This window comes from Lytechinus variegatus, chromosome 16, assembly GCF_018143015.1.
Source record: "Lytechinus variegatus isolate NC3 chromosome 16, Lvar_3.0, whole genome shotgun sequence".
NCBI classification, from domain to species: Eukaryota; Metazoa; Echinodermata; class Echinoidea; order Temnopleuroida; family Toxopneustidae; genus Lytechinus; species Lytechinus variegatus.
In genome coordinates, this window is record NC_054755.1 from 24,895,881 (window position 1) to 24,967,969 (window position 72,089).

At 37.3% G+C, this 72,089-nt stretch overlaps 1 protein-coding gene and 1 long non-coding RNA gene across 2 annotated transcripts in view; one reads left to right on the plus strand and one right to left on the minus strand.

Annotated features, from left to right (window-relative positions):
• Window positions 1-8,220: 8,220 nt before the first annotated feature.
• Window positions 8,221-59,560, minus strand: LOC121429520 (serine-rich adhesin for platelets-like). The gene is made up of 19 exons (XM_041626579.1): window positions 59,132-59,560; window positions 57,843-58,079; window positions 57,267-57,362; window positions 55,860-55,898; window positions 54,852-54,962; window positions 45,209-45,322; window positions 43,610-43,723; window positions 42,682-42,795; window positions 42,206-42,319; window positions 41,808-41,921; window positions 40,869-40,982; window positions 39,832-39,945; window positions 38,849-38,962; window positions 38,355-38,468; window positions 36,552-36,665; window positions 35,893-36,003; window positions 35,030-35,341; window positions 31,371-31,521; window positions 8,221-10,957 (listed from the first exon to the last, which is right to left on the minus strand). Exons 1-19 carry the CDS (start codon window positions 59,196-59,198, stop codon window positions 8,221-8,223), a joined length of 5,001 nt encoding a protein of 1,666 aa, XP_041482513.1. The 5' UTR covers window positions 59,199-59,560.
• A 12,222-nt stretch (window positions 59,561-71,782) lies between these two features.
• LOC121429764 overlaps window positions 71,783-72,089 on the plus strand; it is a 2,553-nt gene continuing 2,246 nt past the window's right edge. Inside the window, exon 1 of the long non-coding RNA XR_005971969.1 lies at window positions 71,783-72,089. This exon is cut by the window's right edge and continues 21 nt beyond it. This is a non-coding gene — a long non-coding RNA (uncharacterized LOC121429764).

Genomic DNA, 72,089 nt, shown 5'->3' on the forward strand with positions numbered 1-72,089 from the left:
TGTTTCTTTTAATTTGCAGAGCAGTGGCACTGGAAACTATTTAGCGCTTAAATGGGTGGAAACCGCCAACTCTTCACTAGATTTTATTTTGTGATTTCTTTGTTTGGCTCCAATTGAGCCCAAATTGCTACATCTGGAAAAGGTAATACACATAATTTAATTTAAATTTGGATGGTTGAAAAAAATGTTGCTCAGGATTGGTTAAAAGTTGTGCATTTTTTAGCTTCAGTATTTTAAGAGTGTATTCAAAACTAACGCAAGAATTGGGACAACTATTGGTTACTATTTCTACCCTTTAGTTCTACGTTGTGTTCAGCTTATTAATGTACCGTCCTAACTAATTCGATTGTTATAAGGAACCGCCATCCGTATTTCTGTATTCAATTCTGAAAAAAAAATCAAAGAATATTTCTAGATAGATGGCGCTATTTCGATACCTATTATTGTTATCATTATCATTTTACAGTGATGAAATATTCACCTATTAGCCGGGTATGTTCATCCGATTAAGAACTAGTTTTCGCAATTAAGACGGGAATGGATTCCACAACATAGTCAATCTATTGAAAATACCCGTCAAAAACTCGGAGCTGACGAAAAATGGCAAATATGTCATTTGCCAAGGACGACACTGTTGCTTTGATTCACTGATTTTCGACAAAGACTTCGTTTGTCTTAAAGAGCTTTTGACAATAGATTCACTTCTTCTAGAAAACATCTGCGTAGTGGTTGCAAAAACTTCATATTACAATCTTAAAATGAAGGGCTGAATTTACTTTTTAGGAGCGTGTATAGTGACTGCACTTCGCAGTGATTATTTGTCGAGTTCAAATTTGGATGAGAAAAATCGGCACTCCGGAGTGCAGTCAATTCACGCTCAGTAAAAGGATATTCCAGGCTGGAGATATTTATATCTCAATACATAGAGTAAAATTCACAAAGCTAAATGCTGCGAATTTGATCAAAATCGGATATTTTAATAAAGAAGTTATTGAATTTTGAAGATTTGTATTATTCCGGCATCAGTCCGGCTCAAAAAAAAAATAACGAAAAGAGGAGGGGAATGGAGGTGGGAGTGTGTTATACATTCATCTTGCAGCCTCCTGGATCGACATCAGTCCATTTTCGACGTGTGGACCTATATCGGCATCTTGGTAATTTCAAAATAATGCTTAAAGACCCAGACCAAAAAGTGAAATAGACAGATCGTATATCAATCGAAAACTTAAAAATAATTAACACAGAAATGCAAGCTTTATGCGTTTCTTCGCTTTCCAACAATGTATTTTGTTTAAGAATAACTTCAATAATCGGGTTTCGACAATAGGCTTTCTTATACGTGCTTTCCCAGGCCTCGAGACCGTGACGTCATGTTATGTTAGAAGTGTTGTGATTCTATTGGTTTGTACACAAAAAAATGTTATTTTTTCTCCTTTTCATATTCTGAATCCGATGTTTCTTTTAATTTGCAGAGCAGTGGCACTGGAAACTATTTAGCGCTTAAATGGATGGAAACCTCCAACTCTTCACTAGATTTTATTTTGTGATTTCTTTGTTTGGCTCCAATTGAGCCCAAATTGCTACATCTGGAAAAGGTAATACACATAATTTAAACGCAGATACAATTGAAAAGCTGCGCCAAATAAGCATAAAAAATGGTATGAAATATGGTAAAAAGTATTCAAAAGCGTTAGATTTCATAATTACAAGCTTGTAGGACCTGCAGGAAAAGATATTTATGACATCTCTTTGTGATTCCGGGAAGAAATCGAAATATATTATCTGAAAAGCGGAAAAAATCACCAGTAGACCGTTTTACGCCATGGCTACGGCTAGTCTAATAAATTTATATAATTCTACGGCCACCCCTACGGCCTATAAAAAAGAACCGGTGTTACGTCGACCCTACGGCCGCCGCAGAAATCTCTCGAATTATGGTATTTAAAGCCCCCGTAGAGCAATGTGGCTGAGGTATAAGCTTTCTTCTTTAGCTCATTTCTGATTCCTCAATGTTTCTATTGTTTCGGTACGATAACCCCCCCCCTTCCTCAGCTGCTGGAAAATTTGACAAGCAAATAACAAAAATTATCATCCCGAGTGTTAGTTCATTTCGACAAAATAAATTTGACAAGCAAAAAAATAATAAAGAATAAGAAAACAAAAAGGTTATCACCCCAAATGTAAGGTAATTTCATCCAAAATAATGTTTTTTTTCGATTTGGAATGATGTATTTTCCATCATTGAAGAAAAAAAATATTAGGGGGGACATTTGAAATTGTGTCCCCCCCTACCCTACTATTTTGGGTATGGGGGCGCGCCCCCGGGATTTCCGCCCATGCCCCTTCTATCTTTCTCATCCCTATTAAAGTCCTGTCTCTACCTTCTGGCTCGTCAACAGTAATGTTATCTCTGATTCTTCGATGTTTCTATGGTTACGGCACGAGATTTCCCTCCTAACGTGTTAGCTCTTTCTTATTCATCTTATCTCGACGATGCTATGGTTACGACACGAGAATACCCTCCCTTTAAAACAACAAATACCTTTATCACTTTAATGATTTTAATGCTTATAATGCTCCCTTGCTTTCTTCCTCTCTATCAAATTTTGCTTTCGCGACATATCCTCTTCCATATACCGTTTACTGACAAGAACACCGCAAGGTAGTTGATTCTGTTGATTTCCTTCGATATGAATTATTGCATTATTGTTGACTAATGTGTGATTACATGAGCTTTGAGATGTTTCAATGTTGGTAAGACAACGATGTGTGTTGTTATAGTGTATAGTACAGATAAGATTGTCAAGAGATGAGAGTATTGTTTATATCAGATCTAATTAATAAAAGCAGTCAAAGAATCACTGGAGAGGGCTTTGGGGAGAGAGGCGAAAAAGTGTAGATTTGTTTTACCTTTTCCGTTTTGGTTGTGAATCAATTTGTACTTACATGATCAGGATAGTTCTGAAGAGCACAGACCATCATGGTGTTATTGGTGGGTCAAATAAAATTGATCACGTCGTTTATTGTACAACAATGGTACACACACTGGCGGATCCAGGGGGGCACACCCCTTCTTTGGAGCAAAATAAAGATTTGTAATGTTAAAATTGCATTCAAACAAAAGTGTGCCCCTTTTGAAAGTAAAGACATTTTTTTTGCTTATCATTTTTTTTTTGGGGGGGGACGAAACATTAATTTTTGGTTTAAAACTTTTTTGGCTTGTCAAAACATCATGGTGTTATTGGTGGGTCAAATAAAATTGATCACGTCGTTTATTGTACAACAATGGTACACACACTGGCGGATCCAGGGGGGCACACCCCTTCTTAGGAGCAAAATAAAATTTGTAATGTTAAAATTGCATTCAAACAAAAGTGTGCCCCTTTTGAAAGTAAAGACATTTTTTTTGCTTATCATTGTTTTTTTTTTTTTGGGGGGGACGAAACATCATTAATTTTTGGTTTAAAACTTTTTTTGGCTTGTCAAATTTTTCTCGGAAAAATGTGCCCCCCCCCTTTGGGAAATCCCGAATCCCCCCTATGGGTACACAATATATAAACTTGGAGTATGGTGATTGGATAGCAAGGAATGTAGTAATAACAATGCCTCGTCTACTCGGTCCTAATCTGGCAGAATGGTCCAAGTGCCAAGTTCCGTATTTTCTTTCATATTTAGGGTTTTTTATTTTAAAATTTTCAGCTAACCAACTCTCTGTGGTACTAGGAATTTCATTGTCAAGATACCAGAGTCTGTCGGAATCAAATTTCATAATTTCACTGGTATTTAATCTGGCAAATACATCCTACAAATATTTTAAAATTGAGATACTACTATTATGAAATAAAAAGATGATTTTATGAAGAATTTTTAATATGAAAAATACAATTGCATTTTGTTTTCTTTCAGGAATTGATGATGTGTGAATACTCATTAATCATCTTTAATCAAAATCATTCAAATGTGAGAGTAATTTGCTTCTCTCTTTTTATCCCTGACAATATCAAGATACTGTCATTTCAGTAGACTGTAAAAAATGGAATGAATTATATACAAAATTAACCTCTGCTGCGTGAGGCTCTATCATAATCTTTTTGTTCAAGGGTAACATAGTCATCATGATCATAGAATGCTTCACTGACTCCCTCAGGATCGGATACATTTAAGATTTTGTTGCTTGTCTTTAATTACATTGTTGGATCAGCTCCACAGTACCCGGGCTCAGTAAGGGCGATTCCACACTAGAACTTCAAAAATATCATAAATTTTAACATGCTTTCAATAAGTCATAAGTAGTGTAATATTTTACTATGATACCTACATTTTATGAAAATTATGAGTTTAACCAAAAGTGAAGACAGATATAGTTTTTTTGGGGGAGAACAATGGAATTTTAAATTTTCAATAATTTTGCTCATTGAATAGTCAAGTACAAATTCCACCTGAAACAATTATTTGCAAAGCAAGAGAAGATTGAAAATATTGCAGGTCAATAGAATAATATATCATTGATGGTTCCAAATAATATCTACAACATTTTCATGATCCATAATAGGGGCAGCCCTGATTTTTCCGAACCTATTTTTGGCAATGTCCCGTACGACACATGACAATGCAAAAGTTTTTCCTACAATTTTATTTTTGATGATGCAATTTCATAAAATGAGTTTCTCTTTGTTTGACCTATGGGTGATCGATTTATCCCATAAGGATCTAATTACTGCCCTTCATTTTTCAATTATTGTCCTATTAAAAAATGTCCCGTACGACACACGCTGTGTCGTATGGGACATGTCCCGTACGACACACAATATAATAATGCATCTAATTGCAGGATTTGGATTCGGAAACCATAAATAGTAGGCATAATTAAATTCATTTAATTGATTTAACATAAAGTGAACTGAAAAAGTACTTTGTTTATCTCCATAGAACATGAAATAGGTGATTCTAAACATTTTAATTGATTTCATGTAGGCTTATTCTTTTGTGAATCCCTTCAGCTAATTAAACTGGTGATTTTCACTGATCAGAGCAGGTTAATTTCTTTTCATTGAGCATGAAAAGAAAACCTTTATAATTATTTCAACCTAGCCTGGAAGATAACTTCCTCTTGCATTCTAATGTGGAATTATTATAAGATGTAAAAAAAATCATATCAATCATCATGATCATCTATTTGGACTTCCCTTGATGATCACTATTTTTATATACAATATTGAAACTCCTTACTTTTTTCAAGTTGTAAAAAAAATCTTGAAAAGAAGACAAACCATATGGTTTCATGAAATGCAGATGGGTTTGAAAAAGTAGAACCGCATTTCTTTAGACAAAAAAATTGTAACCCAAAAAAGGGAAAAAAGTGACAGTTGTGACATATATCATGTAGATATACATTTTATATAAAAAATCATAACATCATGATCATTTTAGCCCCATAATTTACACAAAGTTTCATTCATTTATTGTTTAAATAGTGTTTGGAAATCATCAATTAGTTCCCTAAAATATAACTTCACACAAAACCTGAAGTTTTTCAGCTCGTAAAAATGCTGTGAACACTTGTACATTTCCCATCATGAAAAAAATTATAACATATTGCTCCCAATTGTATACATTGAGGTTACTTAATTGTATTGTCCTGAATGACTGCTTATTAAAAGATTATTCATAAATAAGCAAGAATTTAGGGGCAATGCTCCTTCTGATTGATAAAAAGTTCATGTTTATTTATTCAGGCTGCCCAGTACAACACGCAGTGCCTGTACAACACACAAGTGTGCTGTACGACACACAAGTGTCCCGTACGACACACAAGTGTCCTGTACGACACACAATTGTCCCGTACGACACATTATTTTGTTTATGATATATTGACAGAAATATTCACCTAATAGCGGTTTCTAACCTAATGAATGTCTTAGTTTGATGGGATTATCATTATCATCAGCCAAATAATGTGATTGAAGAAGTCAAAGTGGCATAAAGTAAGAAAGTTTGGCTTCAATTTAGAGATGTCCCGTACGACACATTTTGAATGTCCCGTACGCCACAATGTTCTTGAAAATTATAATTTGCTTTATTTATTCATGAATGTTTATTTTGCTTTCTTTTGTAAATGTGTTTGTTCTTGGGTAATTGAGTGTCAATTTGAGTTCAGTTTCTATGAAATTTATCTGCCCAACTCACAGACTTTTGAGTACAAACTTGAGGTTTCTAAAAAAGCCACTTTTTCTGCGTCCGTACGACACATTACTATTTTTAATCTGTATTATACAGGATGTGAATTCAAGTCATGTTAAGTCTTGGTTTTTCTTACACTCTGGTAGTAGTTGATGACCACCTATAGTTACTGGAATATTTTTTGTTTTTTCTTGTCAAAAACTGTCAAATGTTTTCTAAATGTCCCGTACGACACGTATGGAATCACCCACAATCTTTCTTTTATCAATAATTACATATCCCATTGCGTCGACGAGTGGATACCATGCGCGACCAAACACATGAAAAAAGATGTCCTTTTTTCAAGACAGGGCACGTTACGTACGTAACGTAATATCGGTGTCAAATACACTAAAATAATGGAAAAAAGTTATCTAATTCGCTCGGAAAGCTACGTGTTTAGGGTCAAATTTGCGATGGTATAAAAAGACTAACATGTTTTTATAAAGGATGTACTTTTTGCCCCAACAGTAAACACTATGTGTGTCGAGTCCTATTTGCGCGAGGTGTAGGAGGTGGGGCCGTACTAAAACCCAATGATGATGGCATAGGTAAAGGAAAAACCTTGGACAAAGCTTCAATAGAAGGTGTGGCCAAAATTAAATATGACTATTAAATTATCGCTGTACTTGTAGGGGTTCAATTCAGAGAAATACTTGCCAAAGGTATCGTTTTGCTTCCAATAATGGTCATGAGTAGGGTTGCATACGCCAATATACAAATAGCGAATAGGCATGAGTGCGATGGTGCGAGATTTCGCATGAGGTGAAAGAAAGATGCTCTATTCAACGAGGCGTTAGCCGAGTTGAATAGAGCGTTTCATTCTTTCACCGAATGCGAAATCTCGCACCATTGCACGAATAAGAATATTCGCTATTTGTGTTGTACAACGCCTCGGAATCTAGCGAAAATATGAAAAAACAAGAGTTTTCCCTCCAGTAATCTATGAAAAGGGAGCAAAAATATTGAAAGCGAAAAGCAAAATCCCACAAGCCGGGCCCACAAGCGCACATGATCTTGGACAGCATTGCGCATTTAGCCAGCGAGCTGTACGCGCATTGTCACCTTATTCAATGAAATCGCATTGTGACGTCACCTCCTAAAGCCGTGCAGTGGTACATTTTGGATGGTACGTCTCGAGTGCAACGGTACGATTGTATGACATTCAGCCTCCCATTTGATCGCGTACAACTCGCTAAGTAGGCGTTGTACAATACTTGTTAAGTGATGCATTCACTTTTAGAATAAACTGTAACCCATATAGATTAATAAACATACGCATAAATTTTACGTTATGTTTGAAGTCGCTCTCAGGATAGGCCTAACCTAATGTGACTATAGTCATCTACCCAACAACACGAACCATTACACAGCGATTTTGTAGAAACCATGAAGAGTTTTATTCCGGTGGCAGAATTTGTTTTCAGCTTTTCACTCCAATTATTTTCAGGTAAGTTTGAGATTTTAGAATCAAGAAAATTGTGGCTTGACATTCAGTGATAAATCACACCCCTTGATAATCCAATACGTATGAGAATGTTTGATTTCAGATTTGATTAATAAAAAAAAATGATATATCCAATCCTCTAATTTGAATTTGATTATATACCGACCCCTTCAATTACATTATATACTACCATAAATAATCAAAATTTCGAATATTGATTAATATCGGTTTCAAACTTAAAGTTATCATATACTATAAAAGCACGATCTATCCAGTCTTTTTTAGAACTCTTTAGTTTATGCTTTAGTACACTCTAAAAAATGAAGTGCTAATTCAGCTCTTAAAGAGCGTGTATAGTCATGATAGTGACTGCACTTCGGAGTGCTGATTTTCCTCGTTCAAATTTGAACTAGACAAAACAGCACTCCGAAGTGCAGTCACTATACACGCTCTTTAAGAGCTGAATTAGCACTTCATTTTTTAGAGTGTATATGTAATTTGAATGGGTCCAGAGGAATCCCTTTCGCAGACTTACAATATTAGCCATATATGCCTCATAATTTTGTGTAGTTCAGAGCATATACCAACTTGATGTTTGTAGGTTTGCCGGTATGGGCAATCGAGGAAGTGGTTTGAGTTGCCATGAGCTGCCTTGAGTTGGAGAGGTGAGAGAGGCTTGGATAGTTGAGTGAAGGCTGGCTTGAGTGGGAGAGATGAGAGAAGCTTGAATAGTTGAGAGAAGGCTGGCTTGAGTGGGAGAGATGAGAGAAGCTTGAATAGTTGAGAGAAGGCTGGCTTGAGTTGGAGAGATGAGAGAGGCTTGGATAGTTGAGTGAAGGCTGGCTTGAGTTGGAGAGATGAGAGAGGCTTGAATAGTTGAGAGAAGGCTGGCTTGAGTGGGAGAGATGAGAGAAGCTTGAATAGTTGAGAGAAGGCTGGCTTGAGTTGGAGAGATGAGAGAGGCTTGAATAGTTGAGAGAAGGCTGGCTTGAGTTGGAGAGATGAGAGAAGCTTGAATAGTTGAGAGAAGGCTGGCTCGAGTGGGAGAGATGAGAGAAGCTTGAATAGTTGAGAGAAGGCTGGCTTGAGTGGGAGAGATGAGAGAAGCTTGGATAGTTGAGTGAAGGCTGGCTTGAGTGGGAGAGATGAGAGAAGCTTGAATAGTTGAGAGAAGGCTGGCTTGAGTGGGAGAGATGAGAGAAGCTTGAATAGTTGAGAGAAGGCTGGCTTGAGTGGGAGAGATGAGAGAAGCTTGAATAGTTGAGAGAAGGCTGGCTTGAGTGGGAGAGATGAGAGAGGCTTGGATAGTTGAGTGAAGGCTGGCTTGAGTGGGAGAGATGAGAGAAGCTTGAATAGTTGAGAGAAGGCTGGCTTGAGTGGGAGAGATGAGAGAAGCTTGAATAGTTGAGAGAAGGCTGGCTTGAGTGGGAGAGATGAGAGAAGCTTGAATAGTTGAGAGAAGGCTGGCTTGAGTGGGAGAGATGAGAGAGGCTTGAATAGTTGAGAGAAGGCTGGCTTGAGTGGGAGAGATTAGAGAGGCTTGAATAGTTGAGAGAAGGCTGGCTTGAGTGGGAGAGATGAGAGAAGCTTGAATAGTTGAGAGAAGGCTGGCTTGAGTGGGAGAGATGAGAGAAGCTTGAATAGTTGAGAGAAGGCTGGCTCGAGTGGGAGAGATGAGAGAAGCTTGAATAGTTGAGAGAAGGCTGGCTTGAGTGGGAGAGATGAGAGAGGCTTGGATAGTTGAGAGAAGGCTGGCTTGAGTTGGAGAGATGAGAGAGGCTTGAATAGTTGAGAGAAGGCTGGCTTGAGTGGGAGAGATGAGAGAAGCTTGAATAGTTGAGAGAAGGCTGGCTTGAGTGGGAGAGATGAGAGAAGCTTGAATAGTTGAGAGAAGGCTGGCTTGAGTGGGAGAGATGAGAGAAGCTTGAATAGTTGAGAGAAGGCTGGCTTGAGTGGGAGAGATGAGAGAAGCTTGAATAGTTGAGAGAAGGCTGGCTTGAGTGGGAGAGATGAGAGAAGCTTGAATAGTTGAGAGAAGGCTGGCTTGAGTGGGAGAGATGAGAGAAGCTTGAATAGTTGAGAGAAGGCTGGCTTGAGTGGGAGAGATGAGAGAAGCTTGAATAGTTGAGAGAAGGCTGGCTTGAGTTGGAGAGATGAGAGAGGCTTGGATAGTTGAGAGAAGGCTGGCTTGAGTTGGAGAGATGAGAGAAGCTTGAATAGTTGAGAGAAGGCTGGCTTGAGTTGGAGAGATGAGAGAAGCTTGAATAGTTGAGAGAAGGCTGGCTTGAGTGGGAGAGATGAGAGAAGCTTGAATAGTTGAGAGAAGGCTGGCTCGAGTGGGAGAGATGAGAGAAGCTTGAATAGTTGAGAGAAGGCTGGCTTGAGTGGGAGAGATGAGAGAAGCTTGAATAGTTGAGTGAAGGCTGGCTTGAGTGGGAGAGATGAGAGAAGCTTGGATAGTTGAGAGAAGGCTGGCTTAAGTTGGACAGCTTAGAGAGGCTTGAATAGTTGAGTGAAGGCTGGCTTGAGTGGGAGAGATGAGAGAAGCTTGAATAGTTGAGAGAAGGCTGGCTTGAGTTGGAGAGATGAGAGAAGCTTGAATAGTTGAGAGAAGGCTGGCTTGAGTTGGAGAGATGAGAGAGGCTTGAGTAGTTAAGTGAAGGCTGGCTTGAGTGGGAGAGATAAGAGAGGCTTGGATAGTTGAGAGTAGGCTGGCTTGAGTTGGAGAGATAAGAGAGGCTTGAAGAGTTGAGTGAAGGCTTGCTTGTGTTGGAGAGATGAGAGAAGCTTGAATAGTTGAGAGAAGGCTGGCTCGACTTGGAGAGATGAGAGAGGCTTGGATAGTTGAGAGAAGGCTGGCTTAAGTTGGACAGCTTAGAGAGGCTTGAATAGTTGAGAGAAGGCTGGCTTGAGTTGGAGAGATGAGAGAGGCTTGAATAGTTGAAAGAAGGCTGGCTTGAGTTGGAGAGATGAGAGAAGCTTGAATAGTTGAAAGAAGGCTGGCTTGAGTTGGAGAGATGAGAGAGGCTTGGATAGTTGAGAGAAGGCTGGCTTGAGTTGGAGAGATGAGAGAGGCTTGAGTAGTTAAGTGAAGGCTGGCTTGAGTGGGAGAGATAAGAGAGGCTTGGATAGTTGAGAGAAGGCTGGCTTGAGTTGGAGAGATAAGAGAGGCTTGAATAGTTGAGAGAAGGCTGGTTTGAGTTGGAGAGATGAGAGAGGCTTGGATAGTTGAGAGAAGGCTGGCTTGAGTTGGAGAGATGAGAGTGGCTTGAGTAGTTGAGAGAAGGCTGGCTTGAGTTGGAGAGATGAGAGAGGCTTAAACAGTTGAGAGAAGGCTAGCTTCAGTTGGAGAGATGAGAGAGGCTTGAACAGTTGAGAGAAGGCTAGCTTCAGTTGGAGAGATGAGAGAGGCTTGAAAAGTTGAGAGAAGACTGGCTTGAGTTGGAGAGATTAGAGGGGCTTGAATAGTTGAGAGAAGGCTGGCTTGAGTTGGACAGATGAGAGAGGCTTGAATAGTTGAGAGAAGGCTGGCTTGATTTGGAGAGATTAGAGAGGCTTGAATAGTTGAGAGAAGGCTGACTTAAGTTGGACCATGGACCAACCACACTGTAGGTCCATGGTTGGACAGATGAGAGAGGCGTGAATAGTTGAGAGAAGGCTGGCTTGAGTTAGAGAGATGGGAGATGCTTGAATAGTTGAAAGATGGCTGGTTTAAGTTTGAGATTTGGGAGAGGCTTGAGTAGTCTTGAGAGCAGTGTTGGCTTAGTCGGTAACGCGTCTGCCCGTCGAACCAAAGATCGTGGGTTCGAGTCCACCCCGGGCGGATGACTGAAGCCAGTGCGTTGTGTGTAAACGTCTCTCCCATGTTTCATAGATGCAGGCTATGTTACAATGGAAAACACTCCATCCCTCGGATAGGACGTTCAATGGAGGCCCCGTGTAGAGGAGAGTCACCCCCTTTGCACGTTAAGAACCCACTGCACTATTCGTATAAGAGTAGGGGGAAACCCCGGTGTAGTGGTCCACCTGCATTCCCCCAATCAGTTATATCGGGAGGAGAGACCTGCGGGTCATAGTGATTCAGTTCGCTTTTCGCCTCCCGGGCACAGGTGACGTCAAAACAAATAATAATAGTCTGCGAAGGCTGGCTTGGGTTTGGGAGGTGAGAGAGGCTTGAATAGTTGAAAGAAGGCTGGTTTGAGTTGGAGAGATGAGAGAGGCTTGAATAGTTGAAAGAAGGCTGTCTTGAGTTGGAGAGATGGGAGATGTTTGAATAGTTGAAAGAAGGCTGGTTTAAGTTGGAAAGATAAGAGAGGCTTTGATAGTTGAGAGAAGGCTGGCTTGAGTTGGAAAGATGGGAGAGGCTTGGATAGTTGAACGAAGGCTGGCTTGAGTTGGAGAGATGGGAGAGGCGTGGACAGTTGAGAGAAGACTGGCTTGAGTTGGAGCAATTAGAGAGGCTTGAATAGTTGAGAGAAGGCTGGCTTGAGTTGAAGAGATGAGAAAGGCTGGAGTAGTTGAGAGAAGACTGACTTGAGTTGGAGAGATAAGAGAGGCTTGAGTAGTTGAGTGAAGGCTGGCTAGAGTTGAAGAGATGGGAGAGGCTTAAGTAGTTGAGAGAAGGCTGGCTTGAGTTGAATAGACGAGAGAGTCTTGAATAGTTGAGAGAAGGCTGGTTTGAGTTGGAGAGATGAGAGAGGCTTGAATAGTTGAGAGAAGGCTTGCTTGAGTTGGAGAGATAAAAGAGTCTTAGATAGTTGAGAGAAGGCTGGCTTGAGTTGGAAAGATAAGAGAGGCTTTGATAGTTGAGCGAAGGCTGGCTCGAGTTGGAGAGATGGGAGTGGCTTCGTAGTTGAGTGAAGGCTGGCTTGAGTTGGAGAGATGGGAGAGCCTTGGATAGTTGAGAGAAGACTGGCTTGAGTTGGAGAGATAAGAGAGGCTTGATTAGTTGAGTGAAGGCTGGATTGAGTTGGAAAGATGACAAGGCTTGAATAGTTGAGAGAAGGCTGGCTTGAGTTTGGGAGGCTAGCTTGAGTGGAGTAGTAGAGTAGGAGAATAAAAGGAGACTGCTGTCCTTCTTCAGTGTTCAGTAATTTTGTGTTTATTGAAGTGAGTACAAACGCAATGGGTTGAGATAATAAACAAAGTATGTCCAGATCATGTTTAGAATAAAGGAATTTCCTATCACTTTACACCCTTATAAAAATCGCCAATGGTATTTGAATGGTGCCGAATGGTAGTTGAATGGTGATCTGAATGGTAAATGGTACACGAATGGTATTTAAGTGGTGTTTCAATGGTAAGTTCTTAATGGTAATTGGTAGTTTATTTAATGGTAAATGGTATACCAAATACCCAATGGTGTCTCAGCGGTATGTGACTAATGATATGATTGGTATGATGAATGGTATACCATTTACCCAATGGTGTCTCAGTGGTATTCAATGGTATCTCAGTGGTATGTGCTTGTAATGGTATGAAGAATAGTATACCATACATCCAATGGTGTCTCAGTGGTATACAATGGTGTCTCAGTGGTATACAATGGTGTCTCAGTGGTATACAATGGTGTCTCAGTGGTATTCAATGGTGTCTCAGTAGTATGTGCCTGTAATGGTATGATTGGTATGATCAATGGTATACCATACACCAATGGTGTCTCAGTGGTATACAATGGTGTCTCGGTGGTATTCAATTGTGTCTCAGTAGTATATGCCTCTAATGGTATGACTGGTATCATGAATGGTATACCATACACCAATGGTGTCTCAGTGGTATACAATGGTGTCTCAGTGGTATTCAATGGTGTCTCAGTAGTATGTGTCTCTATAATAGTATGACTGGTATCCAATGGTGTCTCAGTGGTATACAATGGTGTCTCAGTGGTATTCAATGGTGTATCAGTAGTATGTGCCTCTATAACATGTATAATGGTATGATTAGTATGGTGAATGGTATACCATATACCCAGTGGTGTCAAATGGTGTCTGAGTAGTATGTGCCTCTAATGGTATGACTGCATGGTATACCATATACCCAATGGTGTCTCAGTGATATACAATGGTGTCTCAGTGGTATTCAATGGTGTCTCAGTAGTATGTGCCTCTATACTGGTATGATTGGTATCAATGGTATACCATATACCCAACATGGTGTCTTAGTAGTATGTGCCTAGTGGTATATATAATCATGTTGGAAAATTGTAAAGCCATAGTGGCTTAGTGGTGTTTGCCTAATGAACGCCATTTGTGTTAATGGTGAATGGTATGCCCAATTGCATTACCCATTAACATAATTCCGAAGATTTAAAAAGAAAATATATCAAAGATTAAAAGGTATTTAGAGTTAATTAAATATTTGAGCTGTGACTTTTATGCGAGCAGCTTCCCCAAATCAAGTGTAATCGCTCATGATTGTAAACATGGTCTCTTGCATTCTTTTAAATTGTCTTTTTCCTTATTAAGTAAAAGGTCTATATGTGTTTAAATATTATTGATCCAGTGGTTATAATACAATATTATAAATTTGTTATATTTTACAATTGTACATATTACCTTCTAAATTTAAATCTGATGCAATGGGTGCAAAAATAAAATCAATCGGTCAATGAAATCTTTTTTTGATAATAAGGGTTTTGATTTTTAATCAATAAGTTTTATTTTATTTTTATAATCATTTTGCTTGTTTATGGCCGCTTTTTATAAAAAGAACTATATATTGTTCCAAGAAGATATTTGCAATCAATCCCAAAATTCGATCAGATGCAAATTTACAGGTGATGATAAACATTAAGTTTGTCTAGAACATAACAATTTGGATTTTTTTTATGGATCAGTTGCAAGTTTGCAATGAAAAGTATGACTCTCATGATTTTGGAGTCTGAAATTGATTTGCATTCGATTGCTTCGATTGCAAGTTTCTTGCAATGCCCCATATTTTGTTCAAAATGAATTCACTATTGGTTGTCTTGGTCCCCCAACCTCTGTCAAATTCCCATCCACAAACCCTGATTTGGTCTGTCTGCAACGTCAAAAGCCCCCTCTGAACCCATTTGTACGCTATTATAGCTGCTTCCTGAATCATGAATTATTTCTCTCTTTTTTACAAATGATATTTTCAAAATTCTAATTCTATTTTTTAGGCCCTAATTATTCTTTCCCACTTGTGGACAGCGTTTATAAAGAGGAGAGATATTCTATAGGCCGGTAATTACTTGATTGAAATGATTTTTCTACATGGTCTTGCTCCCTCACCCCTATCAAAATTCCCTGCCGCCATATACATGTAGTACAATGTAACAGAAAAGAAATCTACTGAATGAAATCTCAATTTCAATCATTACAAAAGCAAATTAAAAGGGAAGAGGAGTGAGTAAAAAAATATAAATTAAGGGGAAAAAACAAGAAAAGAAAAAAGGCAATGAAGAAAAGAAAGATTAACAGAAAAGAAAAAAAAGACAACGAAAATAAAAAAGAAAATAAGAGAGAGAACAGGAAAAAAAAGTGAAGGGATCGAAAACTTTTTTCATAGATTCCAAGGAAAACAGTGGCACTCACGCCATCATGGTTTCCAACCCAGAACCAATCGAGAGGAAAAAGAAGACACCCCTAGCCCCTGATTTGGTTTTAATTCACCCCCCCCATATGCGTTGGCAAGCAGGGCCGCTTGGCTGCTTGCAATTGCTATACATCTCTATGTAGCTAGCTCTATCGCACGCACGCGCGCGCGCACGTCTAACCGTCAATTGCAAGATTTGAAAAAGAAAACTCCATCTACCGGGACCGCCGTTTTGCTGTTGATAAGTCCGTCGATAATTCATCAAAAACTAAAGGAACACGGGTCAGATTCGGACAGCGACTTCAAAGTCAATTGTGGAAGGCTAAACAGTAAGTTCTATAATAATTTTCTTTGATTTATTTCTCAAATTGTCTCAAAATGTTAGATGTCGGTCGACTCGGTGTACTGCCACGACCACTGCACTGCACTGCCAGCGCCATTGCCCCGTTGGCGCTGGCCGCTGCTCTACTGGCCGGGACGTGGCTATGACGATAGGGAGTGCTTATGCTTTGTGTTGGCTGAGTTTAGCTCGGCGAGCATTGAATAGATTAGTAATTCGCTCGTATTGCCTGATGTTTATTGTCAATGTTTTACAAAAACATCTCTGAATACGTTGAATTCATGAATGAATGATTTGTTAATGCTAATGTCAAGACTGTCAAAGCGTTAATTGTGAAACACTGCACAACGTTAATTCACTGAAATTGAAAACTTGCCAACAAATATTGTTTTGGAATTAGGCCTATAATTTGTTGTTGTTGATATATGTTGGTAAATGAGATAAAATGGAGGTGAAACATGGTAGGGGTCCTAAAGTTTGAAAAATGATAAAGACTACGAACTGTAAGTGGACAGAGTGACAAACGATTCCTATTCAATTTTTCTACAGAGGCTGCAATAATTATGCAGAGAAAAGTGGCGCTAATGCAGTTTTGCACCGGCCGATTACCAGCATACCTCATCACAAAAATTTGTTCCCAAATGTCATGACAGGTCTCTCAGTCACATTTCGATGTTAATGCCACAGCTTTTCAAAATATCGGGAACGGCTGTATTTAGTCTTCGATCTCGACGCGTTGATCTAATCCGTAGAAATCACTTCGCGGATTGCTTGGATTCGCTGTAATGTTTATTGGGACTGAAGTTAGCAAACAAATCATGCTAACATGTGACGAACAAACAGCCAGCATGCCGCATGCGAATCTTTTGGTCGCATAACTTCGGTTCATATCAACATGATGGCAAATCCAAGCGATCCGCAATATTTTGAAAAGTGGTGGGCATTGTGTATTGACCTAAAAATGTGTGTAGACAAATAAGACAATTTCTGGTGGGGAGTTTTGCTCGAAGTTGGCTGGTGTGAAACTTGTGAAGCATTAATGCGGGAGGGTATTATTAGATCTTTTCATGGGGCTAGGCATATCAATTTTTAAAGTAAATTTTATCCTTTTTTTAAGTTTGTCCTGTGATCACAGTTTATCTGTTTTTATTTACTGATCAAAACTTGCCTAAAACAATGTCTGGAATTCATCCACTGGCATATGATTGTCCATGAACGGATCCATGATTTCTCAAAGGGGGTAGTGGGGCAGATTTTCCCAAGGAAATTTTAAATAACAAGCAAACCAAAAAAGAGATCCTCACTCTTGTATGAGACAATATTTTAAATATAAATATTTGCTGTAACTTTCGAAGGGGGGGGGACACTTGTGTAAGAAAGCCACATTTTTATCTTGCTCTCAAGTTGGGGGCACAGTGGTCCATTGCAGGAAGAGTTGCGTTTAAACGCAGGTCAAAAAATCAATCGCAAGTCCCAAATGCGCGCTGTTGATTGGTTGAAAATCAAGTTGCGTATGATATTTAGAGTTGCGATTTATTGCAACTCTATATATACAACGGACCCCAGGTCAAATGTGCCCACTTGGATCCGCTTCTGCGATTGTCAATACCAGGGAAATTGAATTTATGTCATCGATTACCCTCCTTTTGAAAATTGCTGCTCTGGAAATTTGATTTCAGATGATATAGCTATTACTAGTATAAAGCATGCACATTTATAATACAGCCTTGTCTGAACTAAGCTGGACAATATCACATTTCCTTATTGTTTTCCTGAATTCTGGGCTGGTAATCAGAGATCCATGAAAAATATCTCTAAAATTAAAGTTCTAAGATCATTCTTTTTCTATTACTATATTAGTATTCTATTTTTGTTTGTATCTGCACATACATGCAGATTTTACAACACTTATATTGATTTTGTTTCATTTTCAAAGTTTGGACGACGGATACACTGGATGATAAGGTAGATGGTCCAGCCTTATATGGGAATGACACGACGGGTGTTGAACACAGAAAACGTGCCGTGTACAAGAAAAAAATGGAGTTTATGAAAGGTATGTGTGTAAGAATTTTCTTCAGTAGGAAAAATTGCAAAGCTTCATGAGATAAAACAGATTGTATTCCTGCAGTGGCATAGCTGAAAAAAAATCAGTATATTGGCTGAGGGGGAGGGGTGGACACTTTGTCCTCAGGTATTCATTTGTTGTGGTATTTGTCATCATTGGGGCCTCCCATTAGATAATAGGTTATTTTCTTCCCATCTATGGTTAAACATAAATTTATTTATCATATTTTACAAAATGTTTTGTTGATATTTGTTAATTGGTACCATTCAATTGAATGGTAGTGTATACTTCAAATTTCTCGATATTTAAAAAAAATTATGAACTTCTAAAGAAAGCTCACACACACGACAAGCATTGATGTTTTGAACCCTTTGCTAATATACCGTCCTTTGCACTGTTTTCATCCAATATTTCTTATTACAGCTTCAAGGAATTAATCCTGCCGGGTACCCATTCACTTCACCTGGGTCTAGTGCAGCACAGTGTGGATAAATTTCGGGCTGAAGGAAAACACACCATGGCTAGGACTCAAATTCATGACCCTCTGTTTGTAAGGTGAGAGTCAGAACCACACGACCACGACGTACCCAAGCTGATTTCATATCCCCACTTGTTCTTTTGTATTTTCTTACAAGAAGTCACGCTTATTTACACTTTGTCCTCCGAGAACTATAAAAAATGGAGTGAAAATTTATTTCAAAGACATGTCCACCCTAACAAAAAGTTGATTTGATTACAAAGAGAAAAATCAAACATAAAAATCGGATGAAAAATAAGAAAGGTATGACATTTTTAAGTTTCACTCAATTTCACTTTATAATAGTTATATGCACATCCTGGTCGGTGTGCAAATGAGGGAACTGATGACATCACTCATTCACTTTTCTTTTGTTTTTTTGAATATGAAATATAATTTTCTCCCCATTGACCTATGAAATAAAGTTTTATTTCTCACTGAACATGTGGAGTTACCATTGCTTAACATTATTTGGTTCAGTCCAGTTGGTCCTTATTGTCAAATCTGTAAAAATTGAAATATTGTAGAATTCAAACAATGAAAAACAAAACAAAAAGTGAGGGACATCATCGATTCTCTCATATGCATGTGGGTAAATTGTGCATATAACTATTTTGTGAAATATAAGCGAAATTTCAAAATGTCATAACTTTCTTATTTTGCATCCGATTTTGATGAAATATTTAGCATGATGCTTGCCTGATTTTTCTCTGTTGATTCAAAACAACCTTTTCTGTGGTGGACTTGACCTTTAATGTGAAGATATGCATTGCTGGAAATAATGATATGATACTTGGGACATATCATACACACATGTATGAAAATATGAAATAATTATGATTTCATTTCATACAATAAGCCTAGCAAATATTCCCGACGATGTGTACATTAGGTTAATTTTTTACCAAAATATTGTTAAAATTTCAAATTCAATAACTTTGTTATTATTAGATGCTAACGAAATTTTCAGCATGATGCTTTTCTGATTCATTCTCTCCCTACCAAAATCTCCTCTTTTCTATGCTTTCTTTCTATGGTCCCCTTCATTCTCCTTATAACTATTTTATGTGTAAAATGTAACCGGTCGTCCAACCCATTTGATTGAAGGGCTAGAGGTACTCGAGACTGAAAGTTATGTGATATAATTCAAAGTGTACATCAGACAAACAAAAAGCACTGAAAATTTCATCAAAATTTGTTGAGGATTAACAAAGTTATGATGAATTAAAGTTGTTATTTTTTGGTAAAACTGTTCTCTTCAAGTCCTCATGAATATACAAAATCACAATTTATATATTTTTTGTATTATATGAATTCAAATTTTGTCCAAGCTAGGTTGTAAAAAATTACAATTGACTACTGATTCTGTGTAAGACAATAATCATATTATTTCTCACACATAGTTGAGTTATTCATCTGATTCAGCACAGCAAAAATAGACAGAAAAGAAATAAGTGGGTATCTTGTATATATTATTTTCTATATATTTTGCAAAAAGAGGTCTCTATTTTTTATGTTTTTTAGTGTTCCAAATTGAATAATTTTCTTTCCCTATTTTTATTATATTTTCTTTCTATGTGTGATATATTATTTATTTCTTAATGTATCTTTATTGTATTTATGATAAACTTTTGGCGTGTTTCTACAGTAAATCATTAAAAACAGTTTATCTTTTCCGGACTCGAATATTCTTATCGCTCTTAAACCAACCTGTTTCTACAGACAGGATAATCTGATTAACTTGCATTTCGCTTCGCAGATACGGCAGAAATCGGAAAATTCAACCTATAACATCAACATTGCATTTCGGTATGTCTCATTAGGAAAATTTTCAAAATTCATGGTAGATCTCACTCATTGTAGCAGGTATACGTGTTTCGCGATCAGCTAGCGAGATTAAACAGGCCAGAATATATGTATACTGTGAGATCGTACTTGTGGGTTCAAGCACTTAAGCCAGACATGCATGCTATTTTGCCCCATGTTTTACAGAAAAGTTAAACGGATTAACATGGCAATAACCACCTCTCAAAGATGGTTATGAGAAACCGTATTTTGCGCGATGCAATTTATCAATTAACCGCATCGCGTCTGTTTCTACAGGAAACTTATCCAGGATTCTGGATACTTAGGCGGGTAATACTTTTTAACAATTCTTTGTAGAAACACGCCATTGATATATCTTTTTAGGTGAAAAGAAAAAAAGAGAACAATTTGGGGGTACTATTTTGCCCCCTTTTGGGGATATTTCATTTCTTCTAGGTGTGGTACCCTTTATTCATTTGGCCATGTGAAGGCTATCGCACATTTTGAGTTTAATCTTCGAAATTTGGTGTTCATTAGTTTGTTGTCCAAATTCTGTTTTACATGTAAATTTGTTTATAGGAAGATTAACATAATATCTATGTGGAGTGCAATCATTGATCTCAGACTTGTAGTGTCGCGTAGTCACATGTATTCATAATATGGTGCTTTTATGCCATACCTGTCAATACTCTTTTGTACTTGAACTTATTAGTAAAAAAATGTTTATTAATGTTGTTGAAAGCAATTACACACAACATATTTAACATCAAGTATCAGGTTTGTATGCAGAACAGTGGTTTTGCCAAGTACTCAATCCATGTAAAAAGCAATAAGAGAAAACAGGTTTATTCTTGGAAATGTTAGTCTTCATTTGTTGTGTTTTTCAATCAAACTCGATCTGTCTTGATACATGTTTATTTTTTTCATAACAAGATTGACAGAGATATCAACGAGTAGCTAAGTCATATACATTAACAACTTATGTGCTTTAATTATAAAGTCTATACTTGTGAATACTCTGTGCCATTTATGCTGTACTTAAACTTCTTATAGTAAAATCATTTTAATGACGTTCTTGAAATAACTGCTTTCATTTTTTCCTTGTGTATACTTATTCCATTATTAAGCCTACCATTAACCCCAGAGATATGCTGTTCACCATTGGTCTACCATTCACTGTACTTTATTGGCTTACTATACATTGCACATCTTTGTTCTACTGTCTACCATTGGTCTACCATTGAATGTACACTTGTGGTCTATAGTGTATGACCAATGGTGTTATTTGAATGGTTGACTAATAGTATAGAGTGTATGGTATGACAGTATTGTATGGTAAATGGTAGGTCAATGGTGTACAGTGTATGGTAAGCCAATGGTGTATGGTAATCCTACGGTGTACGGTGAATAGTAGTTCAATGGTGTATGGTAGGCCAATGGTGTACTGTAAATGGTAGGTCAATGGTGTACTGTGTATGGTAGAATGGTGTAAAGTGAATGGTCAATCAATGGTGAACGGTGTACGGCGAATGGTAGTTGAATGGTGAGCGATGAATGGTTCACGAATGGTGTACGTTGAATGGTACGCGAATGGTGTACGGTGAATGATACGCGAATGGTGTACAGTGAACGGTACGCGAATGGTGTACGATGAATGGTACGCGGATGGTGAATGGTACATGAATGGTGTATGGTGTATGGTCAATGGTAGGCGAATGGTGTATGGTGAATGGTGTAAGGCAATTGGTAGGCCAATGGTGTCCAGTCAGTGGTGGTTGAATGGTAAATGGTAGGCCAGTGAATGGTGGCTGAATGGTGAATGGTGGTCAATGGTAAACCTGTCTATAGTGGCCATATGGTAGATCAATGGTGAATGGTGTTTGATCAATGGTATATGAATGGTAAATGGTGCTCATGAATATGGTAATAGTAACGTCCCAATTATTTAAATTAGTTTGAATGGTATACCATTGAGGCTTGAATGGTATACCATTGGTGTATGGTGGGTGCTGTGCGAATGGTATTCCAATGGTATATCAATGGTGTATGATGAATGGTAGTCAATGGTATACCATTCAATTTTTTTTATAAGGGCAGTGATGGAAAGTATTGCTTTGGTATCTGGAGAAAACAAGACATGCAGCGATGCATTTGAACTCAACTACACCATACCAATGTTTGAACTCTGTCGAGCAAAACCCGGTAAAGACGGCCGGTTGATGCCTACTATCCCCAAAATCATCCCATCACCGGTTTCAACAGGACTTGGATGCCGGATCCAAACCCGTAGCCGACTGTCAGGGCAACGTGTATGTCGCCACCCGGGTAAGAAAATCACCATCCAGCTTGAATGGTGAAGTTCACCCTGAAGATTTTTTTTCGAATAAAAATACCGGTAATATCTGAATTGGTGAAAGTTTGAGAAAAATCTTTAAAGATTAATAAATTGATTGGAATTTAAAGTTTTTTTTATGCGATAATGCTTCAATTTCAACATTTTAATGATTCATGATTACTAAACATTTGTGTGGGTGTGAAACGTTTCATCTGTTGGCATGCTGAAAGTATGAATAATAATAATCATTTTCAATATCTTTTGAGAAAGAGACATTGCATGGATATTACTACGCCATATATGGGGAATTTGCTTGCATATGACGTCACAGATAAAAAAAAATAAAATTTCAATCACTTTTTGAATCTTTCTTTAGAGGATTCTCCTCCAGCCTTCACCAATATTTTTAATGTTTTTTTTCCCCGTTATTCTTCTATAAACTTTTCGTCAGGGTGGAATTTCCCCTTAAGGTTGATTTTGTTAATTGCAGAAATAAATGTTACAGAAATATCCTCGTCTATTTTCTTGATCAGACTGTGACAGTATTCCGTGTGGGAGTGGATGGTGTGAGGAGACAGTGTTCGGCTTCAAATGTCACAGACCAGAAGAGATAGTCGGTACGTTCAGGTTATGCACTAATTTAAAAGATGATTTAGCTCGGACTTCACCATGCACACTGTCATTGACCCCATACCATATTTTCTTCCTGTTTACACGGACCAAAATATCTGCCTCACTCACTCTGCGGAATTAAAGACATTTTCGCGATCACTAGCAGATGCTTCCTATAACGCAGAGAATCTTTTGTCAAAAGCACTTCAACGAATAAAAAAGCTTTTGCCGAAAACATGTGAATCAAAACAGACATGCCTTCCTGGACTCTGGACAAACAACGTATTCGCCCCGGGGGGGGGGGCACTTCCATTGACGAGTGGATACCATGCGCGACCATGGGGTCTCGAAAAGCACCCTAACACGTATTTTCCATATTCTGAAAATGCACACCTTAACAAGTATTGGCGTTTGAAACCCTACCATTGGAAACAAAACGATACTACTGGCAATAGTTCCTGAAATTAACCCCTGAACAAGTACAGCGATATTTTATTGTTTTGGTCACGGGTCCGTCGGTTTTACCTTTATATTACGCACCATTTGGTTTGATTATTTTATGGCCCCACTTCCACACTTCGCGCAATTCGGACTCTAAACACGTAGTGTTGGGACAAAAAGGACATCCTTTATACTTTATTATAGAACATTTTAATTTTGTTTCATCATCCCCGTAAATTTGACCCTAAACACGTAGCTTTTCTGGCAAAATAGATACCCGTTTTTCATTATTTTTGTGTTTTTGACACCGTTATCACGTTACGTACGTAACGTGCCCTATCTTTAAAAAGACATCCTTTTTACGTGTTTTTTGGTCGCGCATGGTATCCACTCATCTTTCCGTCCGAATTTTCGGACGATCAACTGCCCTTGTCCATCAACTTTTGACGAACACCTCTCAGCCGTCCATTCAGATTTGTCTTACATTTTCAAAGGAATTGGTCCGTTGTAGAAAGCGTCTACGAATCGATCTCGAAAAAATAGCGCTAGCTGCTCTCACACAAAATTCGTTAACCCGGACTAAGGGTAGCTATTTTTTTTCTCTGCCCTGAATCCGTTCTGGCTAGGACATGCACTACGCCATGGACCTTTGTTTGGCCGGGATTCTGTTCCAACGAGACTCGCACTTTTTATGCCATCGACCGCGATGACACGGCTATTCCTGCTTGTTTGGGAGGCCAAATAATTACTCGAATGGGGCTAGCAAGAGTGTATAGTGACCCCTTCTATAACTGGGGGCTATCTTGCCATTTAACCCCATATACAGTGTGCAGTTCAATTAGGAAAGTTTGGCTCTTCAGAGAGTAATAATAATAATGATAAATGAGCAGCAATGCAATTATTATCGTTAGTATCAATAATTATGACAGTAATAGTAATATTCTTGAATGAATTTTAATGATCAATTTCTCTTGTTTATGCGCGTTTCAGAAAGCCTTTTCATAGCTTATTTTTAGTGCATGCCCCATTCCAATATTTTTTTCTACTATATTACGATAATTGTGTGCCAAGCATTGTCATATGGTCGCGTGGTCCAGTGGTTAGAGCATTGGACTCATAATCGCAAGGTTGTGAGTTCGAATCTCAACTCTGTCATTGTCTCCACTTTGATAAAAAGGCCCAAGAGTGATATCTGTCGTCTATTACGTCAGCCACTATGACCAAGGAGATACAGAAACAGAAACAGATATTATTGCCACTGTTTGTTTGGGTTATGCTCTGTTGTTGCCTCCGTTTTGTTTTGTTATTTATGTTTTCGATGTCTATATACAATTTTGTCCTCATTCTGTTCTATTTAATGTAATTGGAAATAATACTTGAATTGAGAATTATATTCGTAATGTCGCTGATGATAATGTTATAATCACAATCGTTATTCTATATAAAGCAAGCAGTGGAACCCCACCGTCGTCTTCCCCAAATGCGTCAATTTCTGTAGAAAACCAAACCACCAACGTACCAACAAACCGCCAACCAAGTAAGTCAGGCTTGTATTATATCATTGAGATAATGATATATAGCTAACGATATCAATACTGATGATGATCATATCCCACTACTACTACTACAACTACTACTACTACTACCACCACCACCACCACTACTACTACTATACTACTATTATTACTGCTGCTGCTGCTACTACTACTACTACTACTACTACTACATGATAAAAAATGATAATAATAGTGGTAATAAATGTGATTAAAAGAAATAAAAGGTTTTCACTACAAAATAAAGTGATTTGAGGTAAATTTCTGCTTTCTAAAATACCTACCTGATTCGGGGGTGTTGCCTGTGGTGAATAACATCCCCCCCGACACACAAACAATGATAATTTTGTTTAACACTCTTGCAGCTGCCTGCCCTACCGATTGGTATTTCTTCGGAAACAAGTGCTTTCGTTTGCTGTCGATAATTACACCATGGCGATATTCCAAAAAGGCATGTGAACATAAATCGCTGCCGGAATCATCCTCGATGCTTTTACCGGAGAGCCAAGAAGAAGCGGAAGAAATTGTCAGACAATTTCCAGGTTCGGGTCGTTCTAAGATGATCTGGATCAACTGTCTTTACAAGATATCAAGAGGCGACTGGATATGTGAAAAGGATTCCAATGGGACACATTCTTCTTACAGAAGTAAGCATGGGGGAAAACCAAGAAATTCTTTTTTTCTATACCTAAAGCCAGTTCAGTTCAGATCATTTATTTTCCATTAAAGACTCAACCAAAATAAATACATACAAAATTCATGAATATAAATTGGAAGGACCCCAAGAAAAGTATAGCTTGAGAGGATGGGGCCCTGTGAACTGAACTAAACAAGAACTTGGATCTCGTCATGTCTACGTCTTCTTAGAGTCAGTTCATTTCAAATGGTATACAGCGTAAAGAAATTTTAAAGAGTTCGTAGAGTGGTCCTTTGGATGTGGCATGGAGGGGGGGGGGTTGCACGTCACTTGCCCTCTTTGCCAATAGTTTAATGATTCAAAAATTTAGAGGGGCCAGACATGGCGTATGGGGAAAAATCTGCCAACAGTCAGTTGTGAGGGAGCGAAGCAAGAAGGAAAATTATCTGCCTTAAAAAAACCTTCCGAAATTTGTGATAGATTTTACATAAGATCTCGTTTTACCCCTTTTCCTTTGCTGTTCTCTTATATTTCCTTGGTCGATTTTTTTTCTTGGGGGGGGGGGGGAGTCCGTGGCCACACACCCTCATCTGTACCTCAGTGACCTGTGTCCCCGGATCATTCATGAATGCTACACTGTAAAAACTGCGGTGTTAAAACTGACACCAATTGGTGTTAATAGAGGACCACACCCTGAGGTGTTAAAATTACACCCTAGAGATTAAACATAACACCAAAGAGTGTAAATGTAACAACAAAAGGTGTTGTAATAATACCTATAGGTGTAAAACTAACACCACCAATTTAACACCGGTGTAAAATAACTGGTGTGGTCCTCTATGTACACCGGTTAACACCACAGTTTTTGCTGTGTATAAAGCAATTTTATTTACGAAGGGACTGAATATCTCTTTTGTAAATGCATTTCAGTGTGTGGACGATCGAGTTGATCAACCCTTCATTTCTCTCTTTTTTAAAACATATGGCAAATGCACTCAAATTTTGGAAGGATAGTATTGGTGCATACGCTGTTCGTGCCGTAGTAGGCCTAATCAGTCACCAGTCTCCCTCCTCTAAAACCACGTAATATAAACATTACAGAAATTGTGAGTGTATGCCATTATCAGAGTAACGTAATCATCGGGCATGCGCTGAAGTAGTAACACAATAAAATGCATCAGAATATGAAATTGTTCACAAGAGTATTAATAACTTAGAGATCTTAGTTTTCTTTCTTTTTTTTCAGATTGGGGCGTTGGAGAACCCAAGGAGAGCTACGGTGTTAATGCTTATATGATTAATGAGACTAATCCTGATGGCAAATACGAAGTGAAATCGAAGGTCTACCCTCCAAATTCTATCATCATCAACCCTCAAACAGTGTGTCAGATAATTATGTGAATACAGAATTGGTCAAGTATAGTTAAAGACCTTGGATCCGAAATCTTGTCATCTCATCATCTCTCCCACGAGACGTAGACATGACGAGATCCGAGATCTCGTCAACTCATCATCTCTCCCACAAGATGTAGACGAGATCCGAGATCTCGTCAACTAATCATCTCTCCCACGGGATGTTAGCCTAAAATCTGGGCGGTGGCTGCAGTTAGTGTCTTTGCTGTTATGCTGAACGCACGCCATACGTCTGATACGAAGCAGCCACAAAGTCGTAGTCTTCGCCTAGATTATATAGGCTAACGGGATGTAGACGTGACAACATTTAAGATCACGTCATCTGATCATCCCTTTTACAAGATGTAGACATGACGAGATCCGAGATCTCGTCATATCATCATTTTCCCTAAGAAATGTAGACATGCCGAGATGATAACATCTGGGTGGGACTCTGTGGTGGTACGGAAAGATTAAAATTCAGGCCGAAAATGCGTAGGAAAAAAAAATGTCGCCAGACAGGGTGCAGGGTGGGGAGAGGGGTGTGGGGTTGGGAAGGGATGACAAACCAATTGCTTTCCGGACTAGAATCACCATGGTGGAAAATTGATTAAATAATATCGCTGCTAAACTGAAGTCTGCCAACTGGCCACCAATATCGTTTTTACCTGCGGTTTCCAAATTATTAAAACGAATTGTACAACGCCAAATTGTCAAATATTAAATGAACATTAATATTCGATCTTACTGCGCATCTGGTTTTAGAGCAAACCACCCGCAAATACTACATCCGGACTTTTCGCGTTTACTACGGGGAAACTCTTAACAACGCCCAGATTCCTTTGAAAATGCAAGTCAAATCACATTGGAGAGCCGAGAGGCTTTTGACGAAAGTTAGTGGAGCGGGAGAGCATAAGAATTTCTTGTTTGTCGATGGATGATGTGTATGATACTTATTTTATGATGTTCATGTAAACATGTTGATTTCAAATGGTCAAATAAATGAAATGAAAAATGAAAAAAAAACACCGATGCGTTGTAGAGAGTTTCCCGTAGTACGCGAAAACGACCTATGCAGGTTATGGATGACTGTCTGATCTTGACAATGGGAACTACACGTACACGGGAGTTGTTTCAGTCGATCTAGTGAAAGCTTTTGACTTGGTCAGCCATGGAATTCAAATGTGTAAACCGTCAAGTCTCACGTTGATATCAATGCGAAATCTTTGGAATAGTTTCACAGTTATAATTCAGATATTTTTTACAATCATTGATGGATCACTGCCTACTGAAATACCAACCTCTAATGGGGTGCCACAAGGATCCAACTTGGGTCTAGTCCTTGACCTTGTTTTTTTTTTTAATAAATGAGTTACCAATATGTTTCGATAAATCATCAGTACACCTTTACGCAGATGATAACTCTAACAAAGGTCACATATTGTTATTTTTAAATATGAAGGTAACTGTACAGGGGCTCCGTCTGTCAAAGAGTTACGATTGTTAAAATCAATCGTTATTCTATGGGAATCCATCAGTGTCATAATTTTTCATTCAGAAAATTTACAAAAAATCCTTTGTATACAAAGAAGAACACACCAAATTGTCAAGAATTCAATGAATTTATGGATATACATTCATATCTAAAAAAAATTAACACACATGCATTTAACATGCTGACTTTGCTGGCTTTCCATAGTTGCGATTGATCCGATCTTTGTAAGATGGGCCCAGGATCTTGATCCACGAGAATATTGTGGCAAGTAACCCCGGCTTTACAGACCTTTTCATGAAATAGGTGTTTACTGCAACTACTCTCATCTATCTTTAATAATCGATCCACCTATCACTGATGAGCAAATCAATCTTTTGATCAGCCAAAAAGCCTAACAATTCAACAATCAGATAATCATTGAATCAACCAACAGTCAATACATTAATTGACTAATATATAAAAATCAACCGAACAGTCAGTCAATAGTTATTATTCATTTCGTGTATTTATATTTATATCGGGTGACACATCACCTTAATGGTGGTCTTTTTTGTTTTTTCTGTTAACACACAAAGGAACAGCAAACAGCAGTAATAATAAGATATGATACAGTAATTATAAACAATGTATACAAACCCATAGGCATACAAAGATGTAAGAAAAATATGTTCATATGATCTTTTTGACAATTTGAATCAAATTTATGATTCTAAACTTCTTGCCCCGTATTCTGAAGTCACACTCTAAAAAATGAAGTGCTAATTTATGGTGACTGCACTTCGGAGTGCTGATTTGTCTAGTTCAAATTTTAACTAGACAAATCAGCACTCCGAAGTGCAGTCACTATACACGCTCTTTAAGAGCTAAATTAGCACTTCATTTTGCTAAAATTATGGGGAGCCAAAAGTTTAAAAATTCTGTTTAAATAGTATATTTCTTATGTTTACTATTTTGTTTCCTTATGCTTTCATAATTAAGAAAAATATCTCAGTTATATCATTCTTAGACAATAATGAACAATTTGGGTGTAATTTGAATAATAAATTGAATGTGTAAGGTTAGGGTTTTGTGCTCCAACTGGCTCTCCACAACTTTAAACCAGGGTTTGATTTAAACCCGACTTCAGAATACGGGTCTTAATGTAGAAAATGGATTAAAAGTGAATTACATAAAGTTAATATCCAAAGAAAAAAATCCCTACCAGACAACACAGGATATCATATTTCTATACACATACTTCCATCAATTCACTACACTTTGATTGCTGACAAAACAGCTGAAAATTCTAACTGTGTCTAAACCGTGTCTAAAAATGAGGTATGTAGTAATTTCTTTTAAACAATGGATTTGCACATACATGTATATTTACCACCAGCAATTTACACTTCATCTGCCGATGACATAGATTTAAGAGTGTGCGTAAGACTTTTTAAAGGAGGTGACGTTTTAATTGAACTGTTAAGTTGGTTCGTAATTGTTCATCTCTTGAAATTTGTTGTCTAAATATTAAGACAAGTACGTACAACAATAATAATAAGTCCTTTGTTTTAATTCCAACGAAAACAAGAATGGATTTTCCATGATGGTAGGATTTTCTCATATGATCCATTTTGCAGAAGATTTGATTATAATAAATATTTGACAAACAACACTTTTATAGGCTGTCAACTATTTGTGATTTAGAGCTTCACATCAATGTGTCATTACAATAATCATGTAAATTTTGTAAAAATTTTATATAAAATTTACATAATTATTGTAAATGAAGGAAAGGGAAAGTGTCTAAATATGACTTATATTTTGTGCCGTTTTTGCTTTGCTTTATAATGGCCCCCTTTTCATACACACACGCTTTATTTGTCCGATCACATGGCCCTACGCAGAGGAGGCAGTCGTCCCCAAAATTGTGATTTTTTTCGAAAAAGATTATGCGTCCTGCCCCCAGCAAAAAAATTGCGTACGACCATGTGGGAACAAGAACGTTTTCTGAATAATTTTTTTGATATACTACATAAAGTGTCTTATTCATGGATTGTCCACTGCAATATGCGCCGATTTGGTTGTATTCCTTGTCATAAATATAAATAATGTTGGCTTTTATCACTTTTGACAATCCGAAATGATTGGAAAAGTGACAAGATAATGCTTGCAGGGATAAAAAGTTTGTCATAATATGTTACAGTACGTGTGTTATGCTGATAAAATTTTCTCCCCTCTCCAACGATACAATTTCTTTGCGTTCTCAATGTGGTGTTCAAGATTGCCATCCAAACATTATTATGAAGAATAACCACAATTAACTTGATTAACCAATTATCTTAATTACACTGAAATGAAAGAAAGAGCAAGATGTTATATATATATATATATATTGCGATTCGTTTTGAAATTTTTGATTTCTTGTTATTGGGCATTTCTTTTTAGAGTATAACACGTCATTAGGAAGCTTACATTTATACAACAACAGCAGCATCTCGTAACACAAAGCTTAGCATTCATCGTAGAACAGTTTTTTCATGATCGATTGCATCGACTACAACACACAATAAATCGTAAAAATCAAGCGTTGAATTAATTGCTAACTTTTGTGTTACGGGACCCAGATCACAAAGACATTAGCCCCTTTTTTCCTACAAACGACGTGTTGTCTTCGTGTTCATGCGAGTTGTCCAATTACCTTTTAAGTTTTCGAATCTGTATATAAAAAGGGACCTCAATATCAAAATGATTGACCCTGTACAACCCTTGCAAGAATGTACGAGCCACCAGTGACCTACTTCCTCTCACATACAAAATTACACGGAAACTGGATTGGGACAGGACTTTCACGGTAACTGCTTATTTGAATATTGGAAAAACACAGTACACGGCAGCTGTATTTTTTTAAATACAATTATTCACAAATGTATTTGATATAATTATTCACAAATATATTTGACTTAATCAATCACAAATGTATTTGACACACTGTCAACGGACCATTATAGCAGTAGAAGCAGTCTACCCTGTCATACCATGTGAATTGATATGTCGAATCATCATTTGATATGTTTCTAATAAGAGCATAGCCCACATTCGCATCAGGTTGGCCTGGGTACCAATCTAGAAAACAAATGAAAAGAAAAGAAAAATAATGATAACATGGGATGCCGTTAATACTATACTGTTACTTTTACTACTATCACTAACTATCATGTTTATTACTATCATAAATACAACGACCGACTACTACTTCTATTACTACTTTTGTACTTCTGCTGCTGCTGCTGCTACTACTACTACTACTACTACTACTACTACTACTTCACTACCATTACCACTGCTACCACTACTACTACTACTAACACTTCTGCTGCTACAACAATTTCTACTACTTCAACAACAGCAACAAGATCTACTACTACTACTATACTACTAATACTACCACTATTACTATTTATATAACCACTGCTATTTCTAAAACAAGTGGAATGCCTCTGGCCGTCTCACCTGCATCACGCAGTTCAATATAGCAGCAGTGCTGACTTTGAAAACTACTCTAACTCGCACAAGATGTTCAGTGATACATGGTTACTATTATGTCCACTTTTTATGAACTAGACCAATAAACTTACAGAGATATGATGGTTATTCAACAAAAAACCCAACATGGCCAAAGTTCATTGACCTTACATGACCTTTGACCTTGATCATGTGACCTGAAACTCGCACAGGATGTTCAGTGATACTTGATTACTCTTATGTCCAAGTTTCATGAATCAGATCCATAAACTTTCAAAGTTATGATGGTAATTCAACAGATACACCCAATTCGGCCAAAGTTCATTGACCTTTGACCTTGGTCATGTGACCTGAAATGCGCACAGGATGTTCAGTGATACTTGATTACTCTAATGTCCAAGTTTCATGAATCAGATCCATAAACTTTCAATGTTATGATGGTAATTCAACAGATACCCCCATTTGGCCAAAGTTCATTGACCCTAAATGACCTTTGACCTTAATCATGAGACCTGAAACTTACACAAAATGTTCAGTAATGCTTGATTACTATTATGTCCAAGTTTCATGAATTAGATCCATAAACTTTTAAAGTTATGATGGGAATTCAACAGATACCCCCAATTCGGCCAAAGTTCATTGACCCTAAATGACCTTTGACCTTGGTCATGTGACATAAAACTCATGCAGGATGTTCAGTGATACTTGATTAACCTTATGTCCAAGTTTCATGAACTAGGTCCATATACTTTCTAAGTTATGACGTCATTTCAAAAACTTAACCTCAGGTTAAGATTTTGATGTTGATTCCTCCAACATGGTCTAAGTTCATTGACCCTAAATGACCTTTGACCTTGGTCATGTGACATGAAACTCTAATAGGATGTTCAGTAATACTTGATCAAACTTATGGCCAAGTTTCATGAACTAGGTCCATATACTTCCTAAGTTATGATGTCATTTCAAAAACTTAACCTCAGGTTAAGATTTGATGTTGACGCCGCCGCCGTCGCCGTCGGAAAAGCGGCGCCTATAGTCTCACTCTGCGATGAAGGTGAGACAACTAGTACCACAACCATTTTTAATCTATTACTTCACACACTGTTACTTCTACATCCACTATTATTTTACTAACAACACTACATCAACTTCTATCTCATTTACTATCGCTACTTCCACTACGACGACGACGACTACTACTACTACTACTTCTACTACTTCTTCTACTGCTACTACTACTACTATTACTACTACTATTACTACTACTACTACAACTGCTGCTACAAAAACAACCACTACTACTTCAACAACAACAACAAGATCTACTACTACTACCACACTACTAATACTACCACTATTACTATTTATATAACCACTGCTATTTCTACTACTAGTACCACAACCATTTTTAATCTATTACTTCACACACTGTTACTTCTACGAACACTGTTATTTAACTAATAATACTACATTAACTTCTATCTCAATTACTATCGCTACTTCCACTACGACAACTACTACTACTACTACTACTACTACTACTACTACTACTTCTACTACTACTACTATTACTACTACTACCACTACTACTGCTACAACACCTACTATTACTTCAACAACAGCAACAAGATCTACTCCTACTACTACTACTACTACTACTACTACACTACTAATACTACCACTATTACTATTTATATAAGCACTGCTATTTCTACTACTACTACTACCACAACCATTTTTAATCTGTTACTTCACACACTTTTACTTCTACAACCACTGTTATTTTACTAATAATACTACATAAACTTCTATCTCAATTACTACTACTACTACTACTGCTACTACTACTACTACTAATTCTACTAGTACTACTACTACTACTACTAGTACTACTGCAATACTACTATTACTACTTCTACTATTACTACTGTTACTTCATATGATATTAATACAGCCAGTGCTATTTCTACGACCTACTACAACCACTATTCTACTTCTATTACTACTACTACTACTACTACTACTACTACTACTACTACTACTATCACCACCACCACCACCACCACAATTATTACTGTTACTTGTACTACTGCTACTGCTGCTGCTGCTGCTACTACTACTACTATACTACTACTATCATTTCAATTCCTGTTACTTCTACTTATATTACTACCATTTCTACTGCCACTGCCACTGCTAATTCTACTACTACTACTACTGCTACTACTACTCTTACTACTACTACTACTACTGCTGCTGCTTCTACTACTGCTACTACTGCTGCTGCTACTAATACTACTTTTACTAATACTACAGCCCTAAAACCGATATTACTTATAATTCTACTACGACCACTGCTATCACTACTACCATTTCTGCTTCTATTTCTATTATTATATCCCCGTCTACTTCTCCTGCTCCTACTAGAATTACTTTTATTTCTACTTTTCATTAGAGGCGGCGGAATGTATTTTCAGGTCTTTTTTTTGGGGGGGGGGGGGGGTGGGGTAGGCAAATCCAAAGAAGGACATTTATATGTCAAAAGGGAGAAGGGAGCAAATAGATATGTTCACTGTCATGTTATGTTTCCACCTGAAGTTGCTATGTGTTCCATGATACTGTAAGATCGGCAAAATAATTTTGAAGGGGATTTATAATTATTAGTTATACAATAGCTAAACATTCCGCGAGAGAGCATAGCGAGTAAGCAATTTGGAGAAGAATTACATTTCAACTTGTATAACTTTATTTTGTGCCCTTTTCTGATTCTGATTACAACTTTATTAATGCAACCTACACATGGGCACTTATAAGAAGGCAAGATGTGACTCATTAACATATAAAACGTTTCCTTCCAACACTTTGTGATAAACACGTTGAAAGGGGCGTTACTTAAATAAAAGGGTCGCTTTTTTGGAGCATCAAAAAGACACTAATTTGACTACTTTCTGAGAAAATATATAGACTTTAGTCGTCCTCTTAAGAGTCACCGCAAAACCCTCGCTGTACAACATGTACAACTTCGAAATCCTTGGTTCAACGCAGTCATGATTGTTGCTATTAATCCTGATCATGATAATACAGGTTTAGATAACCCTTTTCAACTTACTCGTGTAAGAGGAAGTAGTCCCCGAAGCATCCTTTTCACAGACCCACGTTCCGGACCTGTTACTACAATTCAGCCATAGCCGTCTAAAGTATCCACCCAGGAACCTGTTGGAAATGGCGTCAGTTTCTTCTTGACTTTCAACCAATAGCAACGATGCCTGTCTCTCTCCGGCATCGCCTTGTAGATCGACACGCATGTTACTACAGGTAGTTCTTGCAGTATCGTGATTCGTGCCATAAGAAGAGCTTCCTTCCAGGGAATAACACTTTTGTCCATGGTAGAACCAACCCGTCGGACAGAGGTCTGAAAATGCTTTAGGAAATTTATTGAGGGAAAGGGTCGAGTTTACATCTTTTTCTATCTAAACATGATATAAAAATACTATTTAACTTAAAAATAAATAGATTACTCATAAACTGATAACATTTAATCAATATTATTGTTCATAACTATATTTACTGTTACAAATTTTAATAATTAGTTGTAGTGATGTTGGCATTGTTATTATATTATCGTTATTAGGATTTTAAATTGTATCATCGTCATCATCATCATGCCTATTGTGATCATCATTGTTATTATGAATTGTCAGTGAAAGGAGCAGCAAGCAGGAGGGCACCAGGCCCCACCAGGGTGTAGCTAGGAATTTCAGTGGATGATGCAAAACTGTACTTTAGTACCTTGAGATTTGATATTTTTTTTAATTTACATTTATATTTGTAGTTGTTATATGCATTTATATAACTATATCCAAGGGGACTGTCGCTGCGCTAGCGACATGAGCGTCTCTGCACGATGTGTGCGCTCAATAAGACATCACTATCATCAGTATCATTATCATCATAGTCGGGATGTCAATCTACCTGTTTCACAGTTGGTCCCCGTGAAGTCTGTACCGCATGAACACGTGTAACCGTTTGCTTCTTCCACACAGGTGCCTCCATTACTGCACGGTTCAAGCGCACACGCACTCCCTGAAAGAAACAAAGACGCGTTCGTGATGCTAACTTCAGGTATAATTATTATTTCACTGACAGCGGCAATGGAATCAGGGAAGGGAGGCTGATAGGGGAAAGGGGCTTGGCGGTCATGTCCCTGCAGGGGAAGTGGAGCCGGGGCTGGCTTAAGCCCCACTTTTTCCAAAACTGTGTACAGAAACGTCAAAATTACAATCAGATTGTTATTTTTTTCATTTTTTTTGCACAGTGACTCCCCACCTTATAAAACAGTTCAGCGGCCATCACCCTGTCCAAAAAAAGAAACGCATTTTGCTTCCTTCTTCTGATACTGCTGCTTCTGCTACTACTACTACTACTACTACTTCTAATACTACTGCTACTAATTCTACTACTTCTACTACCAGTACTATACTACTACTACTACTCTTATTACTATTACAATTATTACTACTGCTACTTCTACTATTGCTACTTTTCCTACTATAACTATTATATACTTCCTCTACTTCTACTACTTCTACATCTTCTTCTACTACTACACTACTTTTATTACTTATACTTACTTATTTCGCAATGGGTACCAGACCACCCCTCTGTACATTCGCAGCTGTACCTGTTCAGTTCATTACGGCATTCCCCATCATTGTTACATGGATGACTGGAACATTCGTCAATGTCTTTGAAATAAAACAAATATAAATTAATGTTGATTGAATATGTGACCTACCACTCCAAAACTATCAATAAGTCACCAGTTAAAGGGAAAGTTCACCCTGAAGAAAACTTTGTTGTAAAAATAGCAGAAAAAATAATAAAAAATATTGGTGAAGGTTTGAGGAAAATCCGTTAAAGAGTAAGAAAGTTATTAGAGTTCAAAATTTTGGATTTGTGACGTCATAAACGAGCAGCTGCCCCATGTGTTATGTAATATAAAATGTATGAATTTCAAATTTTGTATGGTTCCTGATGACTTAATTTTGTTTTCTCTTCATGATCTGGTGTGAAATGATTTGTCTATTGATATACAAAAGTTACAGTGAAAACCATTTTCAATTTTCTGAGAAAATGACATTTCATTGATTTTTTACCATTCGATATGTAGGAATGCTGCTCGCATATGACGTCACAAATCAAATAATTGAAATTCTAATAACTTTTTAATTATTTGATGAATTTTTCTCAAACCTTCGGCAATATTTTTTATTATATTTTCTGCTATTTTTACAATAAACTTTTTGTCAGGGTTAACTTCCCCTTTAAGGTTTTCTGTAAAGAATCAAAATAGTAATTAAGTCTCCCAAATCAAACATTTAAAAAAATAGCTAAAAGAGCAATTCTTCTTCTTCATACTATAAAATTTGAAGTCGTTAAGTTGAATAAAAGAAAAAATACAAGAGTTTCTTGGACACTACATTTTCAGATTGCTTGGAAGTTTCATTGAGATTTACACAGCATGCGCATCTCGTGCTTCAGTGAAGCCCAAATTTGTTACACCTTGTTTTCTCCTTATTTCTTTAAGCTATTGCTGAACTTCCTCTGCATTCAATCAAGTACTTGTAATGGTTATTGTTGGTCAATTTTAACATGTTTTATATCATTTTAAAGCTTAGGAAATAAATTTCTCATGCTTGATCAAAATCTCAATATTCATTTTGGTCGACTTATTGTTGGTTCTGGGGTCCAGGTCACATACATTATATTGACCCGTATTTCCCGAAAAGGTTTCAATTGTATTGTGATACTATTTATAGGTTTTCACGAGGAAAATTTTTTGAAACCTTTGCTTTCAAACGTATTTGTTGTTAGGATTTCTTATGCCTTTTTAGGTTTTTCCCCTGTTCTTTTTTGCTTTTTCTATGTAAATCATGATATATATATATATATATATATATCATTCAAAAATTAGAATTGCTCCTTATCTAATAAAGCAGACGAGTTAAGACTAAGAATGTCACCCATTTATGATGTTTTCCTTTCATTGATTTTGTATGCAAAGCCAGAAAAAAGTCATTTTCCTTATGATATTGTCTCGTTAAAAGTCACGCTGTGTCGTAATATGTTGTGACTTTGGTCACAAAAAGTGGGCGAGGCTTGAACAAATCATACAATATTTGCAGCATATTATCTTTGTGCACTTCGGGAATATAGAGAGAAAAAAAGAAGGGGCATCAGAGCCCCCAGTCCTGTTGGACGTTTCATAAACTTGTTTGCAAGTCAAGAGCGACTGGTAACCCTCCCTTGTCGTTAATGTTTTACATCAGATTTTCATGCTGATCGAGTTCCTGAAAACGGATCACCAGTCGTTTGCATCTTTGCTCGTTACTTACGAACAGATTTATGAAACACCCACCTGTAATGGTTAATACCTGTTTCACAGTTCGAACCAGTCCATCCATCGGTACACTGACAGGTGTAACGGTTAATGTCGTTGATGCAGACACCCTGATTACTGCACGGATTACTGCTACATTCATCAATATCTATGAATATGAATTATATAAAGTAATAATAATAACAATACCTACACGCTTATATAGCTCATATCACTGCCAAATGAGTCCCTATGCGCTTAATTGGAGAGTGTTACCCAGGCCTTAGCCCGCAGCTTGGTGGCATTTCAAGGAATATATTCCTGCCAGGTACTCATTATTTACCTCATCTGGGTTTCTTGCCGAAAGAAATCACGCCATGGCTGGGATTAGAACCCACGACCCTCCGAATACTAATCCACTGGGCCACAACGCTCCACAAAAATATACAATACGTATAATTGAGATAATTGCTTCGTAAATTTCCGGATTTTGTCAATGCTTGATTGTCTCATTTTTTCTTGTGTTTAAACTAAACTAAGACTCCATACCGTTTTCACAGTTGTTTCCTTGCCATCCTCCTATGCACTGACAGGTGTATCTATTCAAGCCATCCAGACACACAGCGTCGTGTTGACAGGGGTCGCTTTCACAATCGTCTATGTCTGCAAAGATGGAACGAAACTTACCTTTTATTGTGAACAGTTCTTATCAGCTTTTAGTTTTGCAATGAATGAATGAATATATGCTAAAAACAAGCAGGTATAACTAAATTATGGAATGCATCAACGATGATGGGACGATCTACCACTATATACGATATATGTTACAATGATATTTGACGATTGAAATCGTTGAATGACCATTCAATTTACAGTGCATATCAATCAAATGTTTACACTTTAAAAAGTCCCCCATATTGAAAAAAATTACGGGGATAATTTTGTCGCACACATTAAGGCTTTTGTTTCATTCATCAGATGAAATTTTAATTTTTTAGAGAATCTTACAGATTGAGATCAGAAATCGATTTGCGCAGCTCTTCATGACTAACTCAACTCGTATATCCATATAACCAAGTCTTGCGCAAGTCATTTTTCATGAACTTTCTAAACGGAAGTGTTGCTCCCTCAAGCGAAAAAAAATGTCGATTATCATTTCGCCATTCGCTTAAAAAACCTTTACCAACAATATGGAAAAATTTTTAGGACAATACAAATAGATCATTTTTACAGGCATAATACTTCAAAGTGTAAACTTTACGAATACGCACTGTATAGTGAAATATTTCTACATTACTTACCGACATCATTGTTAAATTATTCCTGTCCATCTGTACATTCGCGTTACTGTTTAAACCATAATTCCATTTGACGCCATAATGACACGGTTTATGAAAAAAAAACAATCTTCTCCATTTTCATGCAATTTCCAACTTTCTTTAAGTTTCGAATGGGTTTTGTTTTAGCTGATCGAACAGTCTCAATAATGTCCATACAAGAAGGAAACGATAACTGATTTCAGAATTACTTACTGACATCGCAGTTTATTCCTTCCCATCCATCAGTGCATTCACACGTATAACCGTTTAAACCATCATTGCATTCGGCGCCATTTTGACACGGCTCTTCGGCACAGTCATTAATATCTGTAATATGGATTCGAAAATTCCAATATTCATGTAATTGTTATCTTTTGAACAACTTAATCTTTAGATTAAAATGTCCTATGAGTGAACTGCAAATATTTGATATACAGACCTGAAAGGTTTTAAGGAAATTTTGTAATCATGAACAGGATGCGAGCTGAAATTCTTGATTTACTACATGTTATAAACAGAAAAGAAACATTTATGGCCTGTTGGTAGGAATTCATTACCGAAAAACCCATCTTGCAATCTGATGATATTGTATATTTCATGTTTTATAATTTAGGACGGAACATCTAACGCATTTTTTATAGTTCTAAAAAGTATAAATATCTTAAGAACAAATTTAGGCGTATGCGAGCGGGCTGAAATTTTCCGTTTACTACATGCTGAAATTGAGCATCTTAAATAATGGTTTTAAGGATTTATAACCGGAATACGCATCTTACTTTTGTAAAAACGAGCATAATACACGATCAGGAATTTTTAATAGATATTTCATTATTTAGATAAGAAAACGGAATGTTCAACGTGCTTTTTGTGATAAAAAACGGTATTAGAAAGAATTGATATTAGCGCGAGACATTTTACTGACATAGACAATGTAAATTTCAAGGAATGTTTTGAGGAATTCTGGAAAACGATACATTACTCACGTATTATCCAGATCTGCATGAAATACACTAGTCATAGTAAGCCCTCATAGCGGATGAAAATACAAGAACATTCACCGTCGACAAATTACATGTCTAATCAAATTGCGAATTCAAAAAACTTTTCAATTTTTACCCATTATTTCCCAATTTCTTTTCATTTACTGTATTTTTTTAGCCAATTGGACAATTATTCAACTTTCGATTTTGTCAGTCTTTAGAATTTTCGTACAATAAAGCAAACAATAAATCGATTTTAGAATTACTTACTGACATTGCAGGTTAGTCCTTCCCAACCATTAGTACATTCGCAAGTATAACTGTTTAAACCATCATGGCATTCGGCCCCATTTTGACACGGTTCTTCGGCGCAGTCATCAATATCTGTGACAAGGATTCAAAGATTTATAGGCCTAAAGATAATTATGTTCATTTCATTTATTATTTATCGTTTGTTCAACTATTACAAAATACATTGTCAAATTTTAGAGTCCCCGTCAGCGAGCATGAAGCGTAGGGCTGTAATTTTTTTATGTTTAGACCTGGAAAACTGGACATTGTTAGTACTATTTTATAATAATAATACTAAGGCATTTAGGAACACTATACATAGTACACTATATCATAGCGTTTACACTGTGGATCAATTTACAACACTTAAAAAGCTACATCTATCCTGGATACAAGTACGTTTTCAACTGTTTCTTAAATCTAAGAAGAGAAGTTTCAGAAATTAATGTCATGGGAAGCTTGTTCCATTCTTTTGCCGCAGCAACAGTAAAACTACGTTCACCAGCCTTGCTCCGGGTTGTCTGATAGGTTAGTCGAAGATGATCTCCACCTGACCGCAAACCTTCTCGTTTAGGATTATGAACCTGAAGTGCCCCCTTGATATACATTGGTAAATGATCATGAAATGATTTATATACATACAAAAGATTCTTAAATAATATTCATTGTTTAACTGGTAGCCAGTGTAATGCCTTTATTAATGGAATAACATCATGTCTACTGTCAACTTTGTGAATAATACCTGCTGCCCAGTTTTGCAGACTCTGTAGTCGCCTTACGTGCATTTGGGGAACTTCTGTAATAATAAAAGGATGCGTATCTCACTCAAGAATGAATGTGGCACGAAGTGAGAGCCGAAAATCTTGATTTACCTGATGAACTTATATACCTGAAAAGTGCTAAGTTAAAATTACTTACTGATATCGCAAGTAAGTCCTTCCCAACCATCAATACATTCACAAGTATAACTGTTTAAACCATCATGGCATTCAGCCCCATTTTGACACGGTTCTTCGGCGCAGTCATCAATATCTGTGACAATGATTCAAAGATTGATAGGCCTTAAGATAATTATGTTCATTTCATTTATTATTTATCATTTGTTCAACTATTACAAAATACATTCTCAAATTTTAGAGGCCCCGTCAGCGAGCATGAAGCATAGAGCTGTTTGGACCTGGAAAACTGGACATTGTAAGTACTTTTTAAAAATCAATAACATGAAACGTATCTCACTCAATAATGAATGTGGGCGCAAAGCAGGAGCCGGAAATATTGATTTACATTATGAAAATTGCTTAATTAGAATTAGTTACTGATATAGCAAGTTAAACCTTCCCATCCATAAGTACATTCACACGTATAACTGTTTAAACCATCATGGCATTCGGCACCATTTTGACACGGTTCTTCGGCACAATCATCAATATCTGTAACATGGATTCAAAGATTCATAAATACGATATCATTAATTTCATTTCATTTATATTTTTCCAACTATTACACAGTAATTTGTCAAGTTTTAAGGCCTTGTGCGCGAGCACAAAGCGTGGAGCTGCTATTTATTTATGTTCAGACCTTGAAAAGCGGACATTGTAAGTATTTTTTCATATAACAAGATTCGTATCTTACTCAAGAATGAATGTGAGCGCGAGTCGAAAATCTTAATACCTGATGAACTTATAGTATACCTGAAAACGGACATTTTAAGGACTGTTTGTAGGAATTCATCAGCAGGACTTCAATTTAGAAGCCTCCTGAATGTCCTTACAATTAATATATAATTACTTACTGATATCGCAATTTAATCCTTCCCAGCCATCAGTACATTCGCATGTATAACTGTTTAAACCATCATGGCATTCGGCGCCATTTTGACACGGCTCTTCGGCACAGTCATCAATATCTGTGACATGGATTTAAGATTATTTTTATTTTCAACAATTACAATTAGTTCTTAAATTCGAAGGTCCTATGAGTGCGAAGCGTGCAATTTCTTGTTAGGTTTAGACCTTGATCCCGTTTAGACGAACAAGTTCTTCAATAAATTTGCTATCACCTAAATCGGCTTGAAGGATCTAAGTAGCTTTAAACTGTTACTGCATACTTGTTATCATAATGCATTTTATGTAACGTGGCTTTGAATACTGGACTTTTTAAAATTCATTTATATTTCTTTATTTTTTCCGTTTATTTCATTTATTTGTTTTATTGATTAATATTATTATTATTTTCATTTCATTTATTTATTATTATTATTTTTTTTTGAGGGGGGTTAATCATTAACAAGATGCGTATATAAGTGGTGTAAATGGTATGAATAAATCAGCAATAAAAGATGAGGAGTTGCTATTTCATTTTCTGGTAAATTCAGAATGTAATAATCTTTGAACATATAACACTCGAAATCAGGATTACCTTTTTTGTGTGTACTTAGCAGGGCATACGATTAAAATTAACATGGTCACCAACCAGAATAATTATATGACGCAAAGTGTGAACCCATACGCTCTGTTACAAAATAAATGATTTTATACATCCCCCCAACAACAACAACCTGAAATTCTTATTTTGTAAAAAAAAAACAATCGACATGATTTTGTTACTAAATAAGAATTACAGGGTGTTTTTGTTACAAAATCCGATGATTTTGTAACAGCTAGAACACATGGGATCACACTTGGCGCCCCATAGATAATTAAATGGAAATGTTTGCCTACCGATAGTACAATTGACTCCTTCCCATCCCTTAGTGCATATACACGTATAGCTGTTGATACCATCCTGGCAATGACCTCCATTTAAACACGGTTCATCCAAACACTCATCAATATCTAAAATAAAATCGAGTACATGAGTGTCACCTTCTATCAATGTACTACAGCAAAGTACGCTTCTACCACACACACTAAGAAGTTTGCAACCCAAATTGAACCACTGACATTTGGGGGAAGTAATCTTGCACCAAATGTGGAAAGGGGCACATAAATTTTTCATTTAGGATTATGTACACCAGGAAATGCTTCTTTGTATCATTAATTTGCAACAATAAGTCACTTTTCAACCAAACTTGGATTCTAGATGTACTTAATAGGGGACTTGCATGTTATAATGCAGTCACAGGGTAACGTCAAAGGTCATTTTTTGGTCATCGTTAAAGTTTACGTTCAGGTCAACGTTACAGTTTATGTGCAAGACTTTCTAATGACACGTAACTCTGCAACCGTTACGTTTTACCCAAACTTGGCTTGTAGATGTACTAAGGGGACCTGCATGTTTGATGCAGTCGGAGGTCACATAGTAAGGTCAGGGTCATTTTGAGGTCGACGTTAAAGGGGAAGTTCACCCTGAAGAAGTTTGTTGTAAAAATAGCAGAAAAAATAATAAAAAATATTGGTGAAGGTTTGAGGAAAATCCGTTAAAGATTAAGAAAGTTATCAGAATTCAAAGTTTTGGATTTGTGACGTCATGTACGAGCAGCATTCCTACATAGGGAATGGTAAAAAATCAATGAATTTCAAATTTTGTATGGTTCCTGATAACTTTATTTTGTTTTCTATTTGTGATCGGGTGTGAAATGATTTGTCTATTGATATACATAAGGCACAGTAAAATTTTTTTTCAATTTTCTAAGAAAATGACATTTCATAGATTTTTTACCATTCGCTTTGTAGGAATGCTGCTCGCATATGACGTCACAAATTCAAAACTTTGAATTCTAATAACTTTCTTAATCATTGACGGATTTTCCTCAAACCTTCACCAATGTTTTTTATTATTTTTTCTGCTATTTTTACAACAAACTTTTCTTCAGGGTGAACTTCCCCTTTAAAGTTAACCTGCAAGACTATCTTGTGACAAAATATAATTCCATCCCAGTTATTTTATGAACTTTTGATACAATTCTGTTGCGTGCCGTCGCAAATCGCGATATTTCAATTTATTTCCTCAAGTAGGCGAGACAGAACATCGCTCGTGCCTTGCCTTTTTTCAAAACCGTGTATAAAAACGTGAAAAATTACAATTTGATTGTGATTTTGTTGCATGGTCAGCCCCCCCCCCACTTTGAAAATAGTTCCGCGGCCCCTGTATACATGTAGCGCTTCCTCATGGTATCCCTCAGTTCCATACAAATTTGATATTATTTGGTACAAGCTTTTGCTATCATTACATCACACTCTTGTATAATTCTAATGACCAATCCACTTGATTTCTAATACCACTTGACTTGTATTTGTATTTTATGCATATTATGATGGAAATGAAATCAAAATTTACTTAAAAGTTAACCAACTTATATTGCAAAAAAAAATACTTACTCTGTCCACATCTCCTTCCAGTCCATCCAACTTCACACAAGCAAGTAAATGTGTTTACACCGTCCACACATACCCCGTCGTGTTTACATGGTTGACTTGTGCATTCATCCATATCTGAAAAAAGGAATTTATCGACTTGTTGAAACAGTTAATATATATTTTTAAAGACTGATGTTACATCACGAAAGGCATTCTCCAATTTGTTTTACGAGTGTAGAGGTTGTGATATTGTACTGATCGTGGTCCTTTGTAATTGATCCGATCAACCTCAACTATAGACCAGTTCGTAGTTACTTCATGGACAATTTTGGTCAAATGACCTTTCATTTCTTTCATCATGATAGGCAGATTTCAAAGCAAGATATTACGTAAATTTGCCTTACATAGGACTTATATCTTATACGCCAAGCGCCTAACAGCTGCTTGGCAGCCTCTCTTCAACTTTCACCTATTTTGCTGGAAATTGTGATTTATTCTTATTTTATATACTACTGGACTTCTTTGGAATTGTTACTGATTCCGCTGGACTGATTTAAAATTGTAAAATTGCTTCATTCTTGGTATATTTTTGGAAACCTTGATCTCAGTTTGATTGGATTCTGAAACTGAGTAGACTCCATTGCTTGGACATTGCAATACTTTTCACAATAGCTTCATCATGTTCATTGTTCACAGCTATCTTACTTTAAGGACAATGTCATCCATTCATGTCTTGTTCGTTGTTGCCTTGGTTATCCCTTTCTGCTCCACCCAGGCAGACAGAGAAGAAAGCCTATTAAATCTTCAGTCTTTTGTGTGCCTCGAGAAGCATTTTGATCACTCCATTGTCAAAGTGAAGTTCATTGGGAAAAGGGTTCTCTATTACAGTAACTCTGATTCTACATTCAACATTGTGCAGTGTGGTGATGTTCAAACCAACCCAGGACCTTCACAACAGACCAATGAAAGTACATCCTGCGATGGCTCTCTTCATGCTGCAGCTATACAGAATGTATCAACGAAAAGAATTAAATATGATAGGAATACACTCCTCGCCATTCCCTGTTTACACCGCCGCCTTGATACTACAACATGGGCCATCATTAATAAACTGGGCATATCAAAGAGACGTCCAACAAAGATGGGAAGAAAAGGTGGAAAGAAGCGTGTTACCCGTAATCAGGCCTTCTATTCTTCAGAACATCATTCCCCTTCTCCAGATCATTACATCGCCACTTTGATAATTCTTCTACCTGTCGTTTTGCACTTTGGAATGCAAGGTCTGTAAACTCTAAATCTTCTTCAATATGTGAATTTGTCATCAGTAACCACATCAACATCCTTGCACTAACGGAGACACGGCTATCAGGAAATTTTAAAGATGATAGAACTATAACTGATATTTTGGGTTGTCAAGTTCAGAACTATGACTTCCATCATACTCCACGCAAAGGTCGGTCAGGTGGTGGAGTAGGAGTTTGCATCGAGAAAACTTTTAAAGTCCATAGTTACGACATGAAACAGTATACATCGTTTGAATATATTGATCTTCTTATTGGAGTAAAGGGAGGGTCCTCTCTTCGCCTAGTAGTGGTCTATCGACCTCAAAGAACTGGAACAGGTTGTTTAACATCTCAGATCTTCTTTGATGAGTTCTCTTCATTTCTTGAGCGGATAGCTGTTTATCCTAACCAGTTAATGTTGGCAGGGGATTTTAACTTTCATGTTGACAATCCTTTTAACAAAGATGCAGCCCGGTTTCTTGAAATCATTAGTTCAGTCAATTTGAAACAACATGTCACTCTCCCAACGCACAGGAGTGGACATACGCTGGATCTTCTGCTGTCACGTGAAACTACGAATTTCATCTCTGAGCTGGATGTGACTAGCTATCTGCCCTCTGATCACTCAGCAATTCTTTGTTCTCTGATGATTGAAAAGCCCAAGCAACGGAGAACTGAAGTTAAATTCAGGAAAATTCACAACTTGAATCTTGATGAGTTTCGCAAGAGCATTCGTCATTCAAAACTGTTGACATCTTCCATCGAGGATCTGGAACAGCAGGTACAGCTCTATGACATCGTGCTTCATGAGTTGCTTGACGAACATGCACCTTTGCTCACTCGCTCAGTCCTCCCTCGTACCCATGCACCATGGTTCAATGAAGATATTCATAAAAAGAAGCAGGAACTCAGACAGCTAGAACGGAAATGGCGTTCAACCAGATTAGAGATCCATCATCAAATCTTCATGAAGGCTTCATGTGATTATAAAATTGCTTACTACAAGAAAGAAAGAATATCATCAGAGACAATTTGAGAACTGCAATCCAAGCGAACTGTTTCAGAAGTTTGAGAAACTGTTTAGGTCTAAGCCTGATCTAACTCTTCCTAAATCTAATCCTGATTGTATTTCATTGCCAGAACGTTTTCAAAATTTCTTTGTAACTAAAGTAAAACAAATTTCTGATAGTTTGTCTGATGTGTATGTTGAACAGGCTGCAACTCCTGAACACTCTTGTAGCAATTGTGGTTTCTCTAGATTTAAGGAAATGAATTTCAATGAAGTTGAGACTATTATCAAAAAGTCAACTTCAGCATATTGTAAATTAGACCCAATACCTACATCTCTTGTGAAGAAGTGTACTCCTGAACTTGTTCCTTTTGTAACAAGAATTATTAACCAATCATTTAGTGAAGGGCTATTTCCAGAAAGTCTTAAAAATGCTACAGTGCTCCCTCTTCTAAAGAGCCCTAAATTAGACCAAGAGGAGCTGAAGAATTATCGACCTGTTGCAAACTTTGCATTTCTAGGTAAAACTATTGAAAGAGCTGCAGTGCTACAGATTCAGAATTATCTATCAGATAATGATCTGCACTCTCCAATTCAGTCTGCATATCGCCCATTTCATAGTTGTGAAACAGCTCTGTTGAAAGTATCAAACGACATCCACTCTTCCTTAGATAAGGGAAATTAAACCATTCTTGTACTGCTCGATTTTTCTTCAGCATTCGATACAATTAAACATGATGTATTATTGCAGAGGTTGAAAGTGAGGTTTGGCATTACGGGTCTTGCTCATAAGTGGTTTGAATCATATTTGACTCAAAGAAAACAGAGAGTAGTAATTAACGGGTTAGAGTCTTCAGTTAACGAGCCTTATATAGGCGTACCCCAAGGTTCAGTGGTAGGTCCGCTGTTATTTACCATGTTCTCATCTCTATATGATGTGATAGCGTCTAATGGATTATCTGGGATGTGTTATGCTGATGACATGCAAGTATATGTTTCTTTTAATCCATGTAACATTGATGATGCAATCTCCCAAGTAGAAAAATGGGTAAAGGAGATCAAACAGTGGTCTACAGCGAATGGTCTGAAATTGAATGATAAAAAAACGGAGATTTTAAATCTCTCCTCGTTTTCGCAGAAGTATGAAACTTCCAGTTGTTCAGTTTGATAAATCATCAATTATGCCCACGTCAACAGCCAGAAACCTAGGTGTGATATTTGATGAAAATATGGTCATGAACAAGTTTGTTTCTGCAAAATGTAATCAGCATCTTTTGCTCTATGTAAACTTGGTAGGGTTCGTCAATTCTTAGATGCAAAGACTACGAAGCAGCTTGTCCAAGCTCTTGTAATATGTCATTTAGATTACTGCAACAGTTTACTCTATAGGATGCCCGATTCCCAAATTAACAGATTACAAGTAATTCAAAACTCTGCAGCACGACTAGTCACCCGTACTAAAAAACATTCCCACATCACACCTGTCTTAAAATTACTACATTGGCTCCCAGTCCAGTCACGTGTAATGTTTAAAGTACTGCTTGTAACTTATCAATGCCTCCATGCAATGGCTCCAAAATATCTTATTGATTGTTTAGTTAAGTATGTGCCCTCTCGTAATCTTCGATCAGCTCAGAAAGATCTTTTAAAATGTCCTAGTGTTCACACCAAGTTTTATGGAGAACGATCCTTTGCCCATGCTGCCCCTTCACTTTGGAATACCACCCCATCACATGTAAAGAACTCTTCTCCACCCAAGTTTAAATCCACTTTGAAGACATATTTATTCAAAAAGACTTTTAAATGAGTTAGTGCCACAATTTCCAGCAAATTCCTCATCTTTTCTTTGCCTTTTCTGTCTCCTTCAACAGCGCATAGGGACGCATTTGGCAGTGATATGCGCTATATAAGCATGTTGGTATTATTATTATTATAGAAGGATGAAGAAATTGAATAGACCTGGGGAGCGTTTCATGAAAGGACTTGTCGGACGTTTTATCCGACAATTCCCATTTTATCCGACAGTTACCATAGGAACAGTGCCTCTCAGCCAATCAGAATCAAGAAAAGATGTCAGAGCTGACAACTTGTCGGATGCAAATATTGATGAAACGCTCCCCAGGTGACTAGAATAGCACACAAATGAACACTTAATGAAGGCATTTGTTGCATTCCTACTTTAAATGCATATCATGTTGCACAATGTACTTTGCAAACTGTGAAATACCAGTCGTTCGTGGAAGCATTGTTGTTTTTTGTGGATGTAAATGAAAACGACAATTCAAAAGAATATATGAATAATCAGGACATCAAAGTCGGTGCTTATCTCATTAGATTTTAAAGCACCATGTCACTTTAGTACAAATGACCTTCTTCTGATCATGCGCAGAAAGGAACTACGAACTGGCATTTGCCCCGTGGGGACGTTCGGCTACTAGAAATCTGACAAGCAAAATGCCCCCTCCCCCCGTCAAATAATGATAACAATAATAATAAAAAATAAATAAATAAAATATAAAAATAAATAATAAAATATAAAAAAATGAATAAATACGAAATAAAAAAAGTAAATAAAATACAATACAATAAAAAATAGATTAGAAGAATAAGAAATAGACAAAAAAATACAAGCTTATCAACTTATAAAAAAATGTCCAAGTGTTCTTTAGGGACAATCGCTTCATTTAATAAAATGAACCTCCTCCTTGTTTATTTTTGCTATCTCATTTCTTTTGCACCTCCTTTTCCCTTCTATCTTACTCTGCAGGCACAGACCCTGATTGAAACTTTGAACAACAAGTGTGTTTCCATGCAAGACTAGCACATTCAAAACTTCTTGTTTCAATTCTTGAGCGAGATGGCCTTCAGTGCACACTATGCTGCAATTCAAACCCTTAGCTAGAGTGAAAGCTTTGCACAGCAGACTACATCCATCTAGAAAATTATTCCGAGGCGCAGCGGAAATGGGGCGCTGCTCAAGGACGTTCCACGGTTAAAATGAAATCCATGCCATTTTTGCCAAATTTAGCACAAAGTATTTCAAATATCCGAAATTTGCACCTATGTATTTCAAATATTGAGCTTTGAAGTTCATCCAATTTGAAGTTCTCGAGAAATGCGCATTCAAAAGATTTCTTTTTTTTAGACATCATGGGATAACTACGGTGAGTTTAAACATTTATTACTTACTCAAAATCCATGTAACTTTCATCAAATTTCATAGTACAATATAAAACTATAGTAAAAACTGTGGTATTAAAACTGACACCAATTGGTGTTAATATAGGATCACACCCTGAGGTGTTAAAATTACACCCTAGAGATTGAGCATAATACCAAAGAGTGTAAATGTAACAACCAAAGGTGTAATAACACCTATAGGTGTAAAACTAACACCACCAATTTAACACCGGTGTAAAATAAGTGGTGTGGTCCTCTATGTACACCGGTTAACACCACATTTTTTGCTGTGTATATACTCAATAATTAATGGATAATAGCTCATATTGCTATTCAATTTTCCTTTTAAGGCTAGCAGCACCCTCAATCCTGTGCGAACAGATCACAAAACCTTTTTCAAAATTTTAAAATTTCTGTTACAAATTTGTGAAGTACAAGAAATGTTGCACTTTTTTCAAAACCCATGTCATTTAAAAAAAAAATGCAAAGTTGTAGAGAAAGGGATCGATACATCTGTTTGCTTTTTTAAACACCGAAATCGCCTTTGTCAGTGGCGGATCCAGAGGGGGGCGCCCCGGGCGCGCGCCCCCCCCCCCCTATTTTCGCCGGATTTTTTTTTTTTTTTTTGATGAATATACTTACTGGATTGGTACAATGTAGTCAATTTCAAGGGCTAGATCTAGTCAAAACTATATTTTAACTTACGCTCATGGCCTTTGTGTTCGCACAAATGCACCTCTGTCATACTGTATTGCAATATGTAAATTCCGGAATTCCAGGGCGCGCAAGTCGATTGGTTGGAAAGTTGCACCACTTGTAATCGGGATATGCAGTGCAGTGACCAGTGTGAAGATGTTGGATTGGATATCATTTTTTCCCGAAATTTTGTGTTTTTTGTAACATGCGTTTGTCCGTCTTTATGGCAAATACATGTAAATTGTAAGTAACAGATCGCGAGAGAAAGTGTCAACGATGCGAATGATGTCTATCCCCGAGATTATTCTTCACTCAAAGATGAAGCCCTATATCGGGCGCCACGTGCGCAGCATTATCATTCTGCCTTGGTCATGTACGTTTTCACTGAAATGTATAGGTCAGACATATTTGTATTTAATGTAAACTAACTTTTACACTTTCTGGTAGATTCAGAGGCATATTATCCAAGGCGCCCCAACTAAGTTTCGCCGAAGCAATCATTCCAACGAATTATCAAGGACAGTGGCGTAACTACGGGGGGGGGCATGGGGGGCACATGCCCCCCCCCCCCCAATCGGCTGGCCAAAAAAAAAAAACGGGGAAAAGAAGAAAACGAGGGAAAAGGGAAGAGAAACGTAGTGGGGGAAAGAAGAAATTGTTGTTGATCATAGCGTTATATTATATTATGTTATATAACATAAGAAGCATTTTTTTCACAACTTCATGAAACATTATTTGCTCAATTGTGTCTTCATTGTTCCTGGCGCTCGCATAGACTTTTTAACGAGATACCTGCTGTACTAAAGCCTCCCGTTTTCAAATCAACATACAACATTATACTATATTTCCTCGTAATTAGAGCATTGTTATAAGTAGGGATATATTCTTCTTTTTCATGACTACTGAAAGTTATTTTAAGGTCTTAATATAAAACATTTCCTGTCCGTGCTAATGTTCGCAATAGTGGATTGGTGAGATTTCTGCTCTTCATGAACTCCTAAAATCAGTCCTTAAAATGAATATAAAATGAATATAAAAAAATTTGGCTCGCGCTTCGCGCTCGCATCATTTGGTTAGTGAAATACGTGAGGTCTTAGTGAATTCCTACAAACAAGCCTTGGAATGCCCCTCTTTATTTCTGAATTTCCTATATTTTCAGCTCGCGCTTCGCGCTCGCAGTATTTCATTAGTGAGATGCGTATAATAATCATGATTACAATGACTTCAAAAAGTGATCCATGTGTTAAGATGTAATTCTAACAAAATCAGCAAGCGCTTGGCACTCGCATTAGATGACTATGGTGAGATATGTATACTCTGACTTAATGGATTCGCATTAGATGACTATGGTGAGATATGTATACTCTGACTTAATGGATTCGTAACTATAGTCCTTAAAATATCCATGTTTGTGGTCAATATATACAAAAATTTCAGCTCGCGCTTCGCGCTCGCATCATTTGGTTAGTCAAATATGTAGGGTCTTAGAGTATTTCTACAAACAACCCTTACAATGCCCCTCTTCAGGTCTATATTTCCTAAATTTTCAGCTCGCGCTTTTGCGCTTGCAGTATTTGATTAGTAAGATGCGTATGATAATCATGATTACATGACTACAAAAGGTGCTTCATGACTGTGTTTAGATGTAATTCTAACAAAATCAGCAAAGGATGGCAATAGCATTAGATGACTATGGTGAGATATTTATACTCTTAATGGATTCTAAAATATAATCCTTAAAATTTCCTTGTTTAGGGTCAGTATATACAAAAATTTTACCTCGCGCTTCGCGCTCGCATTGTTTGTTTAGCGAGACAGTAAAGTATCATGATTACAAAACAATTTGCTTATAATGTCAATTTTTAGCCCTCAATATCAAAAATTTTCAGCTCGCGCTTCGCGCTCGCATTATTTAATCAGTGAGATACATATCCGTTTGATGGCACTGCATGTCCTTAAAATATCTCTATTAGGTCAGTTTACTTGACAACTGAGCGCGCTTCGCGCGCTCCCTAAGTGACCCGAAATTTTTACTGGTGCCCCCCCAATGCCGTGACCCACGGTACGCCACTGATCAAGGAGCAAAATTGTATATTCTCAATCACCAGTCGACCCCACTCCGCGTTTGCTGTGTATAGGCAGCTATATGTCAGCGTAAGGAGCGAAGATTTGACGGGGGGGGGTGGGGGTTGGGGGGAGAAAAAAATACTTTCGTGCTGGGGAAAAACGTCCCGAGGACACATTGTGTATTGTTAAAAAGTAGAAATTTTGACATTAACCCCCCCCCCCCCCCCCTTACCCCATTTTTAATGTTTGATAATCTATAGGTTTGCTGATTACAATATATCTTTAAAAAAAATTGCCAGCAAAATCGAAAAAAAATTGTTTTAAAAATATAGGGGGGGGGGACGACCTCTGGGAAAAGGTTGATTACCAGAAGATGATGTCGTTTTTTTTCTGTAGTTTGTAACAATTTACTGTGCATTTTTGGGAAAAAAGAACCAAATTTTATGCATGTTGCCATACGACTAAACAATTCTCGTTTGAAACACACAATGTAAATACACAAATGACAATAAACAGAATGGATTATTCGGAACTTATCGATTACAAGTCTCAGTTTCGTATCATTTAAATTTGACGTTTCAATCACACGATGCAAGCAAGTGAAGAGCCTTTGCCAAATGTATGTTTTGAATGACCGCTTATACGGTGTGTGACTGGAAACCAGCTCCTAAATGAGTCAGTATGTGTCTTTTATTCATGAAGTTACAGTGATTTAAGTGTGCATTTTTCTTCTAGAGATGCTCTCAAAATACGACTATTGGACATGATTTTTTGAAAAAGTCCTTGCCGTAAGAGGGGGTATCCCCCTCCCACACCCTCCCCCCGCTCGGTCGCTTCGCTCCCTCGCCGCTGGCGCCCCCCCTATTTCAAAATCCTGGATCCGCCCCTGTTTGTATCTATGTGAGGAAATATCTCAAACTGCTCTACAGTTTATTCAAACTCGAGGTCATATTCGTCATACTTTGCAGCAATGAAATTGTAAAGGTATTTAAAAAAGATGGTTCCATTGATTATTTTCAGCTAATTAGCTTCATAAAATAGCCTTACTCATCTTATATGCCATTAGAATGCAGATCAAGGAAAAAATCAACTGATACCTAAAGCTAATTAATCAGCGATCCATCCCATCCTTTGTCATGTTGTCAAAATAGCGTGGAATATGCGCAGATCATGGTATGTACAAACTTGAATATGGAACATCCCTAAAGGAATTATTGCAGGTAAAAAGGGTAATTGTGTGAATGCAAGAAGAGAACAAATTACCTTACAATATGATGGAAACAGTTTTGTTTTTATTATTCTCATCCTTCTCTTTAGTTTTTGACAATCTTTACTCATCCTTCTTTCAACACATTTTATTCTGTTAAATTTCAAAGACAGGCGAAATTACAACCCTTCTATTCGATAAATTTAGTCATAAAACACTCACCGATATCACAGTCGTGTCCTGTCCAGCCTTTGGGGCAGTCACACTTGTACGTGCCTCCTTCCAGACTGCAGAGGGCGCCATTTGCACAGGGGTTTCTGGAACATTCATCGGCTATAGAAAGGATAAAAACTAACGCAGGAAAAACAACATTGTTCGCGATTTTACCCCGATTGATTAAATTATTAGGAATTCGACAAGCTTCTGTGAGTTTATCGATACCGGTAGGCCTATACTTTTAGTGCTTTGTTATAGTGAAAACGGACATGGTGACTCAGTGGTAGAGCGTCCGCCTCATGAATGGGAGGTCGTGGGATCGATCCTCGGTCGAGTCATACCAAAGACTTATAAAAATGGAACCTTCTGCCTTCTTACTAGGCGCTCAGAATTTGGATTGGAGAAGGGTAATAATAACATATAATGTTATGCAGGGCCTGCTGGTAGAGCAGTTTCCTAACTGAAGTGGCTACCCTGGGTAAACAAAACGTTATTATTATTATTATTTATTAAAACAGTGCGTCTAGCGGTGGTCGCCCGTGAAAGGTGTGACTGGCCCTAATGTTAGCGTCTGGTACGCTAACAACGCTTCTGTGCGCTCGCCACTGGACGTTGGAGAAACGGCATTTTTCGTCACCTCCGAAAATGCATGCAAGGACGAAACTGCTTTTTCGGTTCACCAATTTTCGACAAAGACCTCCCAGCTGTTCATTGTCAATTGATTGGAATTTTCAATAGGTTTAATGTGTTCTCGAATCGGTTCTGCGGCGCGGTGCGAAAACTCTCTAATGATTTGTTTTCTTTCTTCTTTACCCCTTCCACATGTTTTTTTTTTTCAATATTCTTCTTCACAACATAGTAAAATTGACTACATAATATACAATAGATGTCACAGCAAAAGCCACTTTGGCAAGAAAAGAAAATATTTATAGAAGATTTATCAACAAAGAAAACAGTGATCATGTTTGTTAAATTGCATTGACAGAATAAAGGAAAGAGAATAAGTTGAAATACCTTCTTCAGTTGTAGATTTCTGTGTTGGTAGACTATTTTCTAGAATAAAGTGAAAAGAAAATCGAATGAAAAGTAAAAGTTTCATTTTCTGTTCAAATGCATATTTTTTCTGTAAAATTCTCAATATTTTTTATTCTATGATATTTCTTGTAATTTATGATCTCCGTTAGGGATATTAAAATTGAAAGCACACAGTTTGTTTAGTCCTGACAACAGTAATCTGGGTTCCGGAACACAAAGGTTTCCGATGAATATGCAAATATGAATGAACCGCACTGATTGGTTCCCGGTCAGTATCTTAAACAGAGCGCGCATGCAACGATGATCTTGATTTGTCAATGATATTTAGCGATTAATTGCAAACTTTCGTGTTACGGAGCCAAGCTCTGAGTGTTTATTATGATTAAGGGAAGGATGATGAAAAAGATGGTAGTGATGATAATGATAATGACGATGGTTATGATGCTGACGAATGTGATTCTTAGTTTGATTTCGTTTTATTCTACATTCAACAAAAGTACAACGTTTAAAAGATAAATTATATAATTTAACAGTAAGAAGGTTTGAAAGTATCTGAAATGAACAAAATATGATAAATACAATACTAGTCTAAATTTTAAGTCGACAGTAATATAATTATGCCGTATAAAATCCATTACGGAATGTATCAAAAGTAAAGACCTCCCGTGGTTTGCAAAGGCTTGAATGTACGGCGGTCTCTAGATAGATGATGATGGCGGTGACTTTGATGATGTTGATGATGACGATTGTGATGAGGATGATGATGACGATGCTGGTGATTATGGTAACGTTGATGATTATAATGGTGACGATGGTGGTGCACTTTAAAAAAATATTGGGTAAAGTTTTTACCACCATGAGGGTAATTATGTGTCGAACCAATTAGGGGCAGTATTTTACCCAATGCAGTCAAGCAAATTGTCCAGTAAGGTTAAGCAGCAGGTACAGCTTTAGAATGGGTAAAATTTTCATCAAACTGGATAAATCAAAATGCCCAATGTTGGTTGGACACATAATTACCCCCATGGTCATACCCCCACTTACTTTTATCCAATATTTTTTAGAGTGTGGAGATGGTTGTGATAATAATGGTGATGTTGATGCTGATGGTGATGATGATAACAATGATAATGATGGTGCATGATGATGATGTTGATGATGATAATGATGATGTTGATGATGGTAGGGATAATGATGAAAATGATGATGATGATGTGATTATGGTGAAGTTGTTGATGATGATGATGATGTGGATGATGAAAATGATGATGATGATGTGATGATGATGATGATAATGATGTGATCATGCGAGTGGTGATGACGTCCTGTGAAGTCTTAGATCATATTATTCCCCGTAGGCCTCATTCTGTTTTCACTGGTACTTACCACAACTTTCCCCGGTGTACCCTTCGGAGCAGTGGCACTTGAATCCTATCATAGTCTCTTCACACCAGCCGTTTTGACACGGGTTACTAAGGCAATCTGTTCACGCAGAAGCATGTAAAATATGGTAGATCAAACGTTAAAAAATTAATGACCCCCCCCCCCAAAAAAAAGTGACATTCGCACGGGCAATTCCGAACGATCTTCACACGGCAAGTCCTGCCTGACGTTTCACCATAAGTCACATAGTTCATCTCATTCATAACCTATCCCCTTATTGAAAATTGTCTGAATATATGCATCGGGTATTTTGATACGACGTATGGTGAATAGGGGCGGATCAAGGATTTTCCAAAAGGGGGGTACATTTTTCCCCGAGGAAAATTTGACAGAAAAAAAAGGTCTTCAACAAAAATTCAAGGTCATTTCTTTCATGATTCTGATGAACTTTTGATTGTCTGATTGTTTTGTCTATCTAAGTGTATATCATATCTTATTAAATCATATAATTTTTCAGCCTGGATTATGAGTTAGAAATGTCCTAATTTCTATCTTTTTTCTTTATAAAAAAAATCGTACCCGGAAATCTGCACCGCCGGAGACCTGCCATCCCCGCTCCCCCAGAGTTAGGGCATGATCCTTGATCACCATCATGCTCATGATTAAGCGGAGTTATTAGCTTGGGGATTGTAGCCACCATCTCCCCGTTACCATCGGGGCGCTCACGGCAGACCTCAAACATAGGTAGGGTATAGTTGAGCCCAAGACCGTCACTGCAAGTCGAATGCTCGTTTAAACAGCCAAGATCGGAGTGCACTGCCAAAATAAAATTAACATTTTGCCTAATTTCTTATCATTTAAGATAAAATAAGCATTCATGAATTGCGCAGTGAAGTTGTTCTCTCTCTCTTTCACTACCCCCTCTTTACTTCTTTCTCTCCCACCCCCAGCATCCCTCCCTCACTTTAAAGATAGCGCAATCTCCCAACCTTTTAACGTAATCGATTTATGTAAAACAAGTGGGCTAATGGAGATTTACTCCATTGCCCTGGGAAGCGGGGGAGCTGAAGCACCCCCAATATTTTCCTTGGGGTGCTGCGTGTGTTATTCTCCAAAGGCAGCACCCCTGGAATTCTGGTAGTAACAAAATGTAACCAAAAATGAATTATATATTATTTATAATGAACCCCCCCCCTTTTTTTGCTTGTAAAATTTCTCTGGACCGATAAAAAAAAATGACCATCGTTTTGTAATAAAACCCTTTTTGGTTTGTCAAATTCACATCAGCACCCCCTGTCAAAAAACTAGTTCCCAGTGCCCTGATTCTCTCACACTGTTTTCAAAGAATACAAGTTTGACACCTGACAATAAGTTAGTTTTAATAAAAGTGGAAAATTAGAAGAAAAAAATTGGGAATGTTTGGTGAAAATCCATCAAAGAACGAGGGAGTTGTGAATTTTCAGTCTTTTAATTTGTGACGTCATGTGCAAGCAACTCCTCGGTTATATAATGTAGGCCCATAAAATGAATTCCATACATTTTAATTTCTTAATGGAACATATAGAAATAATTTTCATATTGAAAGTGGTATGAAATGATGTGTCTGAAGATATATCCACCCCAAAATATATGTTAGAAAAATTACAATTATGAAGGAGTTGCTTTTCTGTTACGTCACAAAATTAAAATGTAAAAAAATCATAACTTTGTTGTTTTTGACGGCTTTCATCAAAACTTCAACAATATTTTTCTATTTTTTACCAATATTGAAATAAACTCGTCGTCAGGGTGAAATTCCGTTGATAAGAAACCATCTAAAGTGAAATATACTACAAAGACAGATAAACTAAATTTCAATGCGTACTTACCTCCCGTAAGAAACTGCACAAAGACCAAAAACGTTCTGGTCAGAAGAAAATAAATTTCCATCTTCATTTTTTTAAGGAGTCATTAACATGAATGTTCATCCAGTCTACATCTAGTTGATTTTACATGCTTTCTTTTTTGCTTTTTGGCCAATCCACTCACAGGATGAAAACACTCATTTCAAAATGCTGGATTATATAGTCGATCTACTCTTTAGAAATCATTAATTCGATTCTTTAAAGATCTGAAAATTCTTGCAATGGCGTATGGGCATCCTCCGAACACTTTTAACATCAAACAAAAGAATTATCTCTGAAATAAGCTCGCAGGTATCATGAATTATTGGCACAATAAGATTTCAAGGCGGGAATCAATAACAGTCACATTTGTATGCAAACTTGAAATTAACTGATATATATACAGCGATTCCATCAGTCTGTTATCGCTCTCTGATCTAGCTCCCTTTAATATTGGTGTTACGGATCGGTTGTTTCGTCACGTTGGAGATCGATTCGATCTACTGAGCACAGGTCATCATCTGTTTTTAATCAACCTTGTCCTTTCAAAAAGTTTCACTTCAATTAAATTAATGGATAAATCGTATGGAATTTGGTTGATAAGTTACTATTAGTAGATTACCGCCGAGTGAGGCAATTAAATGTAGAATAAATATTCCTATTAAATTAATTGGACCAGAGTGATGTAGGCACCTCGAGTATTGTATACGGCAACAATAAGTATCACAATTTACCTTAATCATGCTTATGATCCTAAGAGGTGGTTATCGTGATATCTTTCCAACATTGATAGTGGTGGAGATAATAGTGGTAGTGGTAATGGTGGTGGTGCCGATGACGGTGATGATGATAATGAAAAAAATGAGCAACAAAATGAAAGGGTATGGTATGGCGTATCAGGTAAAATTTACAGAAAATTGCGAGTGAGCGAAGCGAGCGAGCAAAAAAATCGACATTTCTAATGACAAAATCCAATCTTGTAATTTTGACATGATATTCTGAATATTATGTTCATAATTCCCCCTTCTCTTTTCAATTTTCTTTCATTTTCTCTTTTTCTTTCTTGGTCATGATTTTATTTAGGGGGCAGTGCCCCAAGGCCCCCAATCCGTATAACACCGCTTGCTTAGTATTTATTTTCTGGAGGATACGTCCTTGATTATTTTTGGTCGAGTGATGGCTTTGTTGAATGGCCTTCTCATTGTACTGTCACGAAATATTAAAAGCAAGTTAGACTTGACCTTGAGTGACACAGTTATGGCTGAAGCAGGGGGGAATAGACAGAGGAGAGGGATTGCGTAGAAGGAAAAGAGAGGGGGAGAGGGGAGGAGCGAGAGAGAATAGGAAAGGAAAGTTCAAAACTGAATATGAAAGGGCGGCGATCGGGCTAACTATTTTAAGAGTAGACCTACAGTGTATATTTTACATCTCCGACATTCTATCCAAATTGATTAAATAAAAACAATGCGAAAAGGGAATTCCATTATCAAAATCAGGGCCATGGAAAAGGAGATGAAAGAAGTTCCATGAGATTCGTGTATAGCCCCATCTACGTTAAACTAAACGTAAAATATTTTACGTACTTTATTTATTGTGCTATAAATATTATTTCTATGTATTACAAACTTTGCTTAAAATGGTTGAATTGAAGGGTCAAATACAGATAAACACTATATCATTGCATCTATCTCTTTTTTCCCTTCATTTCTTTTATCCCCCTTTATACATTGTCCCCGTAGATCACTGCTGATGTCACAAACTCCATAAAATTCTGTATATGGATTTTAACACAGTGTCCCACAGTATGTTCAACAGTGTTCTCCACAGTATTCTATTTTGGTTTGACAGTATGTTCCAGCGTACGCCTCATAGCGCACCATACAGTGTGCGCTGGCGTATGTTCATAGTGAGTTTCAAAGTGTGTCCCACAATAAGTTTCACAGTTTGTTACACAGTGAGTTCCAGAGTATGTCACACAGTGCTTTCTATAGCGTGCCCTACAGTGTTCCGCTGTGAGTTTCACATTGTGTTCTGTAGTGTATTCCACAGTGTGTTCTACAATGTGTCCACAGTGTCATGTTACACACTATGTTGCACAGTATGTTATACAGTGTAATATACATCGTGTTTTACAGTGTATTATACAGTGTCGTACAGTGTATTCCATAGTGTATTCTACAGTGTTATGCAGTGTGTTCTACAGTGTGCTCCACACTGTGTCATACGGTGTATTCTCCTGTGTCATACAGTGTACTCCACATAGTGTTTCACGGTGTATTCTACAGTGTCATACAGTGTGTTCTACAGTGTACTCAACACTGTTTCCACAGTGTATTCTACAGTGTCATACAGTGTGTTATACGGTGTGTTCTACAGTGTACTCAACATTGTTTCCACAGTGTATTCTGCTGTGTCATACAGTGCGTTATGTAGTGTGTTCTACAGTGCACGCCACATTGTGTTCAAAAGTGTGCTCCACAGTATACTCCACACCGTGTTCAACAGTGTATTCTGCAGTGTCATACAGTGTGATATGCATTGTCTTCTGCAGTGTAGTCCACACTGCCTTCCACAGTGTATTCTGCAGTGTCGTTGTCAGTGGGTTATGTGATGTATTCTCGTGTTATACAGTGTGTTCACAGTGTGTACAACAATGTCACACAGTGCGACCCACAGTATGCCCTTATCCCCCTTATATACAGTGTGCACCACAGTGTGTATTCCACATTATGTCATAATAATAATAATAATAATAATAGCTGGATTTATAACGCGCTTTTTGCCAGAGGATACAAAGCGCTTCTATTATTACCCAGGCTTTAGCTCGAGCTACCATCACCGGCGCTCAGTGCATGCAATGAATTACTCCTGCCGGGTACCCATTCACCTCTCCTGGGTCGAGTGCAGCACAGTGTGGATAAATTTCTTGCTGAAGGAAAACATAACTCTTTACGTTGTGAAACATGTAAAATGGAAGTCACTTTTCACACTATCAAATCGAGCATTTTTACATTATGTGATCATAAAATTTGTGATCAACTTTCACACCATTGATGTGTTCAGTGTGTACCGTGAAATCGTATACAGTCACTGATCTTCACAAGGTCCACTCTGTATTCCTGCATAGCAGGAACAAACCACCTTGGTTATACCATAGCTCCATGGTTATACTACATTAAGAAGTAGCGATCGAGTGAGTGGTATCGCCTAGTCTGCATATCACCCATATAATAGGATTTGTAATTCTACTGTGGAAAGTAGTCAAACTAATAATGAATATTATAAACTTCATTCTTTCAAATCCGATTTGGATGTCAGAGTTATATTTAATAGTTGATCTATCCTTGTATCTGTTTAATCAACACAATTTGTTGGGGTCCCGGGTTGGGGTTCGACTTGCCACTTAAATGATATTAAAACTATTAATGCGTACTGCAATTAATGCATTCCTTATATTCTACTTTTAAAATAAAGAGGACAATTACATGTACGTGAACTGCAGCAAACCATGATTAAAATTGAAAATGTGGTTACATAATGGTGTATGATGAAGGTAGGCCCAGCTCTCTCAAGGCTCTCAACCTAAAAGGTTGTTGAAACATTGAACCGAGCAATCGTTCCCAATTTTCTTTCCCCCATATCATTTCGCAAGAAAATTTACAACCATAGAGTTGTAACAATTTAAAAGTTAATTTTATATCTGAGCCGGATTATAATCATAGGGGCCGCTTCAAACATTGCGGGAGTGTAAAGGCCGGTGTAAAGGCCGGTGTGATGATAAAAAACACTTCGCTTTGACAAGGTCAATGGTCTGAAAATTAGTGGTAAAAAATACATAGTCCTTTGCAACAGGTGCATTCGGACAACGTCCCTGGGACCACGTCACCTTCAATAAATCAGGAGCTAAAATCGCATTTTTCTGACCAACGGGCTGACCAAAGTCAGCACAGCATGCTGACCAGAGCTAGAGCTAGCTATCAGATTTCTTTGGTCCACTCTGGTAATATGGTCTCGCAGACACAGGCATTAAAACGCTGAGTGAGAGAAACTCACAGGAAATGTGATAATTTGATCCTTTCCATATCCGTATCGGCCTGCTTGCTGATAGCTCCATGCTGCAGCCAAACACAACCCGACACTTTCTGCACGATAGACTCATCGCATGCCTGACCTTCCCCTGGCCCCGTTGCCTGACGTGTCTCGCGTTGTGAGCTGAGCTGATTGCTGCTCTCGCTGTACACCGCACAGAGAAAGAAAACAAACTTTACAAAACTTCCCTGTTCTCTGTCTCAGGAACTTCAAGTATTACCGGAATGTAGTTCTTGATAGTCACCTGCAGAATGTAGAAGTCTTGCCATGGATTTATTAACGGAATTATGACTAACGATATTTTTGCATTTACTTTTGATATCTCTTGTGGGATCACCATGCGACTTCTTTGACCAGCGAACGCTTTAGTTTCAGATTCTGATTTTCAGACCAAACTTTACTTCTTATCCCGAGGTGAAGCCTGCCTGCACGGCATCATGGTTTCTATGATAAAAAGGGTACGTAAATATCTTCTTAAATCTCTGTCTTTATATTTTGCTAATGTCATTTATACCTCTCTGTCTAGGAATAGGATAACCTGCCTTTTGTTTATGCGAGCCAGTTCAACTGACGAGATAAATTATAATCCAACCGTATAAAGCCTGGAAGATACTCAACACTCGGACATTCATAGGCATATACTCATATAGACATAACCTGACATTAGCTCCATGGTTTGTGGGGGTAACTTTTCTTGTAGTAGGTAGGCCTAAAGTGAGTATTGTAGGCCCAATAAACCGTGGAATCGACTTTTATTTATTTTTAGAATAGTTCAAATTGAACACCTTAGACATGTTAGATATATACCAATTATACCATAATTCAACCATAATCAATATAATGGACGATCTTTGAGTTTGCAGACTATGCTATGAACCATTCTCCTCGTCCAGATTGCTATAGCAAGCTAGCTGTGTAGCTTCCTGTAGTTTCCCTTCCCGACTTGCAGGCTAATAATTAATAATGTGATGACCTTTCACCTTTCCTGACTCCCTTCCCAATTCCGCTGTGCTTGCCAGATCTTCGTGTGATGGGCACGGGCCAAATAGCTCATGAAGTTGGATCTTTATATAGAACCCTGATTGTTATAATATGTGCTCATAATAAAGGTTGATTGAGCCGGTTTATTTTCAATACCAATTCGTCCAATGGCCAACCCGTCTACTCTCAATTGGTCTACCATCTGTTCGTCCAATTAAAGGGGAAGTTCACCCTGACAAAAAGTTTATTGTAAAAATAGCAGAAAAAATAATAAAAAATATTGACGAAGGTTTGAGAAAAAATCATCATATAATTAAAAAGTTATTAGAATTTAAATTATTTGATTTGTGACGTCATATGCGAGCAGCATTCCTACATAGCGAATGGTAAAAAATCAATGAAATGTCATTTTCTCAGAAAATTGAAAATGGTTTTCACTGTACCTATTGTATATCAATAGACAAATCATTTCACACCCGATCATGAATAGAAAACATAATTAAGTCATCAGGAACCATAAAATAATTGAAATTCATGCATTTTATATTACATAACACATGAAGCAGCTACTCGTTTATGACGTCACAAATCAAAAACTTTGAACTCCAATAACTTTTTTATTCTATAACGGATTTTCCTCAAACCTTCACCAATAATTTTTACTATTTTTCTGCTATTTTTCAACAAAGTTTCCTTCAGGGTGAACTTCACCTTTAATAACATCCACATGGTCTAAACTCTAATTGCCATTTTAACAGAGGTTAATATGTGTACACGACCAACACCTTTCTTCTCCCTATTTTCTTTCCCCACTTTTAGCTTTACACGTCCCTTTTTTCACTACTTGAAGATCAAGGGGGGGGGGGGGCAACCACCCCTGACCCTGGATTTAATTTGCTATTTAAAAAATAGGCCCATGTTTTATCATTTACAGAGCTCAGTGACATGTGAGCGGTATAATTTGCAAATTTTAACTTAGATTGTTATATTCCCAGAGGGTTACATGATTTATCGTTGAAAACATTTATCATTCATGCAGTTGTATAATGAATTTCTGTACATGGTTTGTATTTGTAAAGTCTAGATTTATGTTGTACATTGAATGAATCATGAAAGATGAGAAGAGTATAACGATTTATTTCCGCATGAAGTAGTAACACTTATATATAACACAATATGCCCAGCTTCAGGATTTGCTTTTGAAAAAAAAAAAGATTTAAGAATGACATGAATACTATTTACTTTTGAAGTAGTTATTTAATGAGAAAAAAGAACCTGAGAAGTCAATATAAAATAGCGTGATCATTGAAAATTGTTAAATTCTGATTAAAAATCGGCCACGTTATATGATTTTTACACATCGTTGATAAACTACCCTTCCATCTGTTTATTATGCAGGCTACAACATAGGCCTATCCAATAGAATGAAATAATTTCATCAATATAATTCATGAAAAGAAAAACGTGTTTTCCCCCTTCTGGTGGATACATATAGGCATAATCTGATCAGTCTATAGTATACTTTGAAAACTATTTATGAAAGAAATACAATTATTTTGGGGTCGGTATGCCATTTTTATGGGGATCCACATTTAAATAGCCCCGCTTTTTAGTGGATTTCTCTATTTTCTCAACTTTTATTTTATTAAAAAAGATAACTGAAATAGCCGGGTTTTTTTTTAAACAAGTTCACATCTAGTTACCAATAATGCATATAGTGTTTCCATTCATTTGAAAGCAGGATAAAAGAGCATTGTAGATTAAATTCCTTGCTCACGGGCATAGCTGCCGCGGCCGGGGATCGAACCCCGGACTTTTTCATGTATAGCCAGGCGCCTGAGAGTACTCGGCCACGGCACCTCCACGGTGCCCTGGCCTTGCAGATGTTTAATCGATATTGTTCTACATTTACTTTTACTCTCATTGCACATATCATAATTGCGTGATTATCATTATTGTTTATCGTCTACCGAAAACAACTAACTTGTTTCTCATTGATCGAAATTATCGAAAATGCAAACAGATTACAAGCCATCTTTTCTAGTAACGTACTTTCGCGACGGACAACTTTTTTCCGGTTTGATCGAAATTCAAATATAAAGAGTCCTGTAAAACATGTAAAATGGCACCATTTCCTCTCCATCTACATTCATTTTCTGAGTATGTGTTTGATTTTCTAGTTTTGGTTTTGGTCTATGCAGGTTGCATGCCGGAAAGTTAAACATGATAAAATAAATAAAAGTAATAAAATAAATAAAAGTATGATTTGTTTTATATTCTGATCAACGCCTCCTATTTCCTGCTCACGATAATGTTTATTTCATCTGTCTTTGGAATCAAAGTCACACGCAATCCCTGCTAGGACGAACACAATTTCACACAATATGATCGCAGTGTGTTCACATATAGTGGCCTGTGAGAATATGAAATATAATATAGGCCCTATATAATAATATGTTCATTTATATAGCGCTATTACAATATATCTTCGTTTCACAGCGCTTTACACAATGATGGAATAGAAAATTATAATAACTAATGCATGTAAATATTATTGATTAAAAAAGCACAGTCTTGAGATGTTTCTTAAAAATATTGTTCACACTGTTAAAATACTCACTCAAATGTGAAGGTACGTTCACACCGTTCACATGTGTGAGCTTGATCACATGGTCAACTAATTGGTGAATGTAATGCATTTCAACACTGTTGAAATGCTCATATTTAAAGGTCAAGTCCACCTCAGAAAATTGTTGATTTTAATCAATAGAGAAAATTCAGACAAGCACAATGCTGAAAATTTCATTAAAATCGGATGTAAAATAAGAAAGTTATGACATTTCAAAGTTACGGCTATTTTTCACAAAAAGAATCATGAACGAGTCATTTACATCCAAATGAGAGAGTCGATGATGTCACTCACTCACTATTTCTTTTGGTTTTTATTGTTTGAATTATACAAAAAATTCAATTTTTACGAATTTGACAATTAGAACCTCCTTGTCTGAACCACAAAATAATAAAATAATGAAATTCCACATTTTCAGGGAGGAATTAAACTTTATTTCACATGACAATGACGAGAAAATAAAAATATTTCATATAATAAAATACAAAAGATATAGTGAGTGAGTGATGTCATCAGTACCCTCATTTGCATACCGACCGAGATGTGCATATAACTGTTTTGTGAAATTAATGAAGCGAAACTTTAAAATGTCATAACTTTCTTATTTTACATTTGATTTTGATGGAATTTTCAGCGTCATGCTTGTTTGATTTTTCTCTTTATATTCAAATCAAGTTTTTGTTGGGGTGGAGTTGTCCTTTAACAGTGTGAAGGTGATTTCACATTGTGATCCACACTGTGAATACACTGTGAACACACTGTGAATACACTGTGAAGACACTGTGAACACAGTGTGGTACACACTGGTATACTCTGTAAAAACTGTGGTGTTAAAACTGACACCAATTGGTGTTAATAGAGGACCACACCCTGAGGTGTTAAAATTACACCCTAATAAGATTGAACATAACACCAAAGAGTGTAAATGTAACAACCAAAAGTGTTGTAATAACACCTATAGGTGTAAAACTAACACCACCAATTTAACACCGGTGTAAAATAACTGGTGTGGTCCTCTATGTACACCGGTTAACACCACAGTTTTTGATGTGTACGTACTATGTTCATTTCAGTAGGGATATGCACCGTTTCCCCTCCTGACTATGGTTCTAGAGCAAGGTGCTCACAAAGTAACTTTCACCCCACCCCTACCCCAAGAACACGGATAGCTTACCCTTTCATCAGAAATGTCATGAATGTGAAAAATTGAGGTACTTTCATTTTATTGATTCGTTGATTGAGACAATTTCTTGCTCTTTGCTCCGAGCCTGAACGTTATAAACATTAATTTGATGATGTCATTTGATTTTGAAAAAAAAAAACATTTTGACAGTGTGTCTATCTGTCTTCTATATATCATTGGGCAACTTTCGTTTCATGATTGCATATGGAAAAACAATATGTGTGGTAACATAATAGCTCTGCCATTCGTATTCTAAGAACGATGTTGAATTTTGTGTGCTGAGCAACTTTCGTTTGTGACGCTTTCTGTGACATTAGAAAATATTTCGGGTGAAAATTTTGTATGAAAATGAGATAATTAGATCACCAACCGCAATATCAGGTAAGCGACAAAACCGGTGTCAGGAAATGGGTAGACCTCGATGATAGATCACTATTTATTTTTAAAACAGGTGGAAAGATTCTTCTTTTTCAATACATTTTTTCCTATAGAAGATTCTTTTTATGAACGACTAACCAAATTGAATACTTTCACAAAAATCTTTTTATGACATCTTCGGAAGATGTCATAAAAATACATTCGTGAAAGTATTCCATTTGGTCAGTCGTTCATATTAATGAATTACTTAGGCCTACTGTTACACCCTTCATACATTTTGTGTATGTTTTCTACTTACCTAGTAGGTCCTTGCTTTAACCAACTTAGATTTTGTTTACTACCTTATGAAACTATGCCAACTTTATCATGAAAATGAAAGACGAAAAACTACATAGGTTTGTATTTTAACCAGCTTGAGACAGACTGAAGAAGATACTGCCTATTGCCACTGGCGGATCCGAGGGGGGGGGGTGCACAGCCGGCCCATGCCACCCCCCTCCCCTTTGAGAGCAGGGAGAGGCACAATTAAGATTTGTAATGTAAAAATGCCGTTAAAACACAAATGTGTCCCCCCCCCCTTTAAAAGTGAAGACCCTTTTTTTGCATGTCAAATTTTTCGTGATGTTCTTAATTTTGGGTTAAAACCCTTTTTTGGGGGAGGGAGTTTAATTGTCAAATCTTTCTTGGAAAATGTGCCCTCCCCCTTTCGGATAATCCTGGACACGACCCTGCATATTTCGATAAAGCGGGGGAGGGGTGGGGCACGATATGAATTACTTTCTTCTCTCTCTCTGAATTGAATTATAAGGGACAGGGAAAGTAACCTCTCGATTTAATGTTTTTTCTGTCTTCTTTCATTTTTTTCTTCTCGTTTTTCTCTCTTTTTTATTACTTGAAAAAAAAAACATAGGTAGTTGGTCGTCCCTACCTCTCCTGTGACATCACCCCTGTTTGCAAATTCTTGCCCGAAGAATTAAGATATATCTATTGAACTCGTATTCTTAAATGGATGGTCCGGACTGAAAATATTTATATCTAAATAAATAGAGTAAAATTTACAAAGCAAATTGCTGAAAATTTCATCAAAATCGGATAACAAATAATTAAGTTATTGAATTTCAATGTTTATTAATATTTTTTGAAAACAGTTCGTCAACTTCGTCATGAATATTCATTAGTTGGACTGATGATGTCACAACCCCACTTTCCTTTTTCTTATGTTATTACATGAGGTATGGAAAAGGTCAATTATATTGAAATCTCAATTTCTTGACCTTTCATCGCACTATTTAGCATTGGTTTTAACTTGATGTTTATCTGACTAATGTCATGAATGACACTACTATCATGACCATAACGCGGTTCATTATCGGGCGATATAACTGCTATTGCCCGGATGTTATGATGCCTTTTGAGGTTCTGGTTGCATCGTATCTTCATTAATGTTTGACTCGACTGTTTTGAATTGCCCTCCTAATGGAAGCCTGCGGCATCCAAATGTTCATTGCTCCCTAGATGAGGCCCGGGTCAAGGTCAGGGGTCATCGGTAATGCTGACAGGTAGAGGGCCATCTTGCGGCAAGGTGTGCGATTTGAACCTGTATCGTTTTATTTCGCAGATGTTCCAATTCCCAGGTGAGAACCTCGGGGAAAAAAACTTCCTTCGTAGGGTTCACGTCCAGTAGCTCTAGTCTTCACCATATAGACCCAAGGTCTGAAGCAGATTTCCCCACAAAGCCATGAATAGGCCAGCGATCTGCATCCATACATCAACCTTCTGGACACACTAATAAAAACAATATTTTGCCGAAGCCCAGTAGCTAACATTTATTTCTTTGTCACCTCATAAAAGAACCAAAACCGAACAAGCCATCTTGGATTGTTGGGTACCAGACATAATGCCCGACATATTACCCCGCATATTACCAGTGGCGCAATAAGTCGTCATAATGATCCACGAAATGATTTGATTGATAGGTCTACTTATTCCACCAATTTTCTTTCATTTTTCCTTTCTCGTTCTTCTACTTCTTCTTCTTCTTTTTCTTTTTTCTTATTCGTCTTCTTCTCTTTTTTCTTTTTCTTCTTATTTGTGGGGAGGGGGGGTCTTTTCTCGGTCGTGCAACGTAGCCCCCCCGTAACCTGTATACCACTTTGACATACGCGGCCTGGGGTGAGAACAAATAAAGGAGGCTTGGCAAGTTGTCCTGTAAAGTACAGGAGAGAGGAGAGGGGGTGGGGGTTGTTAAAATAAATGGAAAAGACGTTGAGAATACTACATGAAAGTTACTTGAGTGAGTGAGGGCCTATAAGTAAACCGTAGTCAGGAAAAGGGAAGATGCCTCTTCCACTGCTCCATGGTATAACAAACCCTTCTGATATAACAGGACTCATGCTATTCCGGGAATGCCCACCAAGAAAGGGCAACTCGTGGATGATATAAATAATGTAGGCTGCAATGTGTTAACCATGTGTCGTTGTACTTGCAAAGCTGCAGAACCTTGACCAAGTTGAAGAACCCACGGATCTCCATGGATAAATTCATGGTTCCACCATGTTCAGATGTTAGACACCTGTTTTAGAGATGAATTAATGAAACTACTAGGCTTTTTGTGTATTTGGCAAAATTTGTGAGCCAACGAAGCGAGAGAGCAAAAATTTAGATTTTTTATTTTCTTCATTACAAAACTCCAATTTGGTGATAAATCTTGACATAATATTCAGAGAATGATAACAATATTTCACCCTCCTCTCTTTCCTTTCTCTTTTCTTGGTCGTGAAAATTTTGAGGGGTCCATGGCCTCCAAGCCCCCCCCCTCCATTGTTCTGCAGACACAGACCCTGATTAAAACTTTAATCAACAAGTGGGTCTTCTCACACAAGACTAGCACAAATACTGTTCTTTACACAAGTATGGCAGGGAATAGGCTGCATAGTCAGAGCATTTTCCTCGAGTAAAGATTTTGCAGAACAAACTCGGTGTTAATCGCATTATCACTGGTATCTTCTGGTGTTGTGGTATAGAAACACCCCCAGAAATACAAATTTGTCTTATTATCTTCAATGATTTCCAGGATATTATCAAAGAAAATGCGTGGATATGAAAAAATGGTAGCGAGATCATCAGATTTCCACATCGGCGTTGGTCCAGGTGCATTGTGTCATTTGTCAGATTGCCGACAGTCACGTGACCACTATTCAATCTTCCCGACGATCACATGACCTCTTTAATGAGTGGGGTCAATCAAGGTGTGCGGTGTGGCCTCATAAATGTAAGATAACAAGGTCTGTTTTGTGTAGGGAAGTTTGAACCTGAAAACTGTCGTAGTCTTTGGCCCGAATTCACAAAGGTGGATTCTGCAAAATCCATGGATTAATCCACGGATTTTGTTGAGTCCACAGTCCACGGATTCGCTTTTGTGATTCACAAAGGTGGACTCGACCGAATCCACGGATTCAACCAAGTCTATTACGTCACGATTTCGAGTCAACTGTTTGGGGTGGTCTGAAACAGTGGACTCCACAGAATCCGTGGATTCTAGGCGTAATTGGCCAATCACAGCGCAGCATTTGGGTATATCTTTGTGCAGACTGCACTGCAGACAACAAACCGCTGGACGATAATTTTGCAGCAAAATTTAAGGTGGAAGACTGGACGTGAAAGTGGTTGAAAAAATACATGCT

Bases quoted from the DNA above. Each gene is read 5' to 3' on its own strand.
- LOC121429520 (XM_041626579.1), bottom strand. From the start codon at position 59,198: ATGAAGATGGAAATTTATTTTCTTCTGACCAGAACGTTTTTGGTCTTT. The intron at 57,363-57,842 runs GTACGATTTTTT...CTGCGTGAACAG, and splicing joins CCGGCGGTGCAGATTTCCGG to ATTGCCTTAGTAACCCGTGT. The intron at 42,320-42,681 runs GTAAGTAATTAT...TCCATGTTACAG, and splicing joins AGGATTAAATTGCGATATCA to ATATTGATGATTGTGCCGAA.